General features: G+C 46.2%; 2 protein-coding genes across 3 annotated transcripts; both read right to left on the bottom strand.

The window, feature by feature from the left end:
• Window positions 1-11,717: 11,717 nt before the first annotated feature.
• On the bottom strand, window positions 11,718-12,838 carry LOC129070930 (uncharacterized protein C20orf203). The gene is given in 5 exon segments (XM_054574156.1): window positions 11,718-11,746; window positions 11,749-11,833; window positions 11,835-11,905; window positions 11,908-12,017; window positions 12,765-12,838. Coding segments are annotated over 5 exon segments (369 nt in total).
• A 30,841-nt stretch (window positions 12,839-43,679) lies between these two features.
• On the bottom strand, window positions 43,680-65,217 carry COMMD7 (COMM domain containing 7). Of its 2 annotated transcripts, none has more exons than XM_054573893.1 (9): window positions 65,033-65,217; window positions 58,009-58,062; window positions 57,815-57,917; window positions 46,926-46,982; window positions 46,809-46,846; window positions 46,239-46,329; window positions 45,871-45,920; window positions 44,995-45,043; window positions 43,680-44,445 (listed from the first exon to the last, which is right to left on the bottom strand). In XM_054573893.1, the coding sequence occupies exons 1-9, from the start codon at window positions 65,114-65,116 to the stop codon at window positions 44,369-44,371; spliced, it is 603 nt and encodes a 200-aa protein (XP_054429868.1). In that variant the 5' UTR covers window positions 65,117-65,217; the 3' UTR covers window positions 43,680-44,368. The 2 variants fall into 2 exon arrangements, with proteins under 2 accessions (XP_054429868.1, XP_054429867.1); XM_054573892.1 differs by having other exon boundaries at window positions 43,680-44,420.
• Window positions 65,218-71,479: the final 6,262 nt, after the last annotated feature.

The following is a 71,479-nucleotide window of genomic DNA, read 5'->3' as shown; positions in this document are numbered from 1 at the left end:
TGGCCCAGGCACAGCTGCGCAGAGGGTGGGAGCAGGAGCGCCCAGCCTGAGGACTCTGGGACAGTTCCCTGGAGAAGGTTATGCTGAAGTCTGGGAAGAGGAAGAGGAGTAAGAGGAGAAAGAGAGTTGGGGGTGGGGGCTGTAACCCTGGACAAACTGGCCTGGAGGAAGGACACAGTGTGAGGCATTCAGAAAGCCCAAGTTGTTCCTTATGGCTGAGCCCCAGGCTGTCCTCAAGTGGGGACATGTGGTCCTGGGAAACCCACCCCTTCTCCTGGTTACCCAGGCAGCTCTGCGTCCAGCAGGGCTTCCAAGAATCTCATGTCCAGAAATTAATCAAAAAGAAACATGGGCTTACATATGTACAGAGGATGTTTATCATGGTGTCTTTGTTACAGCAAACAAGTGGAAACTGCCTCAGTGCCCAGCCATGAGAATAGCCACTTAGCCACGATCCACCACTGGCTGGAGTGATCCCCAAAGGGCTTAGAAGTCAGGTTGCTAGAGACTATTTAATGGTACTAGAAAATGCATCTGAATTAATTTTAAGTAACAAAGAAAACAAGATGCATCCTATTTTATTATTCTAAGTTAGGATGGATACACACACACATATAATAATATTAGGGAGAAATGTATCAAATGCAGTGATTATCTCTGATGATGGGCTAACCTAGGGGTTGTATTTCTTTTCTAAAAAATAATTTCCTGTGTTCTCTGATTTTGCAACAGTGCACTGGTCTCACTTTTATTTTAGAGACCAATTCCAGGAGAAAAGCTCCATGAGGCTCTGACTTCCCTTTCCAGCCTCCTCCAAACCATACCTCTAGGCCCACCAAGAACCCTCCATTGATCCACAAAGAATGGCCTCTGGCCCCAGCATCCCTGTACCTCCAGCCTCCATGCTGTTGCCTCTGCTGTTCCTTCATCCCAATGCCCTTCCCTTTCCCTCTCTATCGGCAAAACTCTGCCAGACTCCCACGCCTGCCTCAAGGTCCTTCCGAGGAGGCCCTCCCGCACACTGAGCACCGACGCCACTCAAGGATGAGTTTACGCACCAGTTTCCTCACTGGACCCGGAGCTGCTGGAAGGAGAACGCTACAATATCTCCACCCTCCCCAGAGGCTTCATCCGAGGCCCAGAATTTATTTGTATTTACCCCCCGCCAACATTGTATTTTGAAATGTCTAAGCCTACAGAAAATAACACAACAAACACCCATATGCCCTTCACTTACATTCTCCAGTATTTGCTTCCTCTCCCTCACTCTGTCTTGTTGACCCAGTGCAGACATCTTGGCCAGGGATGGAGACTTGGAAGGTGCTCATTGTCCCCTGGAATGAAGGGAAGAAGGAACAAAGACATGGTATTGCTCCTTTCTCTGTCCTCTGCCCTGGCAAGTGACCTTGCATGACAAAACATCGCTCTTTCTAAAATGCAGGTGCAGCCGGGTAGCCCACCTGCTTGGAAGCCGGCTGCCTACAGTCAATGCAGCCCCTTCAAGGATGCGCAAGACCCTGCCCTTCCTGCCTCATCATCCACTGACCCCCGGAAGGTAGCCTTGTCCCCACACTGGCCTGCACTCTCCAAACGCTCGTGCACTTGGGACTTGGAGCCTTTGCCCTCTTCACTCACTTGTCAAGGGCACGTGGCCTCCCACTTCCCCACCCCTCAAAAACGTCACTTCCTCAGAGTAGCAGAAGCCTTGACTGACCGACCACTCCTCGGCCAGCCTCTCTGTGGGTGACCACTCATCCCGGTTTGCCCAGAACTCTCTGGTTTAGCACTGAAAGTGCACCTCTCAGAAGCCCCTCAGTCCTGGGCAAACCGTCATGGTTGATACCCTCGCTTCTGTTGACTCTTCAGGGTGGGCGGGATGGGTTTTTGCTGGGAGACTCCTGCCTGTGAGCGACTCTGGGTGAGCCCACCTCCCCATGCCCGGCCAAGGCCACAGAACAGACCAAAGGAAATATCCGCTGATGCTGGCTGACTCTCTGGAGGAATGAATGAATGAATGAATGAATGAATGAATGAACGAACGAATGAACCATCGAACAATAACCACCTCTGAATCTTTGCTTGAATGTCACTTTGTCCATGGGCCTTCCCTGTTCTCCTTGTCTCCTTCCCCAAATGTTTCTCTAGCATCTATCACTACCTGAGATTCTCCATGTGTCACTGTTCATTTCCTTTGGGGCCTGTCGCTCCCACTAGTGTCAGCTCTGCCAGGGCAGGGGTTTTGCCTGTTTTGCTTCCCACCGTATCCCCAGGGCCTAGAACAGTAGGTCCTCTGCAGGTATTAGTTCAAGAAGTGAATGAATGAGCCCTGTATTTTCCTGAGAAAGCCGGGGCCTTGTGGCCTTCTGGTGCATTTGGTCTTTTGTTTAATTTGTTCACCAGACACTAGCACCCACTGAGTCAGTGGTGGGGGAGGGGGATGCGCAAAGCAGAGCACCTGTGCCCAGACTGACGGCCTGATGGTGGGAGAAGCAGAGGCCAGGATAAGGACACCAACTGTCACCATCCTTGGTTGTACGTGAGGCCAAGGACCTCGCACTTGGGGATGAGGCCTCTGGGGCAGGACCCTGTACACTGCAACAGCCCTAACAAGCCAGGATTATAGTGACCTTGGCCAACAACATGTAGTGAACACTTGCAATGTCCCCAGCACTGTTCTGAGCTCTTTACTTATCTTTTCTCAGTTAATTGTCAAATCTCTAAGGTGCAGTTGTCGTCCTGTCTTGCAGATGAGGAGGCTGAGGCTGGGGAGGCTGAGTCACTTTCTCAGGGGGCCACATCGAGTAAACAGAGAGTCAGAATTAGGCTCTGGAACCCCTTCTGCTGAGAAGGAATGAGGGACCTGGCCTGGGAGGGGCCATGGGGGCAGATTTCTTGGTGGAAGCGTCACCCCCCGCTCTCGATAAATGGGTATGAAAGCCGTGGGTGACTCATCCCCAGCCCTTCACGTGGGCTGACTGCCCATCCGCTGGGCAGGGGACCCTTTCCCGGCAGCTCCTCCTGGGCTCCCTGCACCCACCCACCTGACTCGCCCTGGTGATAGTGTAGCTTAGCCCCGTCAGCAGTGGCATGGGGCCACTCACGGCGCTCCAGCTAACCCAGCTCTCACAGCACCCGTTACAGACAGTCACACAGTGAGGCAGCTGCCCACGGCGCCAGCGGAGGGGGTGCCATGCTGACTGACGCCAGAGCCTGGGCGCAAACTCTCGCCCAGCACGGGGGCTCCGGCTCGGCCTGGCCTCCACCCTGTCAGCTCGCACAGCACAGGACACAGACATGGCGTTCAAGCCCCTGCTGTGTCCCCACAGCCCAGCGGCAGGCTCAGCACACTGGGGGGACACCCGGACACATCCTTCTGACTTGAAATCTAGGAGCACTGGCTCTCCCGTTCGGATGCCACCCTCCAGATCTGGGGAATACGAGCACAATCCCTCGCTTGGACAGAATCAAGCCTTTCGAAGCCATCCCTTCCTTGGAGCATGGAGAAGCGACAAAGACCCTGGCGTTCAACCAGGCAAACCTGGAAATGAATCCCAGCTCCACTCTCAGCTGCTTGCAAAGGCAAGTCACTGCACTGCCCCAAGCCTCAGTTTCCCCCTCTGTCATATGGAGTTGATAATGGCCACTGTGAGAAGACAACGTGAGCCAGGGCCAGGCACACAGTAGATGCTCAGGAAGGGTGGTTTCTTCCCATTGTGTGTGTCTGTCCCTGACACACACACACCCTGCTTTTAAACAGAATCTATGGTGTGTTCGAAACCTGCAGAATGGTTCAGAAATTAGCTGACTCCGGTTGGAGTACTCAATGCTGGCACAAAGGTCGTCATAACAGGACCTCCCCTTTCTGAATGTTTTCCTCGGGCTGGGGTCCCTAGCAGGTGTGGTAGTGTCCGACCTCCTTCCTTTTTGCCCTCACGACTTCCTCTGGAGGCAGGTCCTTCGGTTACTCCCCCCTTACAAAGAGAGACTGAGAGGAGAGGTGGCTTCCCCATGTCCATAGCCGGTGAGTGGTGGAAATAGGATTTGGCGTTTATGTTGAGGTATAGTTATTAACATGGAAAAGTGTTTACAATATATTATTAAATGAAAATTTAATAGGCAACAGAGTGTCATTTGGGAGAGTATCATTAAAATGTAACAGTGGTTATCTCTTGGTGGTAGGGTTATGGACCTCACAATTTTTTTTTCTTTTCTCATGCTTATTTGTATTTTCTAATTTTTTAATTTGTTGATCTCAGAGAGAGGAAAGAAGAGAGAGAGAGAGAGAGAGAGAGGAGGAGCATCGATTTGTTGTTCCACTTATCTATGCACTCATTTGTTGATTCCTGTATGTGCCTTGACTGGGGATCAAACCCACAACCTTGGTGTATCAGGATGACGCTCTAACCAAGATACCCAGCCAGGGCTGGGTATTTTCTAATTTTTATAGTAGCTTTATGGAGATATAATTCCCATTTTCTACAATTCACTCATTTAGTGCCCAATCCAATGGTTTTAGCCTGTTCACAGAATTGTGCAACCATCACCGCTACTTCAGACTATCGCCATCAACTGCGCATCATACAAGTTTTAGCATGTACCGGTACTGCATTCCTCTTAATGGTGAACAAAATTCCGTATTATATCAATTCATCAGTTGAAAAACATCCATGTTATTTCCACTTTTTGGCTATTAAAAATAACGCTGCTATTAGTATTTGTGTAATTTTTTCTGCAGACATGTGTTTTCAATTCTCTTGGGTATATATACCAAGGAGTGGAATTGCTCGGTCATACAGTAATTTTATGTTTAACATTTTAAGGAACTGTTGTGCTGTTTTCCAAAATGATCACACCATTTTATATTCCTACCAGCAATGCATGAGTGTTCCAATTTCTCCACATCCTCCAACACTTGCTATTATCTGTCTTTTTAATTGTAGCCATCCTAGTGGGTGTGAGGTCATATCTCAATGCGGTGTTCATTTGCATTTCCCTGATGGCTAATGATGTTGAGCATCTTTCATGTGTTTGACGGCTGTCTGTATCTTGGAGAAATATCTATTCAGGTCCTTTGTTCATTTTAAAAACTGGATTGTGGCTTTATCATTAAGTTGTTGGAAGTAGATTTTGAACCCAGGTCCTGCTCTACCATCAACCAGTAGCTCTGGCATGTGCAGGCATGCACCCTGCCTCCACCGAGGTCTGAAATCACCCCCAAGTCCTTGCCCACCCTCTGGGTGCGTGAGGGTCAGCACAGCTGCTACAGAAACGAGCCGGTGAGGTGCCCTGGTACTGTCTACGGCAGGGCGGACGGCAAACAACTCTATCTCTAGGATCCAATGAGCCAAAGCGGAAGAAAAAAACACCCGGAACAAAAAGTCCTTGCCCCAGAAGGAGGAAACAAGCAAGGCTCTGCTCCAGGAGGTAGAGATAAAGCCCCAAGAAGCCAAGAGGCCACCATGACAACTGCTTCTTGCGTCTTCAGCAGTGGTGACCTATCTGCTGTTTTTATGCTACTGACTGTTGGCCCACATGAGGCTGGGAAGGAGAGGCCTGGGGAGATTAGCAGAGAACCCAAGAGCATATCTGTAGGGAGAGGGGCCCGAGGTGGTCTGCAGGGGTGGCAGCTAGTCAGAGGAGAGCAGAGAGCAGAGGTGGGGTGTGGCCCTATAACTGTGCCATGGCCCTGGCCTCAGAAACCCACAGCTTCATCACCAAGGGCAACCATATCTTGAACACAAAGCTCTGGAGTCCAACTGCCTGGGTTCAAATCCCAGCCTCATCATCTCCTCTCTGTGTGACTGTGGGCAAGTTACTTCTCTCTGAGTTGTTTGGGTTTTTTAAAAATATTTTTTTTATTTATTTTTAGAGAGAGAGAGAAAGAGAGGGAGAAAGAAAGGGAGAGAGACATTGATGTAAGAGAGAAACATCAGTTGCCTCTCGCACACGCCCAACCAGGGACCTGGCCTGCAATCCAGGCACATGCCCTGGCTGAGACCCAAACCGGTGACCTTTCGCTTCGTGGGACAATGCCCAACCAACTGAGCCACACCAGCCAGGGCCCTCTCTGAGTTTTGGTTCCCTTCTGAGCCTCTCCTGTGGAATGAAGGTAACCAATGTGAGGATGAAATGAAATCATAACACAGCCAACTGGAGAGACCCAGGCTGCTGGTGGGGAAGCTGCGGACAGCAGGACTCACCCAGAGGGCGTCCCCAGGCCCTGGACTCTGCGCTAAAAAACTGTCACCCTGTGAAATGGAGGCCACAGACTCCCCACTGAGAACACTTGAAACCAGCTACTTGCAGGAAGCTTCACCCTCAGTCAGGCGCTTAATGTGCAACTGCTGAATGGGGGCAGGGAAGCAGCTTTGCATGGCTCCATGGTGAAGGCAGGCTGTGCAATGCTTATAAATGCAGCCCTCACTCAGATAGCCTGGGTTCAAATCCCAGCACTGCCACTTACCCGCTGTGAGCCTCGGGCAAGGACTGCCTCTGTCTCTCAGTTTACCCTGTGGAAAACAGGACAATGGTGCTTACTTTATAGGGTAATTGTGAAGATTAAATGCATTGATACAGGTAAAATAAGGATTAAAGTCTTAGCTTTAAAATAAAGGCTGGAGCATCCTCTGAATACTTTAAACGTATTTAAACCTGGTATTCCCCACTCCCAGAGACCTGCAGAGTCCCCAAGATTCCTCCAGCTGTGGTAGGTGGGGGAGGGGGAAGTTTTCAACTATTTTGGCATTTCCCAAAGTGATTTTCACAGCCCTCTGAGCTGAGAGGGTGCTCCAGGACAATTGGAAAAAGCACATCAAAGCTGGCGTAGATAGAGCTGCTGCCTCTTAGAACTTCACAAACGCACAAGAAAAGCTCTGAGAAATCCTGCAGAGAAGAACCCCGTCAGATGTTTAAGTTGGTGTTTCCCAAATTTATTTGACCGCGAACACCCTTTTCTACCCAATGTCAATTTAACATCCTCCTGGAAAAGCACTGATAGTCAAGGTCATTTCTAGCTCGTAGTTTCTGCCTCACAGGAAAGACAGAGCTTTTCTAAAATTCACCTCCACCTTTGAAAAGTCCCTTGTAGTTTTTCAAGCCCTTGCACACGCACCCATGGGAAAGCGCCAGCCGGTGCACATGCTCCCAGCCCTGCTCCAGGGGTCAGAGAGGGTGGGAGCAGGAAGGACCCTCAGGGACACCTGGTAAGGAGTGGCCAAGCTCCCTCCCACCCCCTGCAGCCGTCTGTGGCTCCCACAGAGCCGACGAAACACACAGAACACTGTCAGGACAGAAGGCAATGTCTTCCAGGAGGCTTCTAGAAAAGAGTTGCCAAAAAGAAGCCTTTGTGGGTTGAGCCAGCCGAGCCTCAGGCAAAGGGGGTGTGTGCAGGATCAGGGGTCCCCTGGTGCGTGCAGAGAGGGGCCTGCAGCCACCAGGCCCCATTAGCAGGGCCCGTGTCCCTCTCAAGGAGCCTCTCCCATCGTCCTGTAAATGTTTCAGCGATCCCAACATTTGGCAACAAAAGTACATCTCCCAGCCTGCTGCGTGAACGCGGGAGAAGTGCCAAAGTTTGTCTCTAGGCCCTGTGGAGTTTGGAAAATAAGATTAATCAGCTAGTCAATGGAGGAGAATGACATTTACCAAGCATCTACTATATAGCCTGCGTTGTGGCAGAAGCCCTATCTTTATGAGGAGATTGTGATTCTGGTAACAGCCCCATTTTACAAATGGGGAAACTGAGGCTCACCGTGGTGCATTAACATGCCCAGGGATGCGGCAGAGCCGGGATTCAAACCCAAGCCTGGTTTCGCCTCCCCAGCCCCAGCACTTCCCCACTCCACTGAGCCTTCTGCGGCGGCCTGGCTGACGTGGACAACAAATGCTCCAAGGCCACCCTGTGTGTGCTCCCCAGGCCCCCTTCTTGTCACTAGAGGAAGGGATTCTTCTCTGCAGGGTTTCTCAGGGCACAGGCCATGAAAAAGGGGTCATACGGAAGGCTAATGTAGCCTGGCCCCAAATGGCCTGGCCCACATTGCAGATGAAACTGGCCTTGGGGTTTGTCTCCATGTTCTGGGAATCCGGCTGTTTCTGCCCCCTTAATCTGATCATCCTTGGGGGAGTTTGGGGGAAGAGGCAGATAAATCAGTTTTCTGAGCCTGCTGAGCTGAGCGCCAGCCCATCAGCCTGAGGTGGCCTTGCCAATGCAAAGACCTCTCCGGAAACCCAGCCTGAGCCGGCACCTGGGCTGGGCCGCTTATTCCTGTGTGATTCCTGCCTGCTCCTGACAGCAGCTTCCTTGCCTGTGTCCTGCTCCACCCGCCCACCTGCCTTGCAGGGGCCTGGCACTCATCCTGGGGGTGGAGGTTAAGGACTGGGCCCATCACCTTTGGAAAACACCTTTGGAAACCCCTTTCCCTCTTCTGACTCTGAAGAATTCCTGGCTCAGTGGCATGGCTGTTAGCTGGGTAGGAGGTCAAGGCAGAGGCGAGGTTCCATCCATCCCTCTCCTGGGAAGGCCCCTCACTGCTCTGTCTGCATAGCCAAAGGGAAGGAAAGCCCCACCGTGAGCTTTGGGCCCCCCTGAAACATCCACCTGGCAGCACCTCCTTCCTGCCCATCACGGGAAGTGGCCGTGGGAGAGGGCCAGTTCCGAGCACTGCTCTGCACTGGAGGCCGCTCCCACTTCCCTAGCTCATCCTTAAGCCAAGACAGAGGCTGGAAAGGCAGTGATTTGCCCACAGCCAGGCACCTACGTAGTGATGGGCATCATTCGGGTCGGGCTAACTCTGAATTTGGGGGGCTCCTTTCTCCTAGTACAGTGCAGTGGTCGCGGGTGTGGGCTCTGGAACGAGACTGCAAGTCCTGGCTCCTCCGCCTCCTTACTGAGTCGCCTGGGGCTGTTGCTCAGCTTCTCCATGCCTTAGTTTTCTCATCTATATACCGCTGCCAGAGAGTCCCTGAGTCTAAACCCTGTGTCAGCTGTGTGACCTTGGGCGAGTGACTTCACCTGTCTGGGCCTCCATTTACTCCAATTTAAAATGGAGCTTGAGACACACACGGCAGGGTTGGCAGAGGATTGAAAGAGACAACAGTGTGCCAAGGGCTCTCCAGCAGGCAGTGCCTGGCAGGCCCGGGGCCCGCTGAGTGTTCACCAGCGTTGCAGTCAAGGTGCTGCTATTCAGACTCACTCCAGAAGGATGCACGGGAAACAGGTCCCAGAGGGCATCTCTGGGGAGGAAAAGTGGATGGCAGGGGACCAAACTTGCCCCTATATGTTATGTGGTACCTTCAGAATTTTGTATGACATACGTGTAGTGTTCCCACTACTGAAGTTGGTTACGTAACTTGTACAAAGATGCTCTCTTGCCCTGACACAGGGTCCCATGCTGGCCAGAGACCCCCACCTCATGGGTGTCCCTGCTCCCAGCTTGGCCCACCTGTTTGTAGCCACGCCCAGGCCTTTGTCCTGGCCCTGCCTTTCAGCCCACTCCCTGTCTTTGTTTTTTAAATGATTTTACTTATTTATTTTTAGAGAGAGGGGAAGGGAGGAACAAAGAGAGAGAGAGAAACATCGATTAGTTGCCTCTCGCAAGTGACCCAGCTGGGGACCAGGCCACAGCCCAGGCACGTGCTCCAACCCGGGAATCCAACCCGCGACTTTTTGCTTTTCAGGGCGACGCCCCACTGACTGAGCCACGCGGGCCAGGGCAGCCCACTCGCTGTCTGGCAGCAAAGCCCCAGTGCAGCCTCAAGGTCCCCGAGGTCTCTCCTTCCAAGCACAGGCCTATCACTTTCCAGGGGACAAGGGCTGATGGCTGCTCCTCTACCATCTCGCCGGTAGTGAGATGATGGTACCTCCCCCGCAGAGTAACTGTAAGAACTTAGACAAGGTACGAATCCGTGGAAAGTGCTAGACACACTTTCCGGCCCAGAGTCTCCCTCCTCTTTCCTGTCCTTTGAAAGGACAAAGATGTTGAAAGAGAGCTGCCTACCTCTCGAGCTCATCTGTAGCCGCGAGCCCCCCTCTCCCCGCCGGCCGCCGTGGACCTCACACCTCCTCAGCCAGCCCCTGCCTCCTCGCGCTTGCTTGTCCTTCCTGCTGTCAGGCCCTTCCCTGACGTCCCTCAGGCTGGCCCCCTCCCATCACTCAGTTCCTCACCAGCGGTGCCCCTCAGAGAGGCCCCCCTAGGCCACGCTGTCACAATGGCCCCACACCCTCTTCTCTCTCTTGCCCATTTATTTTCTTCATGGTCTGTACCATTACCCGAAATTGGAATTTTTTTAATAAACTTTTTTGTGGGAATAATTTTAAATTCACAGAAAAGTTGCAAAGAGCGTTCCTATATATGCTTCATCCAGTTTTCCTAATGCCCATGACCTAACCCTGGTACTTTTGTCAAGAACAAGACATAAATGCTGGCACATTACCATTAACTAAACTGCCGATGTCCTTCAGATGAAATTGCATTTTTCCTTTCTTTGCTTACTTGTTTTCAGCTGCTTCCCCCACTGGAAGGAAAACTCTGAAAAGCAGGAGGTTACCTCTCTTACCACCAGCTCCCTCGTACCTGGCAGTAAATGGTGATGGGTAAAAGGAGGGAAAATGTGGCAAAAACAGCTAATGATTATGGAGGACTCCCTCTGCCAGGCACTGTTCTGAGTGCATCAAACATTGCAAATCGTTCATTCCTCGTGAGAACTCATGAGGTAGCTACTAATTGTGGGGAAACTGAGGCACAGCACAGTTTGATAGCTGTGCCAGTGTGGATGAGCTCTAGAACCTGCCTCAGGTACCAGGATAAATGCTGGCCCTTGCACATGCTTAGTCCGCGTCAGAGCAGGGGGGTTAGCACACCGCTCTGGCCAGGACACTGAGCTCCCAGTGCGGCGGATTCGCCTGAAGCCGCAGGATAGAACTGAGCACAGGGCTGGGATGGAACCTGAGCTTCCTGCCTCCAGCTGGCTGCCACAGGCGGCGGCTGCCCGGAAGGGTGTGAGGCCTCTCCCAGGGCCACCAACCCCGCCCCACTTCAGGAAACAGAGAGCAGCTAATTCAGTCACAGGCAAGGGCTCACTCCTGCGCCCCTGACTCCCCGGGGCCCTGCAGACAAAGACGTGGGCTGAAGGGCTGAGACCCCCACCATCTCCCTTAGCCTGGGGCCTGGGCCTGGGCCTCCAGGATCTGGTCACTGGAGGAGGCAGGTTTGGGGGATGGGCTCTCTCCATCCCAGAGGACGCAGCCTTCTCAGGGGTCCCTGCTGGTCTCTGGGACAGAAGCGCGGAAGGAGAAATGGTTGTTCCTTTCTGGATGGGGGCAACATGGAAGATTACTGTCTTTTCCCAACACCCTGGGACCAGCTGGAGAGATGTCCCAACACCTCCCACAGGGAAAAGCCATTCTGGAGCAGTCGGACAGGACTGAGACCAGACGCCGGACAGGACTGAGACCAGACGCCGCTGTCCAGCCTGGGTTCTGCCCAGCGCCAGCCCGGTGCAGACTGGAGGCCCTAACAATGTTTGCTGGATGCCTTGAATGCAAGCATCGGTGCCCAGAATCTCCTTGAGGTTTCAGCCAGGCGTGCCTGCCCCATCCCCCAATCTAGGGAGCAGAATAAGTATGGGGGGGTGACAGGGGACACCACGAGGTGGTAGCAGCATCCGTGAGAGAGGCAGGCTGCTCAACCCAGAGCTGGGGGGTAGGGGCGCCTTGTGCGCGGCTAATTAAACAGTGACTGTGATGAATCGGGAGAGGCTGCTGCTTGCTAATTAAAGATGCAGGCGTCTTGCCTGGCAAGTATGGGAGGCAGGAGCAGCCCTGGAACCATGTCGAGGGGCCAGGCCAGCAAGGCCAGTGCTTGGCGAAAGCCCCCCACCATGCTGGCTCTGGGCATGCCTTCCATCCTCAGGCCCTCCCCGCAGGGCCCCAGGGCCCCCTCCCCACTTCCCTATCTCTTCTACCCACCTTGCAGAGCCTGAGGCCTCGGACTTCCCCCTCCCCACCAACCTAAATTGTTTTCCTGATAAGGGCCCGGTCTTGGGGAGGAGGGGCCTATTGGTGCCCAGTGCCTGGGCTGGAGGGTGGGCATCATTTAGAGCCTTTGACATACTTCCTCCCACCCCCACTCCCTGGACCCCAAATTGGACAATGAACCCCACCAAGATGGAGGCCGGCCGTGGGAATGAGGCCCCAAGACAACTTTTAGAACCGTAGATTCTGAGACGCTTGGGGGCTTTAGGAGTCACCCCTTTTTCCTGCCGTCACTTGATGCGAGTCAGGGTCCTGCTTTGCCCCAGATGCCCTGGTGTGTGAGACAGACAGAGACAGAGAGACTGTGCTCTTTCTGGCGTCGGCACTCCAGTCTGGAAAAGGCGAGCTTACAGCGAATGCTCTCTGCCTCCTGGGGGTCCCTGCATAGTGGACAGAAAGACTCCAGAACTGCCTGTCTCTGCCCTGCACCAGCTCAAATGTCTCAATGGCTAAAAGCATGGCCTCCAGGGACCAGACACCTGTGTACAAGTCCCAGCCCCAACGTTTGCCAGCTGTGTGACCGCAGCACAGTAGCTAATTACTCTGTGCCTCGGTTTCCCCATCTGCAAAGCTGGGGACAATAATTCTGCTTATTCAAATTCTCACCAAGGAGATCAGGGGAGATAATCTAGGTGAGGTCTCAGCACAGTGTCTGGTCCATAGAACAAGCCAGGAAGTGCTGGCCATTGTAGTCTGACGACGTGGGACACTTGGGCAGGCACAGCCCACCACCCACCTCTCCTCCAGGTGCCCTCCTGGCCGCAAGTCCAGCCCTCTGACCCGACGCAGGGAGAGCACGTCATCTTTCATGTAAGGGTTCCCACAACCTCCCAGACGCCGGCAACCTTTTGAGGGAAGCAGAATAGCAAAGAAGAAAACAAAGTGGATGCTCAGAGAGGGTAAGTGACTGGCCCGAAGTCATACAGCTGAGTAAGGGACAGAGGCAGCCCTGGGACTCGAGTGGGAGGAGAGGATGGGATTGGTGGTGTTCCCATGGTGACAGCTGTGGACTTCCTACCGACTCCCGGTCCTGCACCAGCCACCATCGAAGGAACTAAGGAGACTGTGAGACGCCCTTTGCCTCCCAGGGAACCCGGCCTGGAAGGGGAGAGAAAACACACACACGAGGAATGAGAATGCACAGCCAGTTCAGCGGGCAAGGCAACCCTCTGAGCAGAGGCCTGGGAGATGCCACTTTGTCTTGGAGTTCGAATTGTAAAGCAAAAATTCTGCTTCTCTTTGGAGGGTAAAATCAGCCTTGGGGGAGCCTGGAGGGAGCTGATGGAGCCCTTCACAAAGCGGTCGGACGCTCTGCACTGGTAAGTGCCGGGGGGGTCCCAGTTGTCAATGGTGCCTGCTTCTGTGATTCTGGCCTCTGTCCCATGAGGTACCCAGCGATCTGGGACTCTATGGTTTCAGAGATGGCACTGTCCAGGAACCCCAGCCAGAATCCATCCACATCTGAAATGGGTTGTGATGTGCCTTTTCCAGGATACCAGACAACGACCGGGATGGGGGCTTTCTACCGCTGGACACTGCAGTGGGGAAAGGAGTCAGTGCCTGCGGGAGGCCTGGAGACAGCAGGAATCTTTCGAGGCTGAGAAACTCAAGGCTGTTGGCCCTGACACTGAGATATTTGGCCTGAGGCAGCCAACCCAAAGCAGGCAGGGATGAGTGCCAGGTAGTCGGTATCCGGAGCAATGTCTCCATTCATCCCCTTAGCGATCAGTGCTCAGCCAGAGGGCCTGGACAGGTCTAGCCACAAGAAGCCCATGCAAGCAAAAACTAGTGGCTCCTGGAAAACACGCCCTGCCTCTCAGCCTCCCCAGGGCCCCTGGGCTGCCAGCAGGGCCAATTGGTAGTCTCGGGCGCCCTCTGGTGGTCACTATGGGCAGTGGCAGAAGCAGCTGTGGGGTTAAAGTGGGTGGTGAAAATTAGAGGGCTTCAAAATGTACAATACCACCACTCCCACTGCACAGATGGGAAAACGGAGGCCCAGAGTCATACAGGAAGTCAGTGGCCAAGCCCAGAACAGAGCCCAGAACAGAACCCATACCCCTCTCTGTACTGGTGGCTGCTCTTGGTGGGGGTCTCAAGGCATCCCCACCAGAGGAGGGAAGGGTGAGTGTTCAGAAGGCTCACTGCCCAGTGACTATGAACAGCTGGATGGTACCTGGATGGAAGGCGGCTGATCAGCTGTATGATGAGCCATACTGCACTTCCCCTTTCTGGCCCTGGGTTTCTCACCTCTAAAATTTGGGGCTACCGTGTTGCAAGCGGTAAGAGGACAGGGGTCCTTCTCATATGCAGTTAGCAGGGAAGCTGTAACCAGCCAACCTTTCAGGAAATACAAAAACAAGTCTTCTATAGTAGCAGCATATCTAATGATGAAAGACTGAATGTGTTCCTCCTGAGATCAGGAACAAAACAAGGATGTCTGCTCTTGGCCACTTCTATTCAACATTAGTACTGGAAGTTCCAACCAGGGCACCCAGGCTGGAAAAAGAAGGGATCCAAATTGCAAAGGAAGAAGAAATCCTAAAGAATCTAATGTGTGTGTGCGTATGCATATATGAATTAATAAATGAGTTTTCGGCAAGGTTGCAAAATACAAGAGGAACATACAAAAAAGTTAATTGTATTTCTATACACTTGCAATGAACAGTTCAAAATATTAATAAAATAATTCCATTTACACTAGCATCAAAAAGAATACTTAGGGCCCTGACCAGTGTGGCTCAACTGGGCATTATCCCGCAAAGCAAAAGGTCGCCGATTAGATTCCCAGGTCAGGACACATGCTTGGGTTGCGGGTTCAGTCCCCAGTCGGGGTACATGTGAAAGGCAACCAACTGATGTTTCTCACGTTAATGTTTCTCCCTGTCTTTCTCCCTCACTTCCCTCTCTAAAAATAAATAAATAAAGTATTTTTTAAAAGAATGCTTAGGGATAAACTTAACCTAAAAAAAGTATGAAACTTGTACTCTGAAAAGTATGAAATATTGTTGAAATCAATTAAAACCTATATAAATGTAAAAACAGCTTCATGTCCATGGGTCTATTAAGATGACAAGACTTTCCAAATTGAGCTTCAGATTCAACACAAGCTCTATCAAAATTCCAACCTGCTTCTTTGCAGAAGTTGACAAGCTGATCATAAAATTTATATGGAAATTCAAGTGACTCTCAACAGCCAAAACAATATTGAGAAAAGAAGAAGAATGGAAGGCCCACATTTCTGATTTCAAAACATTCTACAAAGCCACAGTAATCAGAACAATGTGGTATTGATATAAAGATAGACTTATAAATTAATGGGATAAAATTCAGAGTCCAAAAATAAACCCTCAGATTTATGTCAATGATTTTCAGAAAGGGCGCCAAGACAATTCAATGAGGAAAGGACAATCTTTTCAACAAATGGTGCAGAAACAATTGGTCGTACACACACAAAAGAAGGAAGCAGGACTTCTTCCTCACACCCTACGCAAACATTAATGCAGAATAGATAACAGATCTAAATGTAACAGTTAAAATTATAAAACTCTTAGAAGAAAAGATAGGCATAAATCTTCATGACCTAAGAGTAAGCATTAGAGTTAGTTTTTTAAATATGACACCAAAAACATACCAATGAAAGGAAAAAGGATAGATAAATTAGACATCATTAAAGTTTTTTATTTTAGGGATAAATTTAACCAGAGAGAGAGAGAGAGAAATGGACCCAGATCCATTGGCTGGGTAGCTCAGTTGGTGAGAGCATGGTCCAATATGCCAAGGTTGCGGGTTCAGTCTCAGTCAGGGCATATACAAGAATCAACCAATGATACCCTGGCTGGTGTGGCTCAGTTGGTTGGAGCATTATCCTATAAACTGAAAAGTCTAGAGTTTGACTCAGGGCACATGCCTGAGTTGCAGGTTTGGTCCCAGTCAGGGTGTGTGTGATAGGCAATCAATCGAAGTAAGCATGTCCTCAGGTGACGATTTTAAAAAATAAAATAAAAGAATCAACCAATGAATGTGTAAATAAGAGAAATAACAAATCTCTCTCTCTCTCTCAAATAAAAAATAGTCCATAAATAAATAAATGTATATATAGATTAAAAGGGACTTAAAAGATTTTCCTAGCCCAATTAGTTAAGAGCATTGTCCTGATAGACCAAGGTTGTGTGTTCAGTCCTGGTCAGGGCACATACAAGAAGCAACCAATAAATGGACAAATAAGTGGGACAACAAATCAACGTTCACTCTCTCTCCCTCTGTCTCTCCGTCCCTCTCCCCAAGATCAATGAAAAAAAACTTAATTTTTTTAAAAAAGGCTATTTTAAGACAAAATTATAGCCTCTAGGGGTGCACATTTGATTGATAAGCAATAAAGTGATTATCTTACAAGTCAGAGTAATGGTAACATTTTGGGAGGAGGGGGGAGATGGGGCGCGCTGAGGGCTTCTGGGGCGGCTGTCAGAGTTCTTCACCCGGGCACTGGTTACAAGAGTGTTTGCCTTACAATAATTCATCAAGTGAATTATTATTTTATATGGTCTTTTTGTATGTGTCATATTTTATAATAGAAAGGTTTTTAAAAATAGAGTATACTCATTTCGGTTTTTAAAAATCAAGTGTTGCAAGATTCCATTCTTGTATGAAATGTCCAGTTCATCCAAAGGTTAACTAAAATTACATCTCTATATGTATAGGCACAAAAACACCTGGAAGTCTGGGATTTGGGGTGCTCTTAATGTACATTTTTCTGAACTTTCAAATTATTTTTCTACAATGAATAAGAATTACTTTTGTCGCCAGAAAAAAGGATAAAGCTGTTTGCTGTGTCTCGGGGGCTCCCTTGGAGGTCTGACATGTGTGAGCAGAAGGGTGGACCGCGAGCAGCTGGAGCAGCGGGGAGATGGCGCAGGGGCATGTTTGGAGAAGATCAAGGTTCACTGCCTGCTCAGCCCCCCAGGGTCTGTGAAGACCCCAAGGCCCAACCCCCATCGTGGCTTCCTGGAGACTCCGCCCCTTTCAGGTTGTCGGCGGCAGCTGCCGCAGAGCGGTCCCGCCGGCCCTTGTGCTCCAAAGATGCTAGAAATGCAATTCTGGCCTGGCGAGCCCGGTGGGGGTCACTCTGCTCCCATCTGCACTAGCCTCTGTCCTGAGCAAGGAGGAGACCCCCTAGGCAGGGGGTGGGTAGGAGTGGGAGCAGATTCTCATCCTGGCTGGCTTTGCTACAACCAGCAAAAACACCCATAATAATAGTTAAATGAGTGCTTTCTACATGCCCGGCACTCAAGCTACGTGGATTACATGGTTTGATTTCCTGAGTTCTCCCGATGGCCTGAGGGATGGGTGGGATCATCATCTTCCTACTACAGATGGGCAAACGGAGGTCCCAAAAGCAGAGGTGCCTGAAGCAGTCGCTAACTCTGAGACCGCACTTGGCCAAACTCCTCCTGTGGCTTCAGTGGAGCCTCCCAGGAAACCAAAAGGGTGGTTGCCACATTTTGCAGATGAGAACACTGAGGCTTAGAGAGGAAAGTCACTTGTCCACATCCCACAGCTGCCACGTGTCAGGGCCAGGGAGCCTCCCCTGGGCTACAAGGGGCCCAGGGCACACCCCCCACCTCTGTGGGCTGCCTTAGTCATGGTAATAGAGTTATTGTACTACAACCTTGGGAGGACATGTGATAGTGGCCAAAGTGCCTTCCTGTGGACGATAGCCTTTGCTCCTCTCATCAGGCCTGTAAATCTTCAGTTTGATTGTATTTCCTCAATTTTAAAGTCTGGAGGCCCAGGGAATTGAGCAGCAGGCTACACGAGCCGGGGGCCTGCATTAGGCAGCTGCTCTCCCTGTCCTGTAGGGGGGGGGGGGCGCCAGTGAGAAAGCCCTTGGAGGCTCCCCATTGCAGGCGAGATAGGAGAGCAGCTCTCCTGAGAAGCTGGGCCCATCCCCCAGCCGAGCCCCCAGTTACAGTTTATGCCTTCCCAGCAGGAGAAAGGACACCAAATGACACAGCCAAGGGCAAAGTGCCAGGGACAGCTGCCAGGGCCTCAGGGGAACCATAACCCCTCACTGCCTCCTCTCCCAGCCCAAGATCAACCCTTGTCCCTCCATCAGTCCATTGGCAATCAGTCAGCCAGCTCGTTAGAGAGCTCACACCGCGGACGGAGGGCCAACCACTGCCCGCAAGCAGGGCTGCTTCTGCACAAGTGCCCACTACCTGCCAGGCACGGGCCACGCTGGGCAATCCAGCGCCAAGCCTCACAATAATGCTTTCAGTAGTCACATCAGCCCCATCTTAAAAGAGGCAATGGAACCTCAGAGAGGCCAAGTGACTTTTCCAAAGTCACACAGCCAGGAAGCCTCAGAGGTTCCTGGTGACCAGTTCCAACTGAGGAGGTGCAGAGGAAAGGCCCATCCAAAACCCTTCAGGGGGAAGGAAGGGACCTCTGTGGAGGGGAGGTGGGGAGAAGGGAGAGAGGAGGGCCTGCATTGTGAACACTCACCTCTTGAGCCATGACTTACTCTTCAATCTACCTGTTCTCTGTTTCTTTACAAAATTCATGGACCCTCTCCATGGGCCGAGCATTGAGGCCTGGGTAAACTAGACTCATCTCTGCTCTCACAGAGTTTTGCACCTAGCAAGGCCGAACGGAAAAGGAAACTGAGGCAAGCAGAGGCCACCCCTTGCCTGGGTCTGCTAGTACTTACTGAGGGTGCACTGCAGGCCAGGCCCAGCGCTGGGCACTGACGGTGCCAAGTAAGTGAGAAACACGAGGCTCCTGACCTCCTGAAGCACATGTCCTAGTCGTGTTCAGCTCTGAGCCTCCAGAAACCCTGCCTGCACGGCCCCGAGCCCTGGATGCAATGGGGAATTCCTCTGGAAGGGTTAGGGGACATAGCAGACCTAGGGGTCCTTAATGAGTCACACTCAGGCCTGGTTCCAAGCTATGGAGCAGGGATCCAGAAGGGTGGGAAGCTGATTAGTGCTTTCCCTAGGGACTAAACCAGGGCCCTGGAGGGGCCGGAGCTGTTCAAGAGGGGGTCTGGGGTCCGGACAATGGAAGGCCTACCAGGGCCAACCGCTCAGCGTGGAGCCACAGACTCGAGTGGCTGGGACACATCAGAGAACCTCAGAGCCGGGAGGGGCTCCACGGCTCTCACAGCCAGCCGCCACCACGCCTCGGTCCCACACTCCCCGCTCACAGAATCCTGGCTCAGAGGCAGCATTAAGGCCTCCGACTCCAGCCACTCTGGCACAAGATCCATGCTACAGCCTAGGAAGTGAAGAAGATCACACGTCAACCCGTGGCACAGGCGAAACGTGAGTGGGGGACCGCTGGGCCCTCTCCACCCGCTCCCGTCCCTGGATGACGCCCAGGAGAAGGGGCGCCTCCAGACCGACGCCGGTGCCGCGGCACTCTAGCCGGGCTTGGCGTGGCCTCAGGCTCATGCTAGACCTGACACCCCCCAGGTAAGGGTGGGTTTTATTTTTTTGGTGTTTCCAAATGTTTGACCTTTGCCATCACCCCAGATGGTGAACTGAGGGGTCCCTCTGAGTGTGAATGGCAGATAGGGTAGCCCAGAACTCCTCCATCTTTGCAGCCAAAAATGTTGGACTTATCTTGTTAAGTAAACTTTTAAAAACTGCTGAATTCCTTTGGTGAAAAAAGAGGATCAAGACCGAAAAATAAAAATAAAAAAAGAAATGGCTAAATAAATTATTAATAGAATCTGATATTGCTATTAAATAACTTTAAAGAAAATTTTAATGTTATGACAAAGTGCTCACAATATAATGTAATGTGGGGAAGAAAAAGCCAGCTATAGAGTATGATTACAACTAAAATACACACATATATACATATGTATGATCCTTATAGAAAAACAGGAATGGAGAGGAATACAACAAAATAGCAACAACAGTTAACTCTGGGCAGTGGGATGACAGACGATTTTAATTTTTTCCTTTCTACCTTTCTGTAGTTTCCAAATTTTACAATGAGTATGAGCTGCTTTTATAATTAGACATAAAACAAAAGCAGAGTAGGGGCTGCCCTTGCTCGAGTCCATCCGCCAACCCCACCCCCACCCCCGCCTCCAACCCTCCATGCTGAGCTGGGCGGCTGCCGGGCCCAGCGACCAGCCCAGACCCAGGCGGAGCTGCCGGAGACCCTGGCCAGGCACTGGAGGCCGAGGGCAGCGGCACAGAGGATCTGCCAGCCATCTCTGCCCACGGAGGAGCCAGCAAGGGGACACTGCCCTCTCAGAGCCCAGGCCCTTCCCAGGCCCTCTGGAGGGGTGCATTGCATGCAGCCTGTAAATTCCCTCTTGAAGGCTGAGGTCAGAACGTTCATTGTCTACTGTATGAGAGAAGCCATCTTCTGTGTTCCCTGCATTTCTTTCAAAGCTGCTGAGTGTAGCAGGAGGCCTAGAGGAGAGCTAGGTTTTGTCCGCCTCTCACCATAGGGCAGGCTCTCAGCTTCCTGATGTGGGATGGGAACACCCGGTCCACCAGGTCTCCCTGGGCCCTTCCAACCCCCACGTTTTGGGTTTCTTCCAACCTGAGAGGTAAAGGCCCAGAGGTAATGCCCCCACCCTCACCTTCATCTTAGAAAAGCTGCCTGGGTCCTTTCAAGATCAGCGTTTGGAGAAGGACAGAACCCAGCGTTATTACACTCAGGGAGGGATCCAGCCCTGCCTCTGGCTGGCTCTCCCTGCTGCCCTCGCTGTTCTCACCCTCAGGGTCTGTATCACAGCAGTGGCTTTTATAGAAGGGGCTCCCAATCCCTGGAGCTGGCCATCAAATTAGGCGAGTTCCAAGAATAGTGCCCTCACCGCCTTCCAGGGGCGATCCCAGCCACCCGCTCCCAGCCACCCGCTCCCAGCCACCCGCTCCCAGCCACCCGCTCTGGGGCCTGGAAGCTTCCGCGCTCCTCCTGGGCTGTTTTAGCAGTCAAGTCACCCATTGGCTTGCTCTGAGCTTGCAGTCAATTAAAACCCACAGGCCTTTTTCACCGAAATGGTGGTATCCCCTCCTCCTCCAGATCCTGCCAAAGCTGCGGTCCTCAGGCTGAAAAGAGAGAATGAGGCGATGCCTTGGAGGTCCTCCTGTAGAGGGGGCCCTTTGCTTAGGAACTGAGGCAGAGGAACACCAATGTGTGTCCATTGTGGCCAGTGTCCTGCAGTGGTGGCTAACAGCGGTGCTGTTCACATGGACAATGAGATGACCCAAGCACTTATGTGTCCCCCAGCACTGTGTCCCATTGGTGCTGCCCACACAGCCCTCCCTCTGGGCCTCGCCAGCCCTAGGCAGGGAGCCGATCTTCATTTAGGGTAGAGCTGAATGACCAGCCAAGGTCACCATGTGGTGAGCAGCAGGACGGAGATGGACCCTGGGGAGCCTCAGCAAAGTCCAAGTTCACCTCGGTTGTACTGGGGAGCAAAACACAGCAAAACCCAGGGCCCCTCTGTTAACAGGCTGTGTGTTCTGCTTAGAGCCATTGATCATTGTTCCTGATTCAGCTAAACCCTGGCCAGCACCAGGTAGAGCCCTCTGGCTGTGAAAACCCCTTCCCTTGGATCCAGGCTGAGAGATTTGGGCCAGTTCCCACCCTTCCCTCCCTGGGGCCTCTGACTATCAGCCTAGAGCCAGTTGCTGGACCAAAAGCGGAGCACCTTTTGGGAGGGATTGGGGCAGGGGCTCCACTCTATGGGGGGAAAAAAAGGGTAGGTAGAGTTCTCAGTGATGATGCCATGGAGAAGCAGCTACGGGGGATGGGGCAACTGAAAGGCCGTGGTGAGAAGAGCTGTAGGAAGAGGGACAGGGATGCAAAGCGCTGCCTGAGACTGGGAAGAGCTTGGTGGTCCGGGAACTGAAGGGAGGCCAGCGCACCAAGAACAGCGCTGTTCAATGGGGACGGAACGCAAGCCACACATGGAATTTACAATATTCTAGTAGCCACAATACAATTAATTTTAATACTATATTTTAACAATTAATTTGAATAATACATTTTACTTAACCCAACATATCTAAAACATGATCATTTCGACAATCAATATATACAAATTGTGTGACATTTTACCTTCTCTTCTTTAGGTTCTCGGGCTTGGAGATCTGGTGTGTATTTTGCATGGACAAGCACATCTCAGTTCAGACTGGCCTCATTTCAAGTGCGCAGCAGCCCCATATGGCCGGTGGCCACTGGCGGGACTGCACAGCGGAGGAGGTGTGAGATGAGCTCAGAGAGGTGGGCAGGGGTCACCTTGGGTTTTATTCTAAGAGCTTCAAGAAGCCATGGGAGGGCTTTAAGCAGGGGTGTGATGTGATTGATTGCAGTCTTCAGAGGTTGACTCTGGCACCGCTTGGAATGCTTCAGAGCAGGTGAGACTGGCTGCCCACAGAGGCACCCGGGTGAGGGCCAAAGGAAGCCTGGACCGGGCGCTGAGGCTGGCTGTGGTGGAGCTGCAGGGAATGCTGAAGAGGCTGTGGCGAGGCAGTGAGACGGGCTTTGCCCTTTCTTCCTGCTTTTTTTCTTCCCCTCTGCCAAAATTCCTCCCACGGAACCCTGTCCCAACAGTTGCCTTCCTTCTAGGGAGAGAGCTGCATGGTCGCTATTTAACAAAGCCTAAAGGGACGCAACCAGAAACAGTTTGCTAACGGCCTCAGACTGAAACGGCTGCCACTTTCTATATCTCGTAGCAGCATACCCTTTCTCCCCCCGCCCAAAGAGTTTATTTATTTATTTATTTATTTATTTTAAAGAAAAGGAGGGAGAAAGAGAGGGAGAGAAACACCAATGTGTGGTTGCCTCTCACACACCCCCAACTGGGGATCCAGCCCACAACCCAGGCATGTGCCCCAATCAGGAATCGAACCGGCGACCCTCTGGTTCGCAGGCCAGCACTCAGTCCACTGAGCCATGCCAGCCAGGGCAGAATCATACCATTTCTGAGCAAGAAAAAAATAAATCTTGTATATTCTGAGTATCACGTAGTCATTAGGTAGTCTCTAGGGCCAGCCTGCCTGAATTTGAATCCTTGCTGCCCCTCTAATGAGGTGTGTGACATTGGACAAGATACTTAACCTGTCTGGGCTTCTGTTTCCTCATCTGTATACTAGAGGCATTAAGAATCTCTATATCTGGTCGTGACTGGGAGGAATAAATGAGGTTATATCTATAAAAGTGCTTAAGAGCAGTGCCTGACACATAGAAGGCACTCATTACATGTTATCAACTATTATTACTAGTAACAGATGGGATAATTAAAGCCTAGGGACAGGAAAGGACCTGTCCAATATCACGCAGCAACCCTGAGGCACAACAGGAAGCAGAATCTGAATTTCCTAATTTCTGGCTCTTACACAGAGCCACCTCTCAATTGAAATTGCTGGTCACCCCTTCCTTCAGACATTACCAAGCCGGCAGCTTGGGGAGATACTAAGATGGTACAAGCTCCACTGAGATGGATTCAAACTCCTTTTTCTCTGGGCCACAGCGAGAGGGAGGTTTTTTTCAATGCATACAGAGGGCCACATGCTGATAACAGGGCAGTCAAAACAGTGTTGGCGCCAAAACTGGGAGACCCTGAGCCAGGCCTGTCTCTGCCTGAGCTGCTCAGTGATGTGGGCAAAGGGCTTCACCTCTCTGATCTCAGCTCTCTTGGCTGTAGAGAAGTGGACAAATATTACCTGAGCACCTACTCTGAGGAGCCTTGGACTCCAAAGTGCTCACAGTATGACTGGGATGTGTCCTCCAAGGACATGGGCCCTGTGGCCCAGATTTTCTGGAATATTTTTGACTGACCAACTCGTCTCATAACAGCCATGTAAATACTAGACCACACTCTTGTTTCAAAAATATATCTTGTGCCCTGGCTGGTGTGGCTCCATGGATTGAATGCCAGCCTGCAAACCAAAGGGTCGTGGGTTCAGTTTCCAGTCAGGACACATGCCTGGGCTGTGGGCCAGGTTCCCAATAGGGGGTGCTCGAGAGGCAACCACACTGATGTTTCTCTCCTCTTCTTTCCTTCCCCCTCTCCAAAAACAAATAACATCTTTTGGGAAAAAAATCATATATATATATATATATATATAGTCACTGTAATAAAGTTATGAAAGTCTGGTTCACAAAATTTCACATATAAGTAACATTTCTAAAGAAATTTTGGGGAATCTGCAAAGGACTGAAATTTTGTTATTCTGCTAAGAAAGATCCTTAAAAACCAAATAACAAATGGTGCTGGAAAAACAAGATATGCACATGCAAAAGAATAAAATTGGACCCTTCTTTTATAATGCATAGAAAAATCAACTTAAAATGGATTGGAGACTTATATGTAACACCTGAAACTATAAAACTCCTAGAAGAAGACATATGAGAAAGACTTTATAACATTGATTTTGGCAATGATGTCTTAGATATGACACCAAATGCACAGAAAACAAGAGCAAAAATAGACAAGTGGGACTACATCAAACTAAGAAGCTTCTGCACAGCAAAAGAAACAATCAACAAAATAAAAAGGTAACCTACAGAATGGGAGGAAATATTTGTAAACCATATATCTGATGAGGGATTAACAAAAAATATAGGGAACCCCAATAACCCAACAGCAAATAAAACAGAACAAAAAACAAATAACCTGACTAAAATATTGGTGAAGGACCTGAAAAGACATTTCTCCAAAGAAGACATACCAATGACCAAGAGGTTCATGAAAAGGTGGCTCAGCATCACTGATCAACAGGAAGAGGCAGATCGGAAGCACAATGACGGATCACTTCACACATGTTAGAATGGCTATGATCAAAAGGACAAAAGTTAACAAGTGTTGGAGGCTATGGAGAAAAGAGGACCCTTGTGTACTGTTGGTGGAAATGCAAAATAGTACAGCTGTTAGGGAAAACAGTATGAAACCTCCTACAAAAAAAATTAAAAATAGAACCACCATATGGTCCAAAAATCCCACTTCTAGGTATGTATCCAAAAGAAATGAAGTCTGGACCTCAAAGAGATATCTGCCCTCCCATGTTCATTGTAGCATTACCCACAGTAGCCAAGAAGTAGAAACAACTTACGTGTCCATGAACTGATGAATGGATAAAGAAAATGTGAAATACACTTACAGTGGAATATTATTCAGCCATAAAAAAAAGAAAGAAATTCTGCCCTGGCTGGTGGGGTTCCGTGGACTGAGCGCCGGCCTACAAACCAGAGGGTCGCCGATTTGATTCCCAGTCAGGGCACAGGCCTGGGTCGCGGGTCAGGTCCCCAGTAGGGGGCATGCGAGGGGCAACCACACATTGACGTTTCTCTCCCTCTCTTTCTCCCTCCATTCCCCTCTACCTAAAAATAAATAAATAAAATATTTTTTAAAAAAGAAAGAAGTTCTGACGTGCTACAACACGACGAACCTTGAGGGCACCACGCTAGGTGAGAAAGCCAGTCACAGGAGGACAGACGCTGCGTGAGTCCACGCGCGTGAGGCATCCAAAGCGGTCAGACTCAAAGAAACAGAAGTAAAATGGCGGTTGCAAGGAGCTGGAGGGAGGAGGAAACACGGAGTTGCTGTTGTTCAATGGGTACCGTGTTTCAGTTATGCAAGATAAATAAGCTCTATGATAATGCTGCACAACATTGTGCATTGAGTGAATATTACTGTCACACACATAAAATTTTGTTAAGAGGGCAGATCTCATGCTACGCGTTTCACCATAATAAAAAACAAACAACAAAGTATCTTCTGGAAAGGACATTAAAACACCGAAATTTAAGAAGGCTATCACCTCAGAATAAAGAATTTTTCTTCAAATCAAATACCTTTAGTTTTGTGTGTGTGGGGGGGGGAATATTAACCATAGTGTTTCTCTATCTCTTGCCCCCTTTCTCTTTCCCTCTCCCTAACTTCTCGTCACACCAGGCTTTGTCTTTGGAAGCCCATGGACTCTTCTCTGACCACCTGCCCTCCTTCCCCGTCTTCCCCAAAGTCCACAGTGCTCGGTGCACACAGTTCGAGAAGAGAGCTCTCACTGATTTGGCCGGGCTCTGCTGTCTCTCCACTGAGCTGTGAGCTTTAGGAGGCTGGGCGTGTCCCACCCTCTGTTCCCCGAATCTAACCAGAACTGGCACTGGGTAGGAGCCTAGTAAATATTGTTGGGTGGAAAATGGATACTGACTGAGACATGCATCAGGCCTGGGAGACTCAGGAGGACTTGAGAAGGGGAAGAATGGAAACCAGAACCAACAACAGGGCAGAAAATGAGTGTCCATAATAAGTGACCCCCTGCCCCCAGCCCCCTGCTGCAAGACCCCTCTGCTGTGAAGACCAGGTACCTCTCTGTCCCACCTCACACAGCCTGTGGGGAGGGTGGGGAGAGACACTGGGGAGGGGGGTGGGAAGAAGCTCTGGAAATATTCCCTCCTGATAAGACCGGGGCTGGGATAAATGGTAGGAAGAGGCTAAGCTGGGCCTTCAGAATCGAGGGCAAACTGAGAGTTCGAACTTCCACGGTCCTTCTTAGGACAGTCCAGCTGCCCCCTCCCACTCCCTTTAACACTGAGATGCCTGAATGTCTCCACCCCACCAGCAAACCACAAGGAGAGCAAAGGGAGGAAGTGGCCAGTGCTTCAGACTTAGCTGCTGGAGTGGGCGTAACGGTCACCTGCTCCCCACATTTGGGGAACCCCAGCCAGAGCAGGTCCTGTGGGCCAGGAGGCCCAGATGGGGCCTGTGAGGGACAGGGAGACCTAGCAGCTTCAAAAACATGCATTGCTCTTTCTGCTCAACCTTTCACTCAGCCACCCCCCACTGATTAAAACTCATGGTCGCTCTGTGCTCAGGATACAGGCAGAGGCTGTGCCGGCAACTGCAGGCTCCCCCCACGCTGCACCTCCGGCCCCAGCCAGCCATTTGGCTCCATTTGCAATTATACACAGACATATGAGAAAATGCCTATGTGAGATTCTTCATGTGCACAGGGGCACATCTGCTTTTGCTCACTTGGCACCTCCAACATGAAGAAGAGAGACTGGTTACAGTAGCTACTTAGAGTTGTTTGTTGGTGGAATGAATGAAGAAGCTGGGGATGGGAGTCAGGGAGTAGGGGTAGCAAAGGGTTTGGAGATAAGACAGGCTTGGCAAGCAAAGCCAGCTGAGACTCACTAGCTGGGTGACCTTGGGCTGTCTCCCCGCAGCTGTCTCCCCAGCTTGTGCCGGCTCAGCGATGGGTCCGACCAATCACCTCCTCTATGAGTGCAAAGCAGGGTTCGTATTCTTTAGAAAAGATTGGCTCCCTAACATTTCCTTTTTTTAAAGGCCCAGCTCTTTCATTTTATGGACAGGACACTGTGGAGAAGTGATCCACCCAGTCTCATCTTGGTATGTACATTGAAATAAGCCAAAGAGGGAACACAAATTGGTGCAAATTTTTTTGGAAAGAGAATTAGATGTAACCTGCCTACATGTAAAATGCTCGTATCCACAAATACAGCCTTGTTCTTCTAGGAATTTTTCCTACAGAAAAACATGTTGTATTTGGATTTATTCATTTCATACTCAAGGGGAAAAAGTACAATGTATTGTTTTAACAGGGGAGAAAAAGCAAGCTAAAGAACATCCAGTGTTTTTAGAACTAACCACTAGGAGGCGCCTTTAGGTCAGGGATCAATCAGGTTAGCCCGGCACACCTGGGTTTAAAAGACATAAACAAATGACAACACTCAGCCCTTCTCAAAGGACATCCTTTCACCCTCCGAGCTTCTGTTATAGACAATACCTATGTGTTTTACATCCTCACAAACAATGCCCCTTACCAAAATAAGGCAATTCTAACTCTTAAATCCTTAGATTGTTCTGCTGGGCTTATTTCTGTCCAGGTTTTCTCTCAAAACTCCTCAGTCAAAATCCAGTTTGTTAGAATTTGGAACTTGATTTGTACAATGTCTTTTGTGGGCTTCATGACAAACTGATGCTATAAATCTTATTCCTATAAATCCCATGAACAGGGGAGGAAACTGACGTCCTGCAGAGCCGTGGCCATAAAACAGACAGTGGCAGAACCGGGGTCGCAGAGGAACCTAAATAAAGTAAATGGGTTAAGTGCTGACCTCAGACTTAGGGCTCATTCTCAGCCCCCTACGTTCTCCAGCTGCCTCTCCTGCTCTCTGCGTTTTTGCCTATTTCCACATCTCTAAATGCAATCTTTCCTCCCCACCTCCTGTGAGCCTGACACTTACCATTTCCCTCAGGCCCTTGTCTCTGTATCCTCTGCCTTCCTCAGGTTTGGGGCCCTCCTGGTGGGCCACCCTGTCCCCCACCCCCCACCCCCACACACGCAATACTGTCTCCACTTCAAGGAGTCTAGGCAAGGGGTCCTTATCTCCATCGCAGGAGCTTAGAGGACATCAGCCAACAGGTCCTCCCCGCCCTGCATTCTCTGCTAAAGGCCGGCCCATGGCACGGCCAGAATGCGGGGGTCAGTGCACAGCAGGGGCTTGATGAAAGCTGGTTAACAGCAGGACCCAAGGTTTGCCCTGAGCATCAGTCTGACTCCTACCCAGTGACAGGAAGTGAGGATGCCACCTCACAGGACCCAATCTCTTCTAGGTTTTCTTCCTGCCCCCTAGGCTCCGCTCCCCACCCCCAGAAGCCTGTGGGCTGCCTGCAGCACCTTCCCTTCCAGTCAGGGCCAGGCTGCTCCGACGCGATGCAGGGACATACAGTACATTCACTTTTCCACCACATTGTGCATCAGCACCCACCCCGAGGGGCATGGGGCTGCTCCAGGCACTGGGAGGCCTCTCACGTGGGCGAGCTGCACTTTTTCCTTCTTCATCCTCAGTGCAGCAGCTTTCCACTTAGCTAGTCTTTCAAAGAAGAGAAAAGAATGAAAAAGAACCGTTTTCCTGGCCCCCAGGATGTTTACAGTGACAGCTCATGAGGAACTGGGTTTTGAGCTGACAAAACACCATTCTAGAAAGAGTGAGACCTAGAGAGGAAGGAGAGAATAAAGAGACTGCAGCAGCCTCTAGTCTGGTCTCCCGCCTTCCTCTCTCCTCAACCCTCAGGAGGTGACAGGAAGGCCTTTCACCAACATAATTCTGGTTGTGGTGTTGTTGCCTCATGTAAGATCCTTCCGGCCTTCGGCCTTCAGTCTTCCTACCCTCCAGGAGCAGCGCTCGCTGTGGTGAACAAGGCCCCATGGGATCTGGCTCCTCTCATCAGTTTTCCCTTCAGTTTGCATACATGTAATTGCAGTACTCACTCATTCATTCATTCCTCAATCATTTATTCAGTGTCAAGCTCTGGGCTAAAGAGGGAAAGACAATAAAAGGGCTAACACGTAGCCCTGGCTGGGTAGCTCAGTGGGTTAGAGCGTCGTTCTGACAACCCAAGGTTGAGGGTTTGATACCTGGTTAGGGCACATACAAGAACCAAGCAATGAATGCATAAGTAAATGGAACAACGAACTGATGTTTTTCTCTCTCTCCCTCACTCTCTTCCTCTCTCTTTTTAAACTCAATAAATATTTTTTTAAAACTTTTTCTTTAAAAGAGTTAGCCCTGAGCTACTGCCAGGTAGCTCAGTTGATTAGAGTGTCATCCCAAACTGCCAAGGTTGTGGGTTTGATGCCCAGTCAAGGCAATATAAGAACCAACCAATAGGCCCTGGCTGCTGTCGCTCAGTAGACTGAGTGATGGCCTGAGAACCAAAAAGTTGCTGGTTTGATTCCCAGTCAAGGCACATGCCTGGGTTGTAGGCCAGGTCCCCAGTGGGGGGTGTGCAAGAGGAAATCGATTGATGTACTTCTCAAACTTCAATGTTTCTCTCCTTCCCCCTCCCTTCTCTTTTTTTCCCCCTCCCTTCCCCTCTCCCCAGGAATGAATAAATTAAACATCTTTTTAAAAATCAACCAATAAATGCATAAATGAGTGGAACAAGGTGATGTTTCTCTTTCTCTTTTCCTCTCTCTGAAATCAGTACAAATTTAAAAAAAAAATTTAAGGGGGTAACACACAAACATACTGTTGCACGTGATGTCATAAAGAACAATGGGGAACATGCAGGGAAGCCTCTTGGAAGAGATGGCACCTATGCTGAGACCTGGTGAATGAGGAGTTAGCCTAAGAGGCCACAGGAAGCCAGAGCAGCAGAAGTAACGGAGAGGCTGGCAAGACACCAGGCAAAAGGAGAAGCCCTGCCTCCCCTCCTCCACCTGCTACAACTGTCAAAACATCCATCCAACAACAACAGCATCTGCTGGGGGGCGCACAGCCCCAGAATTCCAAGAGTTCACTGCCTAGTTGGGATACGTGCATGAAGCAGCAAGAACAGTTCAGGTACAGATGGATGTCCCATCAGGGTACTGTGAGGCGACAAAGGAGACAGTCACCTCCACCCAGGACAGTGTCCAAAATAATGCAAGAGGTGGGCCAGGTGAGGTGTAAGGCCAAGGACAACAACCACCCAGCAGCAATGGCTGGCACTGACTGTAGGCGCCAAGAACACAGGCTAGCTCCCTGTAATCCTCTAGCAGCCCCCGAGTCAGCCAGCGCTGCTCCCATTTCAGAGATGGGGAAACGGAGACACAGAGGTGAGAGACTTGCCCACGGGCCCCCAACGGTAAGCATGGGGCTGGAAGGGAAAAGCCACATGCTGGTTCCAAGGTAACACTGACAGGGGCTTCCAGGGACCCAGTGTGTGTAAATTTGCCAGCCTGTTCCCTCTCATTTCTAACATCACCAGCCACCCTTGCTACTTGTGATCCCTCTTCCCAGGGGTGGGGCACGAAGCCCGGGATGAGGGGGCAGGCCTGACTCTGCTGCGGACGGACGGGCCTGGGAGAAGACCTTGACCCAGATGCTCCTCAGCAACTAGATTTGCTAGGCCCCCAGAGGCGTCCTCCCCGCCTCTGCTCCCACCGCCTGCAGTCGCCTGCAAATTGCTTCCAAGTGTTGATAATTACAGCAGCCCCAATCTAATCACCACTCGAGAGGGAGGAAACTGGGTGTCCCAGAGCATTTGGCATCCTTATCTCCCCTGAGTCCTTAGGACTGAGGCAGGATATGAGTCATGGACCCCTTTCTCTGAGGCCCGGGCAGGCCAGTGACTTTCCCAAGGTCATGCTGACTCTTCTAGGCAAAAGCTGGGGTTAGGGATTCCCCTCTCTGAGATTGTTTCTTCAGCTGTAAAACGGGAAAAATAATAACTTCTTTATGTTGCAGTAAGAACTCAATGAAAAACCCCTACGGAATGGAAACTTCCACCTGGGCCCCGGCAGATGACGACAGGCCTCGCTGACACCTACTGGGTAGCTGGACCTTCATTCCACAGATTCTCTTCCCTCTCTGATGGCAAACACACCCAAGATGAGAAACATACATCTTCTTCCCAGGCTTTGAGACAGGCTTGAAAACCCTCGCACCCTGGCCACGGGCAGGAGCTTCTCTCTGGAATGATTTCTCTGACCCGGGGAGACGGCTCAGCCAGCCAGGGAGCTCTCTGGGGAGACAGTGCCCAGGGGCGGGTGCATGGGTGGGAGAGCAGAATCCCCCTCACTGCTGCCTGCCTGGCTGCCGAGAGCGCAGCGCCCCTCCCCCACAGCCTTCGGGTGCAGAGGCTAACTGGGTGGAGAGGTTCTTGGGGAGCAGTCTCCACCCTCTCCCTCAGACACAGGTCTGCTGAAGGCAGTGCCGTATGTATGAGGTGCAATGGAGCTGAAAGCTGCTGACAGCAGGCCTCTGAGGAGGAGCGTGGTGGGGAGGAGCAGAGAGAAGGAAAAGAAAGAGGAGGAGGAGAGAGGCCAGGTGGGTCCTGCTCCCTCCCGCACAGCCCACCCCAGATGAGCTAAGAAAAGCTCCAGGGAGAAAAACCGCCGAGGATGCACGGTTGTCCTCCCCACTGAGCTGGAGGCCCTTCCTTCCCCGAGCCAGCTGCCCCAGGCAGATTAGTATTTGGCTCCGGAAAAGCAGGCCCCACACACCAGCCCCCCGGGAGGCTGCCAGCTGAGTCAGCCTCTCTACCTGTCAGGAAATCATTCATAAAATACGACACCTTCTCAGCACCCAGCTCTCGGCCTCACCCCAACCACTGTCCCCACCCAGCTACACAAGCCCATTGCCTCCAGCCCCTCCCGCTCCCCTCTCCCGCAACCGCTTGACGCTTCTCTCCTGGGATAAAGAAGAACGAGACCACCGTGAAAGAAGGCCAGCTCAGCCTCTGTAAATCAGTATTCACCGGTGGCCTGCCCTGGGGACAACAGCAGAGTCAAGAAGAGCAACGCCTTCACACAGCTATGAACCAATGTCAGCAACAAGGCTTCCAAAAGGTTTTCACTGTCACGGCCACGCCATTGGTGGCACTTTATTATTCAGTTTATATGGGACAGCTGGAGGCTCTCAGGACACCTCACTGGACACAGGTCACTGGGCCAATGGAAAATGGAGGTCCACAGAGGGGAAATGACTTGCCCCAGGCCACGTGGGAGTTCAAGCTTGACACCCATGTCCCCGAAATGTAGATATATTCCATGTTGTTCTTTTCATTCTCCATCACTCAAACCCTTGATGTGCTCTCTTATCTGAGGGATAAAACGTGGGTTGCTCCTGCTAAATCCTGCTAAAGAATTGAATTCCTTAGCCAGCCCTGCGTGCCTGGACCCTGCCAACCTCCACCCTCATTATACTCCCCCTTGCTCACCTTCTGCGGCCCTTCTGGCCTCCTCCTGTCTCAGACGCAGCGAGCGAGCATGCCTCAGGGCCTTTTCCCAGGCCCCGCTGTCTCTCTTCCGTCCATTACATGTCAGGCTCCTATCATCCTGCGGGACTAAGTTCCTGGTCGCCTCCTCAGAGAGATCTCCCCTGACCACCATAAGAAGCCCCTTCACACATTACCTGTCCTTGCATGAAAATAGTTCCTATCTAACCCATAGCAAGTTACTTACGTACTTCTTTACCCATCTACTATCTGTCTCCCCGTGAAGAGGATTTCCATGAGGATGGAAATCCCATGAGGATGGATTTCCTCACAAGGTGCCCCCAAGGCCAAGCACATGCCTGGTGCCAAGCAGACCCTTGATAAATATTTGTTATATGAAAACTGAATGACTTCTCATTGGATATGATCAGAACCCCTCAGGCTAGCACTTAAGTCCCTCTGTCCTCTGACCATACCACCAAGTCAACCAGTTAAATGATCAAACACATCCTCTTCACGAGAGAGAGGCTCAGGAGAACACAGAGGGTGGGAGTGGAGCCAGGGGTTTGGAGCCCAGGTACAGAGCAACTCTGCTCCCCCTACCCGGATAGGCGCCCCCACAGTGGATGGTAGCATTCTGTGACACTCTGCAAACTGCCATTAGCTCTACTCTCTGCTCCCCCAAGAGCAGAGGAGTCATCAAACACTTGCTGGTTCATGAGAAGGGTTTCAAGCTGCATCTGGTTCACCTTTCTGATCAATCTCTAATCAGCATTTACCATGCACCTGCCAGGACTCACACTCTATTAGAAGCCAAGGCAAATATATCCAAGTGATAGGATCGAGGGTTCTCAATAGTGTATGTGCATTAAAAATCACCGAGGGAACATGTTAAAAAGGCAGCTGCTCCGATCCCTCCGCATTCCACTCCATGCTGATTTCACAGGCCCGGGCTGGGGGAGGCCAAGTGCCCAGGGAGACGGACGCACACCACAGGTTGTCGGTGATTCCAAACCCTGGCCGTGCACTGGGACTATCTGAGGAGCTTCTGAAAGCGCTGAGGCCAGACCCCTCCGCTGCCAGAGGTCCTGCAATGGTGTTTCGCAAATGTTCCCCAGGTGATTCTACAGGGCAGCCAGGGGTACGGACCACTGCCCAGATGCTTGCTTTCTGGACTATTCTAGCTGTCTCGAGTCAGAGGACGTGGGTCGTCTTGTGGGAGGCCGATGTTCAGGGTCGACGCCACGCCATTGTCATCACCAGCACTGTTAGTGAACCCCGCCTGAGCTCTTCTTAGGGGCTGCTCTGGATACATCCCCCGCCTGTAATGCCTTCACTCCCGCTTGAGCTGGGTGTCAAGCAAGGAGAAGGGTGAGACCAGAAGGCAGGGCACAGAAGTTCCTGTCACCCTCCTGCTTAACGCCTGCCCATGATGCCTTTCAGGACCAAGTCCTAAGGCTCGCCTGGTACAGTCTGGCCCTCGACTGTCTTGCTGGCTTCTCTCCTGCCATTTTGCCCAGCTCTCCCCGCAGGCAGCCCTTGCCCTCTTACTCTTCGTCCAGTTCTTCCACAAGCGCCGTGCCGCTTCCCACCTCCCCGCAAGGCAACACTCCCCCTGCGGCGGCACCAGCACCCCATCTTGCCTGCCTGCCTCACTCATGCTGGTGCTTCTCCCCACTCAGACACTTCCTCCTGGGCTCCTGGGCTGTGCCCCACACACCTCCTCCCGTGGGCATCCGTCACTCTGCCCTGGAGTTCGATGACCACCTCCCCGAGAGCAAGGCTGTGTGTTCCCGGCACCTAAACTCAGGCACGTAGGAATCTGGGGGAGCCGAGGGTAAGCAAGGGTAAGTTGCGTTTTCAGGTGGCTTTGGCCAGGTGCAAAAAACTTTTGAGAGAACAAGAGCTTCAGTCAGGGCAGTCAGAGAGGGGACTGACTGTTTGGTACCAAGCCAAGGACTAGAAGGTTGCCACAAGAAGGCAAATCCAGGAATTGACAGTCTACAAATTACCAAGAGGTACCTTATCACTTGGTTAAAATCTAGATTCTACTGTACACCAGATGTGGGCCTTCGGGAAAGCTATTTAATTTCTCAGAGCCTCAGTTTCCTCATCTATAAAATGGAGATAATTATAGTTCTAACTCAGGGTTGCTAAAAGCAGTAAAGCAAGCTAATGTATATAGAGCACTTAACAGTGCCTAGTGCAAGGAATCACTCAGTAAATGTTGGCAATTATTGCTATTATTACTCATGGAGCACGTGTGCTGCAAAGGCCTTAAGAGATCATCTGAATTAACTCCCGAATTTTATAGCCAGGGAGCCAACACAGGAAAGGGGAAGGTTTCACTGGCACTTCTGTCCAATCTTTGTAAACCCAGAGCGGGACCAGGCTGATGGGGGTCTCCGTCAGGGTCACGAATGAGAGCCTGTGAGGGGGCCGCCAGGAATCAGCTGATGGGCTGGCAGGGTTCCAGCCTGGGGTTTCTAGTGACTTGGAGCCCGACAGGCTCCCAGCATCTCTGCTCTGTTTCAGGCAAAATCACTGAGCATATTTTAGGATCAGCAAAAACCCACAATGCCCTTGGCTGAGCACTTTCCCTCTTCTTGTGGAAGCCCAGGGGTATTTTCTAGGAAATTGAGTCCATCTGTTTCTGATTCATTTGTACTTAACTCATCACCAGGCTGTTTTGTAAGAGCCCTTTGATGTGAAAGCCGCCTTATTCCATAAGCCTCTCTAAGCCTTTATTTAGTCAACAGTAGGTAAACGGGTCTCTCCAAAGAGGCCAGAGGCAGCTTCTTGATCTCCTCAACACACGGGCCACGTGAAAGAGAAGTGTGGCCCTAAGACTCCCCCTCTTCGGGGCTGACAGGGCCTGTGGCGAGGCCTCCGGGACCACTCTGTCCCTCTCCTCTCCGGCCTGGCAACCCAGCGTCCTCCTCATCCACCACTCACAGCCCGTCCACAGGAATTTACGATTTCCTGTGTGTTGCTCTAGTTTCTTAAAGCTGACTTCAAGTTCCTTAAGGATGAGAGGCCAAGCCTCCTAGTTTGCTACGTCGCCACAACCCGGGCACCATGCCTTGTACATGATTACAGGGACAATTATTTCCAAATCAAAAACCCCTGAAAAGGATCTAACCAGTATAAGGGTTCTCAGAGGGACAAGGGGGCAGAATATTCGACATTGAGAATATTTGATATTGGGGCTGCCAGACACTGGTTGTGAACAGCTCAAAGAATCACTGGTTGAACTGAATGCACCAGGTGTAAAGACTCTCCCCTTCCCTTTGCCACCTGGAGAAAGTGCTCCATGAAGTCTCAAATGTGTCCTGTTTATTCAGCAAGATGAAAAAAATTGAAGAACCCCCTAATTCAAGGAAAGAAATAAAACTCTTCACTAAATTCAAAGCTGACCGAGTCACAAGGTGCTCCTGGAGAAAGCCAGGGTAATTTCAGGGATGTCCTTAACTTCGGATTGATTTCAAAGCTGCACAGCCCAGAGTCCAGAGGCATCTCTGTTAGAGATAGGATCCTGGCATGGTATCCACAGGCTGGCCATATTCTGTATTTATTAAAGACTTATTCAGGCGTCTTTCTAAGGCAGGGGATGGTGTATGTAGCCCAGTGGTTCCCACACTGAAGCATGCATCAAAATCACCCTCCAGGGACTGAAGAAACTGGTATGGCTCAGTGGACTGAGTGCCAGCCTGAGAACCAAAGGGTTGCCGGTTCGATTCTCACTCAGGACACATGCCTGGGGTTCGGGCCACATCCCCAGTAGGGGATGCTTGGGAGGCAACCACACTTTGATGTTTCTCTCCTCCTTTCTATCTCCCTTCTCTCTAAAAATAAATAAAATCTTTTTTAAAAAAATAACAGATCACTGGGTCTCACCTCCAGAGTTCTTGACTCAGTAAATCTAGAGGGGGGGCCAAGAATTTGAATTTCTAAGTTTCCCAGGTAATGCTGATGTTGTTGGTCTAGAGACCAACATTTTGAAAACCACTGGTTTAGCCATTCATTTAGCCCTGAGGTAAAAATTTCACTATGTTTCATTTTCCTTTTTCTCCACATACTGTGGCTTAAAACTAACAACCCAAAGATAGGTGGGAGGGGCGATGCCGCCCCCCTCTGAAGGGGGCAGTGTGCTTGGTGGCTTACAGGGACCACCTCAGTCAACCCTCACGATTACCCTGTGAAAGCACAGACACTTTCTCCATTTTACAGATGAACCTCAAAGGTACAGAGAAGCAAAGCAACCCTCCTCCAGATCACACACAGTAGCTCTGGAGCTGGTACACAGTGAGCGGCCGATCCTCTCAGCAGATGAGTGCATTTGTGAACACAGGTGGTAAGAGGCAGGTTTGAACGCAAGTCTGTCTTCAAAACTCAAGCTCGTTCTACATTATCAGGAAGAATCAAAAAAGGCAATGTAGTCCTGGCTGGTGTGGCTCAGTGGATTGAGTGCCAGCCTGCAAACCGAAAGGTCACTGGTTTGATTCCCAGTCAGGGCACATGCCTGGGTTGCAGGCCCGGTTCCCAGTTAGGGGCAGGGACAGATGACAGATCAGATCAATGTGTCTCTCACATGGAGGTTTCTTTCCCTCTTTGTCCCTCCATTCCCCTCTCTCTAAAAATAAATTTTTTAAAAAATCTTTTTTTTTTTAAAGAGATAACGCAAGCTCTGGGAAAGAAAGAATTAAAGCTTCTTTCTTCCTCCCTCCCTCGCTTCCCTTCCTTCTCCACTTTCCTCCCCTCCCTTTTCTTCCCCCTTGTCTTTCTTACTTCTGGATTTTATGAAAGTAGTGATACAACTAAAACTTTTTTGAACCTAGTGTGGACTGTCAAGATGGAACAGGCAATGCAAAATGTAAGGAGCTGGTTCCAGAGGCTCCTTGAGAGGGAAGTGGGACCGTCTGTTGGAGGGATGGACGACTCCCAGGTATGGGACCAGATCAGCCCTAGGGAATCATTATGGCGTTGTCAGGGACAAGGCAACTACAAATAATTTAGGTGGCTGGTGTGACAGAAGTTCCATTGTTTTTGTTAGGGAAAAAAGTTGGTTTTTTTACAAAAATAGTAGATGTTCTTAGCAATCCTGGGGGGCAGAGAAGGAAGTTGTTTGAACTTTTTATCTTTTTTCAGTTCTGTTTGTATGTTTTATTGTGTATCTTTCAGGTATTATCTCTATAAATAGAGGACGCTAATTTATGCTTATGTTGAAAAATTTGGAAACTACAAATAAGCAAAAGAAAAAAATTAAAAACCTGCAATTCCATGGCCCATGGTTTGGGGATAATAATGTTTTCCTTTATATCTATTTAGTTATTTCAATGTAAACATTTTTTATAAGAGTAGGTTCATCTTGCCCTGACTGACGTGGCTCAGTTGGTTGAGTGTCATCTTGCAGAGCAAAAGGTTGCTGGTTTGATTCCTAGGTTGCAGGTTTGTCCCCAGTTGGGGACATATGAGAGGCAACTGATTGATGTTTCTCAAATCACTGTTTCTCTCCCTTTTCCCTCCCTTCCCCTCTCTCTTTAAAAAGTAAATAAAATCTTAGAGAAAAAAGAGTAGGTTCACCTTGATATTACTATTTCGTAACCTAATTTTTTGGCATTACATCATCACTATGATCCTTTGCTTCTTTTCATAATACTGTCTTCTTTAATATTAGTTTCAATGGTTGCATGCTATTTCTTTATATACATATACCATAAAGTATATAACTACACCTCTATTGCCTGATACGATATTGTTTTCAATTATTTGCTAATATAAATTTTAGTTTATCTTGGACTAGTACATTTTATTTACCATAGGGTTACCCATGGTTCAAAGAAGCCTCATTTGAATCAGATGATATTTTAAGACTCTTCCTGCTTTAACATAGAGAAAGAAATAAAATATCCTTGGAGATGTTTCAATGAGGGTATGATTTTGTAATACTTACTAATTTATGTAAGTTCTGTTAAACATTTCTTACTGGAATTTTATGGAATGTGAATTACATCTTAGTCAAAAACAAACTATATCCTTTCCAGTTGGGAGTCGGAAGACCAAAGTTCCAATTATTGTCATGTGAACTCATGCAAGTGGAACCCTTGGTGTGTCCTTTTTCTCAGACACTGATGTAACACCACCCAACTCTCAAGGTGTCCTGATCTTCAAACAAGATTCTCTATGTGATGGAATGAATGCCAGAAACCATAGTTGTTTTTTAATTTATAATAGCCAAAGCAGAAGACAACCCAGTCCCTTGGTCACTGGTAGATAGACAAAAGAGCCCTGGCAGATGTGACTCAGTAGACTGAGCGCTGGCCTGTGAACTGGAAGGTCACCGGTTTGATTCCCAATCAGGGCACATGCCTGGGTTGCAGGCCAGGTCCCCATTTGGAGGTGTGAGAGGCAATGGATCGATGTATCTCTCGCATATCATGTTTCTCCCCTCCGCCGCCATCTCTCTAAAATAAATAAATAAATAAAATCTTTAAAAAAAAATAGACAAAAAAAACAAAAACCAAAAATTGGGATGTATCCATACTGTAGAATACAGTCCAGGCTCAAAAAAGAAAAAAAAAACCCAACCCACTGACATGTTGATAACATAGATAGATCTGAAAAACATAATGCTTAGTGGAAGAAGCTAAGCACAAAAGACTATAATTCCATTTATACACCATTCTGGAAAATGCAAACTGTGAGAACAGGAATCAGGTCGGTGGTCGCCAGCACTGGGAGTCAAGGGAGGGGACTGACTCTAAAGTCTAGTGAGGGATCTTTTTGGGAGTGACGGATATTTTATATCTTGATTGTGGTGATGTTTACATGACTACACATTTATCAAAACTCATTGACTTGTACACTTAAGAAGGGTGGATTTTACTGTATGTAAAATATGCCTCAATGAACTTGACTCCCCTGAAAAAAGTATAGTGCTGCCCAAATACAAAGTATTATCCATCAGACATTATATATGACACTTTTCACAGAAATTCTGAAATACCTCTGTGAAATATTGCCTTTGTAAAAAAAAAATACAACCTGGAAAAGACCAACTATGCTTAGGAAAATGTTTGTTGTTGGGTTATCTGTCTTTAGAAAAGTCTATTTCTACACTTTGACAAATGCTTGTGTGTAAGGCAGCTGGTCCCACTGGGGAGCAGCTGACCATTTGGACTATTTGGAGATTTTCACTGTCATCACCTGTTTTTTTCTTTTAAAAAAATATTACCAGAGTAAAAAGAAACAACAGTGTCGGAACTGAAGGGTCAATATTTCTCCCAACGCCAACCAGACAGCCCCTTTTTCCTACAGGGAAAGAATACAGGTATTTCTGGTTGATCTTCTCTTGGCCCGATGATTGCCATCTTAAGGCACACTATGCCCCAGAAGTAAATAAAATATAAAATAAAAACCTACAGCTAAAGACAGCAGACTTCAAAACAGAACAGGAGCAAAAGTGAACTGATGCAAAGATGAAACACTAATAGTAAGAAAAAACCTGCTCAAATCCCCCAGCATTGTGACCAAATCCCTGCCTAACAGTCTATGGGCTCTGATCGATGCTCCTTATACAATAGATTATTTTTGTGACAACATTCTGATTCAACAAAGGGGCTGGAATAGTTCCTGGAGTTCATAATGGGATGTGGATTATAGCAAATGGGAGTGAGGATATTCTGTCCTCTTGATAGAAACAGGGTCCTGAAAAGACAGACTTCTCCAGATTTACTCCTCTAAAGCCAGGCAGGTTTGTTTGTTACCAGTCCTGCCAAGGAAGGTCTACCCGCAGCCTCATTTCATTTTAACTAACAATAGGGTGTGTTACCTGGTGGGGGTGGGGAGCAATGGAGCTGACCGAGGCTAAGTGCTGGAGTTCCTGAGCTGAAAAATGAATCTCTTATCAAGAAGCCCACAGGCGAGTGGGGAAGAGAATGTTGAAAACCAACCATTATACAAATTTGATAATGAAGAGCTCACCTTTGGTTGAACAGGCATTGTGCTAAGTGACCTGGCTAATAACCCAGTGAGGCAAGAGCTACACCTGGCTTACAAATGAGGAAACTAAGGTTCTGAGAGTTTAGGAGCTTGCCTGAGGTCACACAGGTGGTAACAGGGGTCAGCTTTGGAACCCAAGCAGTCTGACTAGAGCCTCCACTCCCGGCCCCTGCGGCAGGTCTGAAGGTGACCTGAGGGGTGTGTACTATGGCGCATAGCTGTCAGGTAGGCCCTCTGAAGTGCCCTGGACCCTCCAACCTGACGTGTGGAGGAGCGGTGTAGGCCCGGGGGAAGAAGAGGCAGATGGCCTCGTGGCACGGTGGCTGTTAGTATCTGTGGACTAGATTCTGTAGTACAGGACACCTGCCAGGAGGCAGAAGAAATAGGAGTGGTGAAAGATGTAGGCAGGGCCACACCGTGGGACCAGGTGTGCTGCGTTTGGATTTTACCCTGAACACCATGAAAAGACACGTGTTTGGATCTGTCAGTTGACATGAGATTTGCCCCTTAGGAACGCTCATGCAAGAAACAGGTTAGACTGCAGAATCTGTGAGGTTGAAGACTGGGGAAGGGGTTGGGGAGACACCAGGGAGCCACTGTGGTCATCCAGGTGGGGCAGGGGGGCCTGCACTGGGCAGCGCAAGGAGCCCCTTGTTCAGAATCTCCCCAGCAACTTACAGAGAACCCTGACTAGAACCCTGGGTGGTTTGCTAGGTTGAATCCACTTCTGATCACTCAGAATCCCATTTCTGAACTAAGTAGGACCTCATGGCTCACAGGGCAGCACTGACCATGCCCAGTGGCCCAGTTTCAGCCTCCACGTCTCCATTTCTCCGTCTGTAATATGAGTGAATTTGACTAGGTTGTATTTTAGGCACCTTTCTGTTCTGACATTCTTCTTCTTTTTTTTTCTTTTTCTTTTTTTTTTTGAGAGGGGAAGGGAGAGAAGAGAGGGAAACAGTGACGTGTGAAAGATATATCCATCAGTTGCTCCTTGCATGCACCCCAACTGGGGATGGGCCCACAAACCAGGCGTGTACCCTGACTGCAAATAAAACTGGTGACCTTTTTCTTTGCAGGTTGGTGCCCAACCGAGCCACACCTCATAGGACCCGGTTCCAACATTCTGTAAGTTCTTCTTACATTAGATTCTAATGATCTCAGGCACATGAGGCCCTCAGAAACCTCATGGACAGCCTACGGCCATACCACCCTGGATGCGCCCAATCTCGTCTGATCTCGGAAGCTAAGCAGGATCAGGTCTGGTTAGTACTTGGATGGGAGAAACCTCATGGACACTCTTGGATACTCTGTCCAAAGGTACCAATTTGCTCTTCTTTGGTACTGTGGACAGTAATCTTACATAAATTGGAACAATTTCTGTGGAGGTCAGTTTGGACTGTGATGGTTTATTTCGTGTATTAACTTGTGTCTCTATACCTAGATATTTGGTCAAATATTATTGTTTCTGTGAAAGTGCTTCTTTGGGTGATATTCACATTTAAATTGGTGGACTTTTAAATCAGAGTAGATTCCCCTCTATAATGTGGGTGGGCTCCCTCTAATCAGCTGAAAGCCTTCAAAGACTAACTCCCCAGCCTCCCCCAGCAAGAAGGAATTCTGCCAGTAGACTACTGCCTTTGGACTAGATCTGTAACTCCTCCCTGGGTCTTGAGCTGGCTGGCCTCCCCTGCAGATTTTGGACTTACAGAGCCTCCACAATCATGTGAACCAATGCTTTAAAACAAATGATTCAATCTCTACACACACACACACACCCCCTGTCGCTTGGTTCTGTTCTCTGGAGAACCCTAATCCTAATACCGGCACTATATAGCAAAATTGCAAATACTGGTTATGACCCATTCACATGTAAGAATATGCTGCAACCACAGAAATGGATGCAGACTCTGTGTACTGAAGGAAAGATCTCCAAGATATATTAAAAATAGGGTGTATAGTATATAATCATTTGTGTAAACAACAACAAAAAAGGGTAAACTCCTACTGCTTGTATGTCGGGGGAAAACCCTGTAAAGGGGACCTAAGAAACTAATAGCAGGGGTCACCTGTTGGAGGAGGACAGTAGGGGAATTGAGTAAATGGGACGCAGGGCAGAGGGACCTTTTTGCTTTATTCCTTCTAATATTCTTTGATAAACATATGCTTTGGCCCAGCAATTCCACATCCATATATTTACCTTATTACTTCCATGCATGCAAAGTGATATATGTATACAAAAATATTCAGTTGCAGCACTGCTTACGAGAAAAAGAATAGAAACTTAAACGCCCATCAGTAGGAAAAGAATAGAAACTTAAACGCCCATCAGTAGGAAAGTGGTTAAATAAACCATCCATTTGAAAAAATATGGTGCATTTGTTACAAAGAATGAGGCTGCTTTCTGTTCTGATGTGGAATGATTTCCGAGTCAAGTGGAAAAAATCAAGGTGCAGGACTATGCGTGTGTAGCATGCTATTTGTGCAGGGAGAAAACGTCAAACTCTATGCATATATATTTGCAAATGCATAAAATATCTGCAGAACACAGAATAAACGAGCAACAGTGCTTGACCCCGGGGAGGAGAACTATGTACTGGGAAATGGAGGTGTGAGAAGGAATTGCTTTACACTGTATCTTTTGAATTATGGGTATGTATTACCTATTCAAAAATTGCTTAAAATTTCTGAGGGGAGAAGAAGGAGGAAGTTAAGTGCTAGAGTGTGGGCTAAGGTCATCTGAACACAAAGCAGAGAGATGCTCTGCTTTTCATGTTTTTAACCTGAGTTTCCCCAGAACTGCTCTTACAAGTCTAATCTCGGACCACAGCTAATTTCAGTGAAGACGCAGGGCTGTCACCAAAACCAGGGAGTGATTTTTGAAGATCAGAGCATTAGCTCCCTGCAAGGCAGATGACTCTTTAATCCATACATAAAGACAGCTGGATGCAGACCTTTTTCTTTGTATCCATTTTTATTAATCATCTAAACAACAGAGGTGGTCAGCTTGAACCCAAACAAGCTATAACGGGCTCCCCAAAGGCCTGCTGCATTGTAACACAATATGGCAAAACCCGGAATGAAGACAGTTCAGCCTCAGTTCTTTTCAGAGTAGACCAAACATGTTTTTATAAATTGATGCCCCATTAAAAACTGATTAGCAATGCACCACCACCACAACTATAAAGTGTACAAATCTTGTTGGATGCTCCCCACATGCCATTCATAAGAGTCAGCCTCTTCCTCAGTCATAAACAAGTCCTGGCTTTTGGAGGATGAGGGAGATAAGTGTGTATCTTTAGTGATAGCACCATTTGTTTACCCTGGAACTTTGGTGGGGAGGTGACTCACTTGTTTCCTCCCTGAATCTGAGATGCAGGAGCCTTTTTGAATGTCTAACAAGTGTCCTGGGAGATAGGTGGTGGAGGTTCCCTTAACAAAGAGTTTACAGGGTAATTGTGTAGTGCTCCTTAAGTACTTAATCCTGTTGTTTTTCAGAAACCTTTGCACCTGGGCTCCCAAGAAGCAAGCAGGGCCCAATCAGTGTCCCACAGGCCTGTGAGTGAGGTGCTTCTCAGAGCAGTCACCCACAGGAGAGAAGGCAGCACCGGACAGGGCAAGGTGGAGATGCAGGGGAACAGAAATCAGCTGAAACACTCCATGCTGGTTCTGACTCGCTCCATCTCGTGCAGGAAGCTGTAGAACTGAGGCAAGGTTAATTCTGTGGGAAGAAATTCTGCTTCAGGTAGATGTTTCCAACTTCACAGAATCATCCAAGAAATTAATTTCCACCCAGAGATTCCACCCCCGCCCCCGCCCCCGTTTCTGGCTTAGTACAACCAAGCAGCTTCTGTTGGGTAAACTGATCATAATAAAAAACTGAGAGCCTTAACCACAGGAAAGTTCTCAGTTCCATAAAAAAGAGGGGAGGTTTAAAATGGCCTAACTCAACAGCACAGAGATAAAAGGGCATTATTCAGGACGTTTCAATGTGACTTCTACAGCAAGGGCTTCTTGCTCTTTAATCTGTGCCATTCCTTTCTCCCCTTTTCCCCTTTTTCAGAAAGGTTCTTCAATTCTGGGGTCTCTAACCTACCAATGGCTTATTAACAATCTTTGTACCATCTTTTAGGAGAGGAAAGGCAGTAGTTATAATACAGTTTAACAATAATGCCGGCCCCGGAAGAAATGATTTGTGGGGCTACATAAGTCCACTGAGTAAAGAGAACGTAGAGAAAGTGAAAAGGTTCAAATGGGAATTTGGACTCACCTATATATAAGTTTTCAGTTTGATTTCCTCTTTTAACCACCAACTTTAACTGATTAAAAAGAATAAAAAATTAAAATTAAAATGACCGCTAGACAAAGAAATTCTTGAAACTTGAATTTCACTTAAACATCAAAACATCCAACTTTTTTAATTTAAATTTTTTAAAAATTTATTCATTTTAGAGAAAGGGGAAAGGAGGAAGGGAGGGAGAGGAACAGGGGGAGAGAGAGAGAAGAAAAGAACATCAATTTGTTCTTCCACTTATTTAGGTATTCATTGGTTGCTCTTTGTTTGTGCCCTGACCAGGGACTGAAAGTGCAATCTTGGCATATCAAGACATTGCTATAACCAACTGAGCTACCCAGCCAGGGCAAAGCACCCAGTTCCTAACTTGAGAGTTATATAGGAGCAGTCTGGATTTTCCACCAAAACTTATAACAAGTCCCATGATTAGAGGAACAACCAAACTTTTAAGAATACCTGGATCCTATTAATCTGAAAGTAAGCACATTGGTGAGCATGTCTTTGGCTGATTATATTGCTCTGAGCTATACAACACACATCAGTGGAACATCCATTTAATTGGATATTTAAAGACATCCAATGTAGGTTTAATAATTTTATTTATTTATTTTTAGAGAGAGGGAAAGGGAAGGAGAAAGAGAGGGAGAGAAACATCAATGAATAGTTGTCTCTCATATGCCCCTACTGGGGACCTGGCCCACAACCCAGGCCTGTGCCCTGACTGGGAATTGATTGGGAGACCCTTTGGTTCGCAGGCCAGCACTCTACTGAGCCGCACCAGCCAGGACAAGTTTAATCATTTTTAACCAAGTGAAAAATCTACTGATTTTCAAGAATCAGAAGAAGACTTACTTGTAAAAAAATACTTCCCACTTTTTCTAGTTCGCTGCTCCCAGAAGTCACTATGACACAAAAGAGAAAACAAGTAAGTGGCTGGTTGAGGACCTCCTCTGAAGACCCTAATCTTGCAAGTTGTTGCAGCAGAAACCACATGGGGGTAAGTATAAGGAAAGCAAAATGTGCTTTTCAGGAAGTCAACATATTAACAGCCAAGGATAGAAACAGCTTCTGAATGTAGACAGCAATACAGAGAGGCAGCTGTTGGCCCCAACAATCTTTGAGGACCGAGGACACCTCTGCCCCATTGAAGCTATATTAAGAGCCTCTGCAACGCAACCCTCTATCACCCAAAGGACCGAAAACTGGCTTTAACTAGTTACCTCCAAATTTCCACTCCATATCTACAAGCTGGTTAATCATCAGAGTCTGGCCTATGGCCCATCGAGCAAGGGTGGGGGCATTCTGCTTCCACTGGAACAAAAGCAAAAAGCCAAAGTTAAAAAATGGGAAAAAGCTCCCCTCTTCATTCCACCTCCAACACAACAATGTTTTAGTTATTTATACAGTAGGAAGAATGCAGAACTAAGGACTGGTCTATATGCACTGGTCTGGGGAGAGGGGGAGGACACAGGGGCAGAAGACAATATAAATGTTTTATTTCATTCTAAGATTTAATCCATGTTGGAACAACAACTGTATGACATTTATATTCACTCAAACCAGAGGGATGCACAAAAAAAAAAAAAAAAATGCGCAAAAATTACAGATACACTAAATAGATCAGTTTAAAAGCTGGATGTATTTCATTTGCGTGAAACCAAATGAAAAACGTTAAGCTGGGGAAATGACACATGATGATTGATGGCTTTTCCTTAGGAGGCATTTTCCATTTTTTTTTTCATGAAATAAAAGCAAGTGATCTTAACCTTGATTAAGAGGAATTATGATACCTTTTCAGAAAAGTAAGTGGCTTTCTCTTCACTAAGACCTATGAGAGAACACAGGAAGACATTAATAATAAAGAACTGCAAGGCTTGTCACTCTGAGCAACTTTGGTGATGACCTACCCAAAGTTATGAAATCAGCCCGGACCTGCTCGGCTGTGAGACTCTTCTTCAAGGCACCTGTGAAAAAGGGGCGGAGTCAATTAAAAAGGGCAAATCAATTAATCTGTTGACACTATTTAATGGGCACAACTTAAACAATACAGATGACAAAAAGAATACAGAAACCTCAACTATAAGATCTCAATTCAGCTGGGGAGAAAAAGCACATCTGAGACAAGTGGAGAACAAGACAGACTATTTTGTTTATTGTACAAGTGTTTATCCATCCCAGTCCCCAAAAGTATGGAAGACATTAGAGACAGAATAAAAGACTTTATGAACTTGGGGATGGGGGGTACCTGATCTGAGGAAAGAAGAGCACCATAGATTTCTGGAGCAAAGTGGGGGAATTTCAATGTTATGCTGGGCACAGGGGTAACGGCCTAGAACTGCACTGTGAAATACATAACCACTGAACACATGTAGTTACTTAAATTTATTAAAATTAAATTAAATTTTTTACAGATGGGAGGGAACAATGCGAGACCATGCAGGAAGAAAAGGCATAAAGGATTCTCGCTGTTGGGCCATGAGGAGGTGTCACGTGGTTTTGGATTAAGAACTGGAAATCGTGGCGATATAGCTGATGGTGCTGGGAGCTACAGGAGGCCTACCCAGCCGAACACGGATTACTGGGAGGAACCGGGAGTCCAGCCGAGCTAACGACTTCTATTTCTTTTCCCGAGATATGTGTCCAAGTCCTCCCATTGTCCCCACTGACCATCTGATCATCATATCAGAGGAGCCTCAGATGACCCTTCACATGGCAGGACTGGAGACATTACTGAAAACATTCCTCAGGCAGGTGTTTTAGGAGCTCACACAATCAGAGCATACAGACTGAAAGGGCTGTACACGAAACCCAAAGGTAACAGCAGAACAAACTGTTTGTTTGATTCAATTGAAGTCTACACAATCTGCTGGAAACCTCCTGTTTTTCAACTAATTGCTATGACTCCCCAACTGCAGCCCCTCCCCCTTCACAACCCAATAAAAACTCATAGACCTAAGCTTTTAGAGCTGGGGTATCTCTCCACATTCAGCCCCTTTTCTTTCTTGGAAAGTGAATAAACATTTTGCCCTCTTAAATAAGTAAGTAAGTAAAATTAAATAAAGTTTTAAATTCTGTTATTAAAGCCCTGGCTGGTGTGGCTCAGTGGACTGAGTACTTGCCTGCAGACTTAAAGGTTGCCAGCTCAAATCCTGATCAGGGCACATACCTGGGTGGCGGGCCAGGCCCCCATTTGGGAGCTTGCAAGAGGCAACCAATGTTTCTCTCCCACTCTTTCTCTCTCCCCCTCTCTCTCTCTCTAAAAATAAAGAGAATCCTCCTTAAAAATAAATAAATAAATAAATAAATAAATAAATAAATAAATAAATTCTGTTCTTTAGTCGTACTAGCTATTTCAAGTGCTCCATAGCTACATAGCCCCAGTGGCCATGGTATTGGATAGTGTCGATTATAAACCATTTCCATTTCTATACAAAGTGCTATTGGATAGTGCTGCCCTTGAAAACCAGCTTTCAGGAAGTACACCTAGATGGACTAAACAGTCTGGCCTTTACAATTCACAAATCCTTTTCAAGGAGGGCATCAAACCTTCCCCTCAGAAGCCCTGGAGTACTCCCCTGTGGTGGCTCCTTTGTTCTGCCCACAAACTCCAATTCCTGAAAACAATGTGTTGCCAGCAATCTGGGCATCTCAATGTTTAACCTGCCAGCTGCTGCCTAGAATCACAATCTGGCAATCACTTTAAAATTTTCCACATCGTAGTCTTCCAGAAGATGACTAATTAAAGAATAAGAAGACATCCACCATCATCCAGGGAGGGCCCTGAAGTAATACCCTAAACCCCCACCCCCAACTTACTCCAGAAAAACAATCCTAAAGGCTGTTGTCCTGCAAAATAAACCACGTAAACAAAGGGAGGAAATCTTTTATCTTCAAAATCAGACTGAGCAAGGAAGCCACAGGGAAATTAAAAAAGGCAAGACCCCAGGAAACCTTGGCCATAAAGGACTTCCAAGAAGGGGGTCATTTCCTAGCCAATCCAATGAACTCAAACTATCACACGTACAACTCCTTCATGTATATCCAGTTCAAACCCAACATTTTGCTTGATGATCCCAAAGTACTCTGAAGTGGGCATTATGATTGAAAACTTTAATTGACCAGGAAACTAAAGCTCAAGTTTTGGGGGGAGAAAATATAGAAAATGTATATAGTCAACAACTGCACCGCCAAGAATTCACCCGACAGATTCACCCCAATAATACACTTAGATATATGTGGAAAGCTTATTAGTAATGTTGGTAGTAGAGATTAAAAAGTTAGGAAACAGGGCTGCTTTTGGTGCATCCACACAGCAGCCTGGATGGTAAGGTGATTTTGTTAAAACTTAATTCAGACCCTATCTCTCCTCTGCTACTGAAAACCCTCTAATAGCTCTGGTTGCACTTACCCTGAAATCCAAGTGCTTACAATGCCCTGCATGAAATGGCCTCTTCTAGAACCCCTAAGCTCTCTCCCTTGCTTACTCTGCTTTTCCTATGATAGCCCAGGCAGGTTCCTACCTCCAGGCATTTGCCCTTGTAGTTCCCTTTGCTGGGAATACTATTCCTCAAATCTGCACAGGACTCATTCTCTTTCTTCATTCTGTCTTCTGCTTGAATCTCATTTCTCAAACGCTCCCTTGACCACTGTTTCAAATGGTGCTGCTCCTCACCTGTACCCTTATTCTGCTGTACTTTTCTGCATTGTATTTATAATTACTCAATTCTGTTAGATATTTATTGTCAAATTTTTTTTTGCTAGAACATCAGTTTAATAAGAACTTGGTCTGTTTTGTGCAATGCTGGTGTCCCAAGTTCCTAGAAAGTGTCTGGCACTAAAAAAAAACACAAAAAACAAACCATTCTAAATGAAAGAACCCATGCAATGGAATACTATGCAGCCTTAAAAAGAGATAGCTTTCAATGTGCCAATTTGCAAAATATAATTAAAAGAAAAGGAAAGAGCAAGTCTACACAGTACACTTCCTTTTGTGAAAATAAAGATGGTATAATGTCCTTATGTATAGCTTTAATTATATCCTATCCAATAGCTATGTAGGCACTTTTTTTTTTTTTTTAGTGTATTTACAAAAACTTAGAGTGGGTATCTTTGGATAAAGGGATTGGATGGGACTTTTCTTCCTTTCTATCATTTTAAGATTTTTTAGTTGCATGTAGGTTTTTTAAAATGTAAAGGTGGTAAAATTTTGAGTTTTTGTTTCCTTTCTTTTTTCTATTCACTGATTTTAAAGAGAGGAAGGAAGAGTGAGAAAGAGAAACACTGATTTGTTTTTCCATTTATTTAGTATTTACTGGTTGACTCTTCTATGTGTCCTGACCAACGATGGAACTCGCAACCTTGGCACAGGACAACATTCTAATCAACAGAGCTACTGGCCAGGGCTTATTTCCTTTCTTGTATTTTTCTATAATTAAAAAAAAATGTTACTTAAAAAAAAAACAACAAAAAACAGTTAAATGAATTGCCCAGGGCCCCCACAGCTGGCAAATGGCAGAGACAAGTAGCTTATAGGTCAGAGTGTCCCCAAACCCAAGATCTTTCTACATCAGGTCATTCTGAGATGCTGTCTCAGTGAAGCAATACTAGGCAATGCCTTGACAGTGACTGAAAATGAAGGCTCCCAACTACAGGGACAGAGGAGCAAGTTCTCCTCCTTTCATGACCTCTGGCAGGCAGGAACCATACTTAAAAATACAGTATTTGCATCATTCTTGGCCTCAAGTCCTTAACTAATTCTTCCCCCCCCTCTCCTCTCTTCCTTCCTTTTCTTTCCTTAAAAAATATACTTGCATCACGCTAGGCCTCAAGCCCTTAATCTATTCCTTCTTTCCATTCCTTCATTTATTTGAGATCTAACTGACATATGACATTGTGTAAATTTAAGGTGTTGATTCAATACACCTTAATTTAAGGTGTTTATATATTGCAATATAATTATGACCATACCATTAGCTAACACTTCTATCACATCACATAATATTTCCTTTTTATGTTGAGGACATTTAAGATCTAGTCTCTTGGCAATTTTTGAGTTTATGATACAGTATACTTGACTATAACTCTTAACTGCTTTTTTAGCTTTTTCCTTTGGTGGCTACTTTGCACTAAGCACAAGATAGGCCTGCAGCCTAGACCCTATAACAGACAGAAAGCTGTGTGAACTCCAGGGCTGGAAATGCCACTACGTATCAGCTGGTGAAATTTGAGAATGTCGTTCTTTTAACACAGATAACCATCTGGGATGGTTTAAAAAGTCCTTGCGCACAGATTTCCACTGGAACGGTTACCTCAAGCAAAATTTCACTGCCATCAAACAGTATGGTGGACAAGGCAGAGGTGTATGTGGGAAGGAGGATTTCAATTTTGCCAGAACAGTTGAAAAATGAGCAGATACTGTTGCCCTGCCTGGTGTGGCTCAGTGAATTGAGTGCTAGTCTGTGACCCAAACTATCACTGGATAGATTCCTGATCAGGGCACATGCCTAGGTTGCAGGCCAGATCCCCAGTAGGGGGTGCGTGAGAGGCAACCACATATTGATGTTTCTCCCTCTTTCTCCTTTCTTTCCCCTCTCTCTAAAAATAAATAATTTTTTTTTTTTTAAAGAAAAAGGAGTAAGCCAAAAATTCTAACCAAAAGTCTACATAGGCTTATTTTGTGTAGCTCTTATTACCTTATTACTACAAGGTAATAAGGGCTTGCCTTGATGAAAATTCCTGGAGGGATAAGGGAGAGGATGGTGAGTTGTGTTCAATTACTGATTCCAGATCCTGAAGGCTGACCAGCTGAATCCACCCCTGCAAGGCTTATGGGAGAACAGAGGTCATGGTCACTGTACATGGGTTTACTCAGCACCTGCTATATGCCAGCACTATGCTGGATGCTGGGAAACATCAATGAACCAAACAAGCAACAACCTCTGCCCTCATTAGGCTTATAGTCTATTGAGAGGGGAAAAACCATAACTATAATGTAACAAGTAAGTAAGCCATGTATATTATAAGGTGAAAAGTGCCAGAGAGAAAAGTAACAGAGCAGGTTAAGGATATAAGTCCTGGGAAACTTAGTTCAACAGTTGATTAAATACCACTTGAAACTATTGCTTAATGCTAGTTTTTTTTCCCCAGACAGAAAGAATTCCTTTTGGAGTGGGAAAGGGAGTTACTATCTTTTCTTAAAACAAACAAAGAAAAAAATCAGTTAGCACCCACAAGGACTAGACATCTTGCAAAGTATTAAAATAAAAAAATCTTAAAATGTGGCCCTGCTGCCAAGTTATCTGTTATCTTGTCCAGGAGTCAACACATTCTGATAATGACAATCATAATATTATCAGTGGTGCAGCTTCCACTTATTGGAGGGTGTACTTTATAATCTTTCTCCATTCTTACAATGTATGAGCTATTAGTATCAGATCTGTTTTACCCTTGGAAAAAAAAATTGATTCTCAGAGAGGTAAAGTAACTTGGCACAAGGTCTCAGAGCTGTTAAGTAGCCATAGTGACAAGTAAGCTTACAACAGCTGCCCAGCAACCAAATGCAATGTGAGGGCCAACTATAAACAAACAAAATGCAGACAAGGGGGAAATCTGAACAGTGACTACACATTTTCATTTTAAATATGATAATGCCATTGCAGTTTGATAGGATATTGAAAAAAGTCCTTTCAGAAATACATAACAAGGTATTTAGGAATTAATTCATCAAATGATTTAGATTTGCTTTAAAATAATCCAGTTTGGAGACCAGTAAGAAGTGGGTGGGATACAGATAAAGCAACGGCCTGAGGGGTGGGGGAATGCTTGGTGGAGGGGACAAAGAGGGGGAAATCAGGACAACTGTAATAGCATAATCAATAAAATATAATTTTTTAAATAAATTTAAGAAATCTATAGGCTTTAATTCAATTAAGGGAGGTTCTAGCCCCAGCTTTCCCACTGCAAGATGATCCAAAGCAAGTCACTCCCCTTCTGTTAGGGCTCTGTTTCTTTATCTCCAAGACCAAGATTAGACTAGATCAGCACTTTACAAAGCTTTTAACCAACCCTCCCCCGGACCAAAAAAAAAAAAAAAAGTTCCATGATTAACCGTTTTACAGATACTGGTCGGGCAGGTTTCTTTATTGCAGGATTTTTCAGAGACTGAGATATGTTAATGTATGTGAATCTCCAAGGTTCCAAAGCTGGGGAGACATTTTCTGACTGTGGCTGGCTGCTGAAGCCTTTTCTGCATGAAAACATGAATTTGGGGAAGACTGATCTGTTCTGGAGGGTTCTGAGGCCCCTTCAGCTCTAATAAACTGTGCTTCTACAGTGAGGTCTAACAGCACAGACAGGACCAGGATGGCAGCAGTGGAGGAGGAGGGTGTCTTACCTTTCAGATTCAGAAAGGCCTTGAATACCTAATTAAGGACTACAGACAGACTTCATTATATACAGTAAATAGTTATGAGGGGCAGCATGTTCCAAGTTGTTCTGTAGAAGTGAACTCCAGGGCAAACTGGAATCTGGGATGGGAGGCTAGAAGGTGAGATGTTACTGACAAAATAAGGTACAAAGGGGCAAGAACTTGCTCTGGAATGGCAGCCCCTGGGACTGGAGAGAAAATGATACACAAGACCAAGAAATGAGCAAGAGACCAAGACTTACAAGCTACAATGTCAGATGCTTAGGAGACACTCTAGAAGAAATGGAGAATTCAAAGAGGAAAACTGCAGGAAGACAAAAGTCAGTTGCATGAAAACAAAGAGAAGAGTAAAATAAACTGTTGAGAGTTGAGAAAAAACAGCAAACCCGAGGCTTCAATTCTACAATTTGAAAAGCTTGAAAGTTTTGGGGCATTAAATAGTCAAGAGGTAAGTTCAGATCTTCTCTATTAGGTTAAGGAAAGTTTTATAACCTGATATTGAGGCATGGGGGCTAAAACTAACTGAATTATCAACAAATAAAGCTATGATTCCACAAGTACAGTATTAAATGCTTTACAAATATTAACCCACTAATTCCTAATGACACTGTCAATGGAGCCAATGGAGTCAATGGAGCAGTTTTACTCAATTTTCAGGTAAGAAACTGAGCCTCCAGGAGGCTGGTTTATACAAGGTCGAATAACTGCAGTAGGTGATGCGAGCAATACTCGAACCCAGTCGGGATTCGAGTATTGGGAATACTCCAAAGCCCATGTCGGGATTGGTATGCTAAGAGCTCTTCAGTGTTTTCTGCATCTATAGAAAATGACCTTTTATAAACACTGATAATCAATCCTTCTTGAAAAAACACCCAGTATCCCCAGGGAGGGTCAGAGGCTCTCCCAAATTCAATTCAATTCGCCCAGCATGTACTAAGAACTTGCTCTATGTCATTAGTTAACTTGTAACTGCAGTTTCAGCAAGTAGTACAAGACCCACCCCTGACTTCAAGGAATCAGCTATCTGTTAGAACCATAAGACAAACACATACAAAGCAGTATGAACAACAGAGAAGTAAATGATCATGGTTCAAAATGAGAGCTGCAGATAAAAAAAACAAACAAACGAAAAAGAAAACAACAACAAAAGACTAGATCTCAGCTGCCGAGAAGAAGGAAGGGCACTGCAGACTGAAGTGGTTTAAGAAGGGCATCTGAAAGAGACAACAAAGGGGCTGGCGCTCAGGGGTTGGTAAGGACTGAAGGCAGTTTGACAGGATGGAGTGGAGTAGGCAGCAGAGATGAGAAAAAAGACAGGAAAGAGTGGAGGCAGGTAGACCAGACAGAGGTCTTCAGAAAGTCAGTGTCCACAACAGCTACAGGGTAGACAGGTCTCTACCTGCAGACAAACCCATTCCTACACGTGTAGGCTTGATGATGAGAGCAAAGACGGCTGGTTCTGCACTCTGGGTACCTACTCTACAGAAATGCTCACACATGGAGAGTACACAAATGTCTTAAGGATGTTCACTGTGGTATGGTTCCTAAGAGTGTAAAGTAAGAACATCTAAAATGTCCAGCAATAGGAAATAGATTACCTCAACAGAGACAAGAGAGAAGGGGGGGCAGGGAAAGGGAAGGGAAGGGGAAAGTCAAGGAACATATAGCAAGGACTCATGGACAAAACCAAAGGGGAAGAGCTGAGGGAGGGCAGGTGGGAGGGGGCAAGGGAAAGAGGTGGGGGGGGAGGCAGAGACAAATGTATTTAAAAAGTAAATAAATTAAAAAAAAAAAAAAAGGAAATAGATTAACTAAAAGGAGGTACTTTCAGTCCAAGGTACACTACAGTCACCAGAAGAATGCAGCTGACGTGGAGCGATCTACATGATGTGCTTGGTATGAAAAAAATGCAAGCTGTACAGCTATTATGTAGTTTACTATCATTTATGAAAAATAAAACTACATGTAAATCTGTCAGTGTGTATAAAAACATTAAAGGACTTACTTCAAAATTTTATTGTGACTTTATTTCTAAAGAGTGGGATGACAGTAAAAGGGAATTTTTACTTTTGACTCTCCACTGCTCTGCACTGTTTTAAGTTTGCAATGAAAATTTATCCCTGTGTTAAAAAGACCACAAGTTCCCATCCAGCCTTGTGGTTCACATGCCTTTAACCTTCCATGAGGGCAAGGAATGCAAGAATCACACAAACAGAGGATCATAAAATTTCACAGTTGAAAACCTCAGGGGACTTGACCCATGTGGCTCAGTGGGTTGGGCATTGTCCCACAGTATGAGGGGGTCACAGCTTCAATCCCTCTGGTCAGGACACATGCGTGGGTTGCAGGTTCGGCTCCAGGTCGGGGCATGTGTGGGAGGCAACTGATTGATGTTTCCCTTTCTCATCAGTCTTTCTCTCCCTTTCTCCCTCCCTTCTCCCTCTCTTAAAATAAATAAATAAAATCTTTTAAAAAATGAAGAAGAAAACCTCAGAGATGTTCTGAAAGTCTCCAGTTTGACAGCGCACAAGACAGGGCAAAAGAAAGATAAACGAAGACATCCAACAGAAACAAATTTAAGCCCCCAACCTTTAGTGTACCATTTGATTGAAATCCTGGGAAGCTCAGCTTATTACTGATTTTTTAAAATTCATTTATTTTCAGAGAGAAGGGAAGGGAGAGAAAAAGAGAGGGAGAGAAACATCCAATGTGTGAGAGAAACATCTATTAGCTGCCTTTCGCACGTGCCCCAACTGGGCACCTGGCCCACAACCCAAGCACATGTCCTGACTAAGAATCGAACTTGCAACCCTTTGATCCTTAGGATGATGCTCAATCATCTGAGCCAGAGTGTTATTGATTTTTAAAATGTGCAAACTGGGGATGCTGTTTTACCTCCTTTCAACCTTGTCAACATTTACTGATTCTTTAAGACTGGGCTAGGACCTGGCCAGGTAGCTCAGCTGGTTGAAGCATTGACTGGATACACCAGGGTGTGGGTTTGATACCTGGTAAGGGCACATATAAGAGTCAATCAATGAATGTATGAATGAGTGGAACAACAGATTGATGCTTTTCTCTCTCTCTAAAAAAATTTAAAAAAAAGAAAAAAAGATTGGACTCAAATGTTGCCTGTCTTTAAATGAAATTAACTTTAAACTTCCAAATTAATTCTAGCAACTTTTTAGACAATACATAGCCAAAAATAAACAATCTGCAGCCCTACCACCTAGATACAGCCACAGTTAACATTCTTTTTCTTTCTCTTTCTTTCCAAAAATGGGACTGTGGTAGAAAGTTTTATAAACTACTATTTTTATTAAACAGTATATTGTGAAAGGTTTTCCATATCATTACATTTTTCTCAACCGCATCTTTTAAAATTACTATATAATTTACAAATAAGAGCAACCTTTTACCAGGGTACTGTGCTAAGCATTTTATTTACATTATCTCAATCCTCAAACAAGCCTTCCCAACACACACATGCACGCGCGCGCGCGCGCGCACACACACACACACACACACACACACACACACACACACACACACAGCCTAGATAGGGGTTGTTGCTAGGGTTTAGGAGAAATGGGTACCTGACCAAAGTCACACTACTTATCAAGTGACAGACTGGGTTTCACACCCAGGTCCTTCTAACTCAGAACTGTGAATTCTTGACCACCCAAATGTCCCCTGGTAAAAATGGACCACAACTCCTTGTACCAATCTCCAGTTGCTGGGCAAAAAAACAATCTGACTGTTTCTAATTTTTCTCCACAGTGTCACGATGGACATCACTACAGCCACCCCTGTTTGATCTCCTCCCTCCTGGCTAGAAGCTTCCTGACTGCTGTGAGCAAACTGCTTCTCAAACTATCTGCAGTGAAAGGCCTTTTTTGTTTTCAATCCATGGGGAATCAAAAAGTATTAATTCCTAGAAATAAGGAAATGAAAAGACATACACAAAATACAAGCCCCAAATGATTAAAATAATAAAGTTTCTGTCACATATATTTTACCACTTTAAAAAAAAAAGTACCATTTAAAAAATTATTAAATTTAAGAGGTTTTGTCAAATTGCTATAAAAATTTCTAAATGCTTATTCTCAATTTCTGTGTTTATTGTGTGGAGGACCAGATAACATGTTGGGGACTGAAGCCAGGATGCAGACTATACTCTGACCCGCACCTCTATTATCTCCTACCAGGGTTATCTGTTTACCTGACTCCCCTCCTAAAATGCAAATCCCGCCTGTGTCTGATTCACTAGTGAATGCTCTGGCTCAGTGTCTAGAGCACTTGTTGACTCCGTGGACTGAAGGAATGTTCAAGTAATGTCTATGACCTCAGGAGCTGAGAGAGGCTACTCACCATTTGGAACCAGGAGGAGGCTTTTCACAATGCTTCTGAGGGGGCCAAGACTGATCTGATTGGCCGTGGCAAATTCAGAGAGCTGAGCCATAAACCTTTCTACCTGCAAAGAGAGAACGGCACAGACGAGGCCTTCACTATCTCAGGACTATAGAACCACACTCGGGAACTCTCCTTTTCACAAAATACTTTACCTCTTTTGGCTCAGTTAGGAAGTGAAAAAGCACTTCCGTCAGGGCTGAGAACTGCTGTAAAGAGAATAACACAGAACATCAGTAAAAGTCTATTCCTGGTCAGTGTTCCCACATCCCATCCAACAACAGACCATTAAGAGAGAAAAGAATAACACACAGGTGTTGATACCTGTTTGGTTAATCTTCAAGTTACAAATATTCACAATACCCACCGCCAATGTCAATATATTGTCTGAAAGCTTGTATATTTTATTGGGATACTTGGGAGATATGTATTGAGATTGCAAGTGTGAGCACATGTGCACACATACATCTCCAGGGTCCAAATATATACAAGAACAAATACACACACACACACACTCATGTCCTGGAAGGGAAATTCACCAGAACATTAAAGGCAGTTACTTTTTTAGTTTGTTTGTTTATACTTTCACATATCTTTTATTCAAACATAAGCCAACCAAATACATAATTTCTCCTCTCCCCTCCCCTGTACAAATAGTAATATACTATATAAAATTTTTCTGTACTTTGCTTTTTAAAAGCAGTTACATTTGTATGGTAAGATTTTGAGTGATTTTTATTTTCTTCTGTTTTTATATACCCATATTTTCTGGGGTTTTTGCCCCCATAAGAAACTTCCTGTGGCTCTGACAGGTGTGGCTCAGTTGGTTGGGTATCTGTTCTTCAAAGCGAAAGGTTACCAGTTCAATTCTTGGTCAGGGCACATGCAAGAGGCAACCCATTGATATTTCTCTCTCACATCATTTCTCTCCCTCTCTTTCTCCCTCCCTTCCCCCCTCTCTAAAAATAAATCAATAAAATCTTTTTAAAAAAGAAACATCTTGTGTGTCTGTGTATATACAAAAACCAGCAAAATTTAACACTTTATTATACATTGTCTTAGACCAATCCCTTTATTATTTTGTGCATGTAAATCATCTTTTTAAAAAAAGATTTTATTTAGTTTTTAGAGGGGAAGGGAAGGAGAAAGAGAGGGAGAGAAACATCAATGTGTGGTTGCCTCTCACACACCCCCTACTGGGGACCTGGTCCGCAACCCAGGCATGTGTCCTGGCTGGGAATCGAACCGGCAGCCCTTTGGTTTGCAGGCCAGCACTCAATCCACTGAGCCACACCAGCCAGGGAGCATGTAAATCTTCTCTTTACTCGTATTGTATTATTAAGGATTAAATGTCTGTGTCCCCCAAAATTCACATGCTGAATTTATTACTGTATTTGGAGAGAGAGCCTGAGAGGAGGAATGAAGGTTAAATGAGGTCATAAAGGTGGGGCCATTAATCCCATAGGGCTTCCTTCGAAGAGGGAGAAAAACCAGAGCTGTCTATATGACACATGTCACGTGAGGACACATGAGAAGGCAGCCATCTGCAAGCCAGGAAGAGAGCTTGCATCAGGAACTAAGTCTGTTGGCATCTTGATCTTGGATTTACCAACCCCCAGAATGGTAAGAAATAAATTTCTGTTGTTAAAACCACCTCGTTTGTGGTATTTTGTTACGGCTCAAGCAGACTGAGACATATATCATTATTTTCCCATGCCCCCTCCCAGTGGACAGTATGTGGCACAGTGGGGAAACCTAAGACACAGGAGTTTAAAAGACCCCGACGTAAATCAGTGTTTTCCTACTTACTTCACCATCTAATCTTGGACAAGTTACTCAGCCTCTCTGTCTCAGTCCCCATTTCCAGAACATATTAAAAATTGACATATGCAAAGCCTCCAGCACAGTGCCAAGCTAAAGGCTAAACAAACGGCAGCAATTATCATAGCCATAATTAGAGCCACTATACCATTTGACCCACCTTTCTGAAGCAATACAACATTATAAAAAAAGATTACATACAGATACTTAAGCTCAAAGTCGCCAAAGCTGTACCTGTAATGATTATCAAATGCACCTGCCTCTTTTGCTATAACCTACTAAATTCCACACAAAGTCCTGTTACAGCTCTGTATTATTTTATTCTAAAATGTACTGTTTTAAAACCAGCCTTTGAAAACCTAAAATCAATATATATACCAGGTTTTTAAAAGACCCAAGTTAACATAAAAAATTATTAAAAAAAACATTTCTCTTTCTCCCTGTCCCCCACCTCAGTCCCACTCCCCAAAGGTAGTTACTGCTAACACCTCTGTGGCTTTCCCATCATTTTATTTTCATTTATTTTATTTTCTTTTTCTTTTTTCATTGCAACTTATTTTAATAGAGAAAAGATAGATGCAAACTAAATGCCCATTGTTAGTGTACTGGTAGAAATAAATTATGTACATCCTTACAACAGAATACTAGGCAACTGTTTATACAATGAGGCAACACTACAGGTCTAGCTATAAAATGTTACATGAAAAAACAAGGTGTGAAGCAGTGTATAGAGTGTACTACCAATGGTATGTATGCATGCTTGAATTCCTGTTTATTCATTTATTCATTCAACAAATATTTTTTATTTTAATTTTTTTATTCAAATACATTTGTCTCCATTTTCCCGCCACCACTTTCCTCTGCCCCACCCACCCCCACCTCCCACCCTTGATCCTTCCCCACTTCGGTTTTGTCCATGGGTCCTTTATACATGTTCCTTAATTTATTTTAAATACAAATGGAATCATAATGAACCCAGTCCCTGCACCTTGTCTTTTTTCACTCAATTTTGTCATAGAAATCAGTCATGTCCGCAGATATAAGTGTACCCAGCTCTTTAACAACTGCATGGCATTTGAGTGTAGAGTTAGCATAATTTAGCTTCCTACAAATGGACATTAGTGTGAGTGTGTTGTTAGTATTACTGTAAACAATGCTGCAACTATCCTTCCACATATTTCTTTGTGACACACGTAAGATAAATTCTTAAAATGTATCCTAGGTCAAACCATATATGCATTTTAAATTCTGAGAAAATGTTGCCAAACTGCCTTGCAAAGAAGTTGTGCAGATTTACACTCCAGGAAATGTCTGCTCTCTCAAAACATCAATATGCCCCAGGAACATTTTAACCAACATGATTCACCCATTGTCTTTCTGCAGTATTTATGATATCGGGTATTAGCCTTGAAAACTGCTGATCCTGTATAGTAAAAATGATAGTCAAGACTGGCTTGAGAATGTATTCTTCAGCTGCTTGTGAGTTTTTCTTTACATTTTTTGCTGCAAATCTGTGGAACTATCAGATCTTTGGCCAACTGCATTTCCTATGCTACCCACAGCTTTAAAAAAGAATTAGGGCAGCTGAGAAACCCTTCCACTACTTTTTCATTTCTAGGCCTCAGCCTACCATTCAGACTCAACCTCCTCGTGGAGTTTCATCCCTTACCTCTCTTCTCAAGAGGGGCCTCAAATTAATCTGGTCTGTAGGCTATTACAGACCCCCAGGGCAATCTCCACTTTCCCAAACCCTCCTTGCCCTTCAAAGCCCAGGCTAAGATACCAGGAAACTCCCAAAAAGAAAGAGACCTACCCAGATTCTTAACCTCTGAGGCTCCCTCTTGGAACTTTGCCTAGAGGCACTTTGAATTTTTAATCTTGATAAGGAACAAGAACAAGCCTTAACAGAGAAGGTTCCTTGTAAGGTTTTGTACGGTCACAGCACCCTAATTATTGTAAGGGCACAGTATTTGTTGAATAATTGTCCTTTGAACACTTTTCCCCATTCTTTGCCTCTGTACCTGCATAGTTATCTCTCCCTGGAATGCTCACCTGCCTGTGACTATCTCAGAAATCAAAATCTAAACCATTCTCACCAGTAAACGTATAAAAAAGGTGCTCAAGATCATCCCAGACTAGGAAAATGCAAATCAGTAAGACAAGGAGACTTTTATTTTCACTTATCAGATCTTCAAAAATAAAAGTTAAAAAAAAAGTTTGTTGACATCAGTTCTGGTCAATGTAAAAGGAAACAGACATGCTCACACACTGTTGATGAATGGATAACCTGGAGCAACATTTTTGGAGGGCAATCTGGCAATCTGCGTCTAATTTTTAAATGACCCTGACCTAATAATTCCATTGCAAGTATACCCTTCTGATATGTTTAAAAAAAGTAATCCCAGACACATTTACACAAAGCATTTCATTAACAGCATTGTTCATAAAAATAAAAAAACAACTTCAAGGAATATCACACAATTCCCTTTTATGTTAAAAAAATTTTTTTAACGGATATCTATATATATATATGATGGCCGATGTACTTTTTTTTCTCTATAGATACGTAAGAAACTATTAAAATGACTATTTCTGGAGACAAGAGAAATAGGTATTGTTTTCATTTTATACCTTCAAATAATGTTTGAATTTTCTAATGTGTGTGTGTTGCTTTACATTTCTAGCTAAATGACAGGAATGTAGACCATTTGTTTTCTTCTTTATATTTTTCTGAATTTCCTTTCTCATAACCATTCTAAAAATGACTATTTTTTAATCCCATGTCTTTTCAAGGCTCTGTATTACCTAGGATTGATCACAGGCATTACAGAGCACTTAGCATTGTATTGTGTCTCCATTTTTGACCTGCTCTAGCAGATCACAACTTCCCCAGGACAGCAGGCTGTATCCAGTAAGCCTTTGTAAACCTCACTGGGTTTAGTGGCCAGCTGGTGTATAATAGTAGGCATTCAGATAAATATGTGCCGAATAAGAAGTAAATCGTGATGCCAACATTAATAAAATGATTCTTTTTCTCCTTTAGGCCTAGGCCTTAGATTTCAAAATAAATTCAGCTAATGAAGTGGGTACTCAGATTCACCCAACAAAAGGGGGGGCAAAATGACCCAAAGTTGATAAGCTGCTTAGCAGGAAAAAGCTTTCTGTGTTAAAAACAAAAGTAAAGGTTAGAGTGTGTTTCAAAGTAAGAAAATCCATCACGTCCTGATCTTAAAGGAAATGATTAGTATTTTCAATGACTTCCAAGTTGGAGATAACCTTAGGGATCACCCAATCCAGTAGCTTAAAGTTATTATTACTTGCCCTGGCTGGTGTGGCTGAGGGGACTGAGCTCCGGCCTGCAAACCAAAGGGTCACCAGTTAATTCCCAGTCAGGGTACAGGCCTGGGTTGCAGGCCAGGTCTGCAGTAAGGGGTGATTGAGAGGCAACCACACATTAATGTTTCTCTCCCTCACTTCCCCTCTCTAAAAATAAATAAATAAAATCTTTTTTAAAAGGGTTATTTTTTTTTAAAATTAAAGTACAGTTGGCATACAATATTACATTAGTTTCGGGTGTATGCTTAAAGTTTTTCTGCAGCAGAATCTTTTTTTATTCTCCAAATGGAAGTCTTCCAGAAAACGCCTACATGTAAACAAGAAATACGTAAGCTACTTGGTTCAGGAGATCATCTATAAAGCTCAGTTCTAGAGTGGTTAATTCCCTAGGAACTGAAATTCAGATATCTGGTCCTGAATTCCTGGCTCCAACACTTTCACGCCCCCTAACTTTAAAGTGGTCACTTTACTTTCCTGAACCATTTTTTGTATCTGTAAAATGGGAATAAGGTTAGCACCTAACTTTTAAGGTTGTTGCACATAAAGAACTTAAGACAGCCTGGCACATGGTGCATGCCCAATAAATAAGAGCTACTTTCACTTCTCTGTGATTTAGTTTTCCCATCTGTAAAATAAGATTAATAATATTACCCAACTGGGAGGGTGGTTGCAAGGATTCAGTGTGTTAATATACATAAAAGCACTTAGAACTGTGCTGTCTAGTACAGTAGCCACTAGCCACGTATAGCTACAGCACTTGAAAAGGGCTAATCTGAGATGTTATCAATGTTAAATACATACCAGAACCAGAAAAGTTATCACCAAAAAGTAAAATACTCATTCATACTTTTATGTGGATTACATGTTAAAACAGTATTTTGATATAGTGGAGTAAAGAAAATATTAAAATTAATTTCCTGTTTCTTTTTAATTTTTAAATGTGGTTGTTAGATATGGGACTTGCAATTTATTGCTACTGGACGCCGCAGCCTGAGAAGATGACTGGCATTATAATTACTGTCACCATTACTTAATGAGAACACAGTAAGTGGTGGGGGACGCTGAGATGAAAGGGAGGGTCCCACCTCCTGGAAAGTTACAACCCAGTGCGGGAAAGAACTCTGCAGGGGGAGTGAGAAGCCTCACTTTCAGCTATTTATTTGGTCTGCCTTCGGGGCATCAAAGGGGCATCCCAATCAGCACAGGAACAGGAAGCCTTCAAGAAGGAATGGCTGGCACCTGTGGCCTGGAAAGGGCCAAAACGGCTTTGCCAGCTCCACTCCCATCAAGACCGAGCTCTACACTGTGCAGAGTGTATACTTTGTCTTCCTTTGATGACTAGGAGGGCGGTATTTCCCTTAATTGGAGATGTGGGCGGGTAGGATGTCATCTCCAGCCTCGCCCCAGACCCTGCCCTCGGGCGCACAGAGCCCCGCTCCGGCCTGGCTATTACCTAAGCCCACATCGGACCCCCGACTCCCTAGCCCCACTCCAGGCTGCCCACCCTTGGGACGCCCAGACCCTCCGCTGTCTCCTCAAGCCCCTCGGCCTCCCTACTGAACGTCTCAGTCCCTGCCTGGCCCACCAAATTCCACCGCTCCACCGATGTCCCTCAGGCTCCCAAAGCCCTGTCCACTTCTTAGTTCCCCAAACTCCCTCCAGCCTTGTCAAGACTCTCCTCAGTCCCTCTTCTGAGACCCCTCAAACTCGGCTCGTTCCCGGAAGTCCCCAGCTCCACCTCTGAGACCCAACGCCCCCGAGAGACCTCTCGGCTTGCCCTTAGGCCTCTGACACCCTCGGCCCCCCAGCTCGCCTCAGACCCCAGTTCCGCTCAGCCCGTCCCCGAATCCCCCCAGCGCCATCACGCACACCAGACGCCGCTCGGTCTGGTTCCCCCGAGCGCCCCTGGACCCCAGGCGGCCCGCAGCCTAACCCCCCAGCATCCCGCTCAGCCCTCCCAGCACCACCCCGGGCCGCGGCCCCGCAGCTCCGCGCCCGGCGCGCCCTAGCCGCCAGGCCCACCTGCACGTCCAACTGGTTCAGCTGCTGCATGTCGCCGCCCACAGCCTCCGGCACGGGGTCTTGCGTGCAGTGCAGGCGGCCCATGGCGTCCTCCCCGCCTGGCCGACCCCGCGGGCCCTGCAGCTCCTGCCGTCTCCCTCAGCTTCCTCCTCGGCCGCTGCCCGTCTCGCCGCGCTTCCGCAGCCGCACTTTCGCCACAGGCCGCCGCCGCGCTCCTCCCCCGGCCAGCGCGAGAGCTGGGCGGGGCACCCTCGCGGAGCGGTGGACACGCGCGAACTCCGGGTGTGGAGGCGGCGCTTCCTGGCGGAACGCCCTGGAGACGCCACGGACACGCGCGGCCGCTGCACCCGGGGGCGGTCCCTGAGGAACACAGCACGAGAACTCAGGATTCTCTACCGATTTTCCCCGCTGGGTGACTCCTGGGCGCAGCTTGGCTTTTCTGATCCTCAGTTTCATTAGCCCTAAAATGATTTTGGGGGTTTCAGTATCTCTAAAACCCTCCTAAAATGTTTAGAACATAGCCTGGCGCTCAGGAAGTCCTCAGTCAATGGCTAGCTGCTCTCATTATCGTCGTTGTTCAGCGGATATTTATTGCATGCCTACTAGATGCCAGGCCCTGTGGATAGAGGACTGAACAGCTCAGGCCGTGTCCCTGGGAGGGCTTACATCACAGCAGAGCAGTAGGTCTCAAACTCGAGCTTTCATCAGCTCCTTCTGGGGGGCTTACTCCAAGGCCCATTACTGGGTCCCACCCCACCCCATCCCCAGTGTCTGGCTAGAAAGGCCTGGGGTGGAGCCTGAAAATTTGCATTTCCAGCAACTTTGCAGGGACCACACTTTTGAGAAATTCTGAAGCGGAAGAACTGAGCTGAAGAAGTGCAAGGACTGTGATAGTGCCAGGGAGGGCTGTGATCAAGTGGGTGAGGGGAGGTTATTGGGACAGCTGACAATCACTGCAGCCCTGAGGCTCTCTTCCAAAGGGCCCCTCGAATTCCCCAGGTCCCCATGAAGAAACGAAGACGTGCTCCCTGCAGTCTAGGACCTGACCCTCAAGCCCAAGACCTTCACCTACCCCGGTGCCCAGCCTTGAGGATATGAAGATTTTGCTTAGAGAACATGGGGTCAGGGACTATGGGCAGGATTGGCTGGCTTTCCCTGCCCGGCTTTCTTCTTTACCCTTTTGGAAAAATCCCTCTGGAAGGGTATGAGCAAAATGTCTTCCATCTGGAGGCCAAGATCTCTTTTAATCATTATTTCATTCATGTATTAATTCAACAGATAGTATTGAGTGCCTCCTGTAGGGCAGATGCCAAGACAGGTGCTGGGACACCACAGTGACAAAACTAGATGCAGTGCCTGGTCCGGGAGAAATGAGCTTAGTCAACGAAGGCAGACACATGTGAAATTCATGTGTGTGAAATATCATTGACTGGTGCCAAGAAGTACAAAGCACTTTGAATATGTGTACAGGGCCCTCGTCCAAGTTCAAGGTACGAATAAACCTTCGGGTTACAGACAGACAGGGATTGAACTCAGAATTCTTGACTCACCATCCAGGAATTTTTATTTTAAAATATTCCTAATCTTTAAAAAAAGATCCTGGTCAGGGAATTATATTTATTCATATATTTAAGTGTTAAATCAACTTTGTTGAAGTATAGTTTATATACAATGAAGTGTACCCATTTTAAGTGTTGTTTCTTTAAGTTACATTAGCTTTATTTTTTTAAACATCCTTAGGAAACCACTGGATTTCCTTTATTTCTGCTCCTACATTGAGGAGTGCTGAGGCACTTCATAAATATTTGTGGAATGTGATTAGCTTATGTGACAGAAAATAGAGAAAGGGAAAGAAATTCCCTTGAAACTGCAGCCCAACACTGTAATGAGACAGTGATTGTATTGTCTTCCAGTGTTTTTCCACATGACAAGTCATTGGGGTTTCTGTGGTTTGTTTTGTTTTTACATATGGAGGGCTCTCCCAAGCTATTAAATTCTGTTCCTCAAAGTATGGTCCTTGGACCAGCAGCAGGGACATTACCTGGGAGTCTGTTAGAAATGCAGACTCTCAGGCCTAACCTCGACCTGCTGATTAAGGATCTGCATTTTTAACAAGACCTCCAGGTGACTGCTGTACATTCAAGTTTAAAGTACAAATAATAACCATTTTAAAATGCCTACCATGTGCAGGTTTTTGTTTTTTTTAAACAGCCAAATACACACCATGTATGTTAATAGTTTGCATAGTCTATCTATTTTGCTCATATCATTTCTATTTTAATGCTTATCACATTGAGTTATTGCTGTTGTTTACATATAATTATCTTCCCCACTTAACTAAGTATGTTGTCTTGGGCAAATTACTAACTATTCTCTGCCTCCATTTCCTTTTTTAAATTGTTTTTTATTTTTATTTTTAATTTATTGATTTTTAGAGAGAGAGAGAAAGGGGGAGAGAGAGAGAAACATCAGTTTGTTGTTCCACTTATTTATGCATTCATTGGTTGACTCTTGTATGTGTCCTGACCAGGGATTGAACCCACAACCCCTGTTTACAGGGATGACCCTGTAACCAACTGAGCAACCCAGCCAGGGCTCCATTTCTTTTTTCAATTGTAAAAATGGAGATAATAATAGAACCTATTTGAAAAGATGAAATGAGATAATGAGATAAACACTGCAGCAACTGGCTCATGGTAAGTGTTCAATAAATGCTTGTTATTATTCCAATTTTTCAATCTTATAAACAGAACATGGCATCCCTGTACACAATTCTTTTTCCACATCTGATCATTTCTTCGGGAAAAATTCCTAGAAGGGTCAAGGGATATTATGTCCAGAGTTTCTAGGTTCAAAATAGCACAAGGATGGACAAAATTTCAAGGCAGGGAGAAGCAAGACCATACATAACTGATCTCTCTGAGAACACCCAGAACTTGGCATATCGGCGTGAACAGGGACCTGGAGGCAGGTTGATGCTGCCAACAACCCACATCCCTTCAGCCCCCAGGAGAAGTCTAAGTGCTTAAAAGGAGTCCTCAAAATTTCAGACAGTACTATTCTTGGCTTAATTTATAAATGGTACAAAAACATCATCATAAAATACGGTATAATAGTCTACGGCCTGGCCAGTTATCTCACTCAGTTCATTAGAGCTTTGTCCTGATACTCCAAAGTTTTGAGTTTGATCCCCAGTCAGGGCACATACAAGAAGTTACCGATGAATTCATGACTAAGTGCAACAAGAAATTGATGTTTCTCTCTCCCTCCCTCCCTCTTTCTCTAAAAATCAATAAATTAAAAATATATCTATTTTACTGAATGCCCATATCTAATTGCCATGGTTGCCTATTTAGGCCTTTAGGATTTTTCAGTTTTATTAAGAACTTTGCAACTAACAAGAGATAATAGACAAAAATGGTCTTTCCGACATTCTCCTTCACAATCCACTCCTGGACAGAGGAAGGAGCAGTAATTACTGTTAATGTGATAACTTTGTAGCAGGAAATGCAGACCTGGGACCAGGCCTCCCTTCTAAAGAACCCCTGCCTCCAGCAGCTCCCATTTCAGCCTTAATGAGGGACCTTGCTCCCTTCATTCATTTTAAAATGTCCCTGTGGAAAGCAAAGGAGACCCCCTCCCCCAACCCTGCAAGTGAAAGAAGTTCATTAAGAAGTTCTTTCTCAGGCAGGAGAATTCCTGCTGGGAATTTCACCAAGGGGCCGGGTTCTCCCTAGGAGAAAGGTTGACCCTTCGCTCTCTAAAGTGCGAAAGAATATTTTTTAAAAATAAACTTTTTTATGTTGAGATAACTGTAGATTCACATACAGTTGTAAGAAATCATACAGTGAGATCTCTGTACCCTTTACTCAGTTTCTCTCAATGCACAGATTTCATGTGGCAACCCTATATAGTATAGGCTCACAACCACAGGACTGACATTGAAACAGCAGAGATGCATGAGGATCTAGCATGTTGTCCAAGGGCATTTTAACAGGAGGGACAAAACTCCAGGTCCTCTTCTACCAAAAACTGGGAAAAAAAAAATCCTATGGACATTTTCATGTTTCCATTTATTATCCTAATCATACCTTCTATATTAGCTCCTTTATTATAAAGGCATATAACAAAAATACAAAATTACAGTTGGCCTAGACTTTTCAAAACACCTGTGACAGGAAAGTTACCAACAAAGGAAGTCTGGGGAATTTTTCCAGATTAAAAGAAATGAAAAAGGACAAGCCAACTAAATGCAATGTGTGATCTTGGGTGGAGCTACACAATTGCAATAAAAAGATATTATTGGCACAGCAATGTGAATATATTTTACTAAATTGTGTTATGATGGTAAATTTTATGTTACGTGTTTTGTTAAACCATAATTTTTTAAAAAAGGACATTATTGGGACAATTAATGAAATTTGAACACAACTATAAATTAGACAAGAATATTGTATCAATATTTAATTCCTGAATTTGATAATTATACTTGGTTATGTAAGAGAATGTCTTTGTTCTTAAGAAATATCTGAAAGTATTGAAGGTAAAGAGGGACAAATGTTTCAAGAAAAGATTGAGGAGATAGTGCAAATATGGCACGTGCTAACAATTGGTGACTCTGGGTAAACAGTATACAATTATTCTTTGTATTATTCCTGCCACTCTTTTGTAAATTTGAATTTATTCCCCAGATAAATTTTAAAAGGGGATTGAAAAAAGCTCAATGATCTTTGTTCCCATCCAGTCATAAGGGAAAACATTTTTTATTTTAACTAATAAATCTGGGAGAGGTGCTGGCCATTTACTTGCATTTTTCCCCCTTAATCCTCTCAGTAACCCCACCAGGAGGTCTTAACTCTTATCCTTGTTTTTTTGTAGAAGGGGAGATGGGGCTTAGGGAAGTGCTACCCCGTCATTTGCCAGCTGGGAGCAGGACTGAGAGCACCTCTAAACGTGTTCTCAGAATCACTCTGGAATGACCTATTAAACTTCTCTCTCCATATTATTATTATAATTATTTGAACCATGGACTCATAGATGCACTGTTTACACTATTTATAGCATCTTGCCTTTTAACTTAGCCTATCTTGGAGCTCTTTCCTTATTAGCACTTACAGACTTGCTAGTTCTTTTCACAGCTGTGTAGTGTTTCATTGTATGGCTAGGTCCTAACTGATTTAACCATTTAAGGTTTGCCCACGTTTTCACTATTACAAACAATGCTAGAGAGAACATTCCTACATAAGCAGATTTCTTATGAATGAAGTTACTGGGTCTCAGAATGGAATTGCTAAATCATCAGTATCTTCCATTTAGGTGGGAGCTGCCAAATTGGCCAAGAAGATTTGAAGTCAGACTTGTGTTGCATGTCTTTTTTTGTTTTTGTAATTTAAAAAAATATTTTAAATTTATTTGAGAGAGAGAGAGGAGGGGGAGAGAGACATCGATTTGTTGTTCCACTTATTTATGCATTCACTGGTTGAACCTGCAACTTTGGTGTATCAGCATGATGCTCTAACCGGCTGATCCACCCAAGCCAGGGCTCAAGCAACATGTTTTTATTGAACACCTATTATGCACCACAGCATTGTGCTGGGTGCTGAGACAAAGCAGTGAACCAGATAAAAACTCCCCTGCTGGGAGGCTGTTAAGGCAGAGGAAATGAGACACTTAAAAAAAGGAATTAAAAAAAAATAAAAATAGTAAATCAGGAGCAGGTTGGATGCAAACTCAACAACACATGGAGTTGCGGCAAGATTACTGATTAGTTGTCAAATCGACTCTTAGCTCCCTGGAAGCCAAGGGAGGGGAGGCAGTACCATTTTTAGTTTTTTATTCTTATACATGTGAATTAATATAAACAAATATTATTTGTTGAATTTTTATTGTTGAATTTCTAGGAGAGTTCTGATTCTGATTTTTACATAGGATGTGGTGATGAACTTGTCTGTTTAAAAATATTTCTCCAAATCTCAAGATTTTTCCTTGACACAAATTTGAGATATGTAATTCCTGGTGTAAAGTTCAAGCCTTTTTAAGATCCTTGTCCTAAACTCCAGTGGAAATTTAAACTCTCCCTTCTTGAAATTTGCTCTTTAAAGAGCCTTTTGGTAGTTCCTAGTTTTGAGGGTGGAGGTGATAATACCTCCAAACTTTTGGGAATCTCACCCCTTATTTCAAATTCAAGGTAGGACTCCTTTGCCTAAGAAAATGAGGGCTCAGATCTCTATTGTCTGCTTTGTTTTTCTCCTCAGGAATGCCTGCCCTGGCCCCGATTAAGACTGCAATGCAAATCGCTACTGGTGCTGTGAACACAACCTGGGAGTGTAACCTTGGAGGAGTTACCTGGAGAACTTTCTCTTGTAGACCATTTCTATTCTTTTAAAGATTAAGGAGTCCATTCATTCATTCAAGCAGCAGCAATTTATTGAGCACCTGCTATGTACC

This window comes from Pteronotus mesoamericanus, unplaced genomic scaffold (assembly GCF_021234165.1).
Source record: "Pteronotus mesoamericanus isolate MK-2021 breed Mesoamerican mustached bat unplaced genomic scaffold, CSHL_Meso_final contig_25, whole genome shotgun sequence".
NCBI classification, from domain to species: Eukaryota; Metazoa; Chordata; class Mammalia; order Chiroptera; family Mormoopidae; genus Pteronotus; species Pteronotus mesoamericanus.
This window is presented reverse-complemented; position numbering and strand designations above follow the sequence as displayed.

Coding starts and splice junctions, on each gene's coding strand:
- COMMD7 (XM_054573892.1), bottom strand. CDS start 65,116: ATGGGCCGCCTGCACTGCACGCAAGACCCCGTGCCGGAGGCTGTGGGC. Junction 46,847..46,925: donor GGCTGATTTCATAACTTTGG/GTAGGTCATCAC, acceptor GTTCTCTCATAG/GTCTTAGTGAAGAGAAAGCC. Junction 44,421..44,994: donor AACTGAAAACTTATATATAG/GTGAGTCCAAAT, acceptor TCAGTTCTACAG/CTTCCTGCACGAGATGGAGC.